General features: G+C 38.2%; 2 protein-coding genes across 3 annotated transcripts; one reads left to right on the top strand and one right to left on the bottom strand.

The window, feature by feature from the left end:
* The first annotated feature begins 33,721 nt into the window (after positions 1-33,721).
* On the top strand, positions 33,722-40,302 carry LOC104088872 (pentatricopeptide repeat-containing protein At1g71210, mitochondrial). Its single transcript, XM_009593617.4, has 3 exons — positions 33,722-36,790; positions 37,375-37,657; positions 39,896-40,302. Exon 1 carries the CDS (start codon positions 34,090-34,092, stop codon positions 36,742-36,744), a length of 2,655 nt encoding a protein of 884 aa, XP_009591912.1. The 5' UTR covers positions 33,722-34,089; the 3' UTR covers positions 36,745-36,790; positions 37,375-37,657; positions 39,896-40,302.
* A 665-nt stretch (positions 40,303-40,967) lies between these two features.
* LOC104088875 (protein trichome birefringence-like 14) lies at positions 40,968-46,382 on the bottom strand. Of its 2 annotated transcripts, XM_009593621.4 has the most exons (7): positions 46,133-46,376; positions 45,834-45,924; positions 44,857-45,074; positions 43,817-43,978; positions 43,182-43,340; positions 42,674-42,869; positions 40,968-42,241 (listed from the first exon to the last, which is right to left on the bottom strand). In XM_009593621.4, exons 3-7 carry the CDS (start codon positions 44,999-45,001, stop codon positions 41,413-41,415), a joined length of 1,491 nt encoding a protein of 496 aa, XP_009591916.1. In that variant the 5' UTR covers positions 45,002-45,074; positions 45,834-45,924; positions 46,133-46,376; the 3' UTR covers positions 40,968-41,412. The 2 variants fall into 2 exon arrangements, with proteins under 2 accessions (XP_009591916.1, XP_009591914.1); XM_009593619.4 differs by lacking the exon at positions 45,834-45,924 and having other exon boundaries at positions 46,133-46,382.
* Positions 46,383-72,089: the final 25,707 nt, after the last annotated feature.

Genomic DNA, 72,089 nt, shown 5'->3' with positions numbered 1-72,089 from the left:
AATAAATTAAACAGTCAAAGATATAAGTGAAATTTACGGTAACATAGTTAAAGAAATTCTCGAAAATTTAACAGCTAAGGGAGCCCTCGGCTCAAAACAAGGTAAACACAGTGGGAAAATCTCTCGGGATACTATCCCGTAGTTTCAAATGAATATGCAGTACAGGGAGAATCTCCCGGAATACGTCCGTAGTCCCAAAGTAAATATGCAGTACAGAGGGATCTCCCGGAATACGTCCATAGTCCCAAAGTAAATATGCAGTATATGGGGATCTCCCGGAATACGGTCCCAAAGTAAATATGCAGTACAAGGGGGGATCTCCCAGAATACGTCCGTAGTCCCAAAGTAAATATGCAACGCAAGATGAAATGACGGGTATGACATCGAGTTATACAGTTTATACTGGACATAGATAGGGCAAATGAGGACTTATCTAAACATGACGCACATAATGTCAATTAGGCAGTTAAAACACGTAAACATGCTTTTCTAGTCTAAACTACACAATTAAACATATTAGTACGACTTAATAAGAAAAATAATTTATGATTTAAGAAGGTTAAACATGATTGTTTTGCAATAATAGACCGTGTACGTACTCGTCACCTCACGTACACGGAGCCCACACACCAAATAATATCAAGATATCCTAAGGGGGAAGTCCCCAATACAAGGTTAGGCAAGCCACTTACCTCGAACCGCTCAAATCACCTGGATAACACGTTCTTGCCACGAGTATCCGACTCCAAATGGCCCGAATCTATTCAAATAAATTGCATAATGTAAATATAACTACGAGTAACTAATTTAGCTAATTAATTTGGAGCTAAAGCGTGAAATTAGGAAAAACACCCAAAAAGTCACCCCGGGCCACGTCTCGGAATCGGGTAAAAGTCGCAAAATACGAACACTCATTCACTCACGAGTTACTCGTACCAAAATCGCTCAAATCCGATACCAAAATCTCGATCAAAACCCCAAAATTCGGCCTAAGAACTTTTTCTCAATTTTTCACCCCAAATCCGAAATTTAACGATGAATTCAAGCATAGATTAGTGGAATATAACCATAAAGGAGTTAAGAATCGTTACCCAATCGATCCCTCAATCCCTCGTCCAAAATTCGAGCTCCCAACTTAAGTTTTTGATAAAAATAGCATAACCTCCGGGTTTTTTTTGGAACTTTAATACTGCCCAGACACGTCCTTCTTCGCGAACGCGGCCACACCCTCGTGTTCGCGAAGTACAATATACTTCGGCCCAAAAATAATCCTCCATCGCGAACGCGATGCACATGTCGCGAACGCGTAGCTTCGAGGTTCCACACCTTCGCGAACGCGAGAGCAACATCGCGGACGCGAAGAGTAATTCAGCTGCGCTTCCCATATACCTTACGCGAACGCGAGGACTCCCTCGCGAACGCGATGAAGAAAATGCCTGCAACAGAACACTAGAAATCTGCTGCTACTCTAAGTCTAAAGATGACTCGTTGAGCATCCGAAATACACCCGAGGCCCCCGAGACCTCGACCAAATATACCAACCAATCCTAAAATACCATACAAACTTAGTCGAGCTCTCAAATCCCATCAAACAACGCTAAAATCATGAATCACCCTCTAATTCAAACTTAAAGAACTTGAAACTTTAAAATTCTACAACCGATGCCGAAACCTATCAAATCACGTCCGATTGACCTCAAATTTTGCGCACAAGTCATAATCAACATTATGGACCTACTCCAACTTCCTGAATCTGAAAATGACCCCGATATCAAAAATTTCACTACTGACCCAAAACTCCAAAAATTTGACTTTCGCCATTTTAAGCCTAAATGAGCTACGAACCTCCAAAACACAATCCGGACACGCTCCTTACCCCAAAATCACCTAACGGAGCTAACGGAACCGATGAAATTCCATTCCGGAGTCGTCTTCGCACAGTTCCGACTACTGTCCAAATCCTATGGCTTAAGCTCTCATTTAGGGACTAAGTGTCCCAAAACACTCCGTAACTCAAAGCCAATTATCCCGGCAAGTCACAATTGCAGAAAAGATTTAGGGAAAGCAGTTAATAGGGGATCAGGGCTAAATAATTAATTAAAATATTTAATTATTTGGTTTTAACATAGAAAATAATTTATTTTATGTTGATTCAGATCTTAATATTAGTTCATTTCTTGTTTTGAATATTTAATCTTAATTATAATTTTATCCACCATAAAAAAAAATTTAAAGAGAAAAAAAGTAATATGACATTTCACTTTTAGATCGTAATGTTTGTAAAATCATTAGTGGTATTGATTCTTACCAGCCTTTTTTTTTTCTCTTTCTTACACATTTATATTCTTAAATATTTTTTTAGTTGTTATTTAATAATTTGGTATTTTTCAATATTACATGAAAAACTGATAAAAAAATATTATTTGAGTGGAAAAATAGTTTAATATAAAATAAAAATATATTAACGTGGGGGTATCTTTTTCTGAATTTCAACTATTTATGCAATCCATTTAATATTTTATTTTTTCTTGGTATTGGACATTATAGAGTGGTAATATATTGCCAATACGGAGGATTCTTATGAAGTTGATTTTATTAAACCTTCCTACATATTTTTAATAAGAATTTAATTGACAAAATTTTATTAATTTTAAAATTTTTAATATTAAAAATTAGCATAGAAGGTATTGTAGTCCAAAAAATAGGTTATTACAGTTATGTCATTTCCCTATGAGTTCTTCGACTTAATATTTTAGGGCTATTATTGGTATATTAATATTGTATTTATGTCTTTATAAGAATATAGGCTCTCCTTTTTCTAAATGAATTTGGACAATATAATACATTCTCAAATTAAATTAGTAATAGGACATTATAATACGTTTTCAAATTAAATTAGTAATAATAATTTTTAAGAAGTATATCCTAAAAGTAATAGGATTACATGACTAAATATATTTACTTATTCAATTTTATATGAATTAGACATTCCGAAAGTAATTATACTAATAGGATTCCTAAAGGTAATCATGTAGGATTCTTAACGTGTAGTATTATGTCCTAAAATTAATAGGATTATAAGGCTAATATCTAGATGTCACGACCCAAAATCCCACCACAGGCATCGTGATGGAACTTAGTCTCTAAAACTAAGTAAGCCGATTATAATTACAATTCAAGCCAATTTTTTTTTAAAAATAGATAATCGAAACCAACAGTGGAAATAATTACAAACAACCTCCCAAGACTGGTAATACTGAGTCACGAACTCTAACTGAATACATGAAGTGATCTCAAGGATCAAATACTCAATACTATTTGATTAATAATTAACAGTACAATAAAATGGAAAGACTCCAAGGGACTGCGACGACCAAGCAGCTCTACCTTGAATCATTGCGATCACACTCTAACTCTTTCTTGTAACGACCCGGCCGGTCATTTTTGAGTGTATTAGCCCCGATCCCCTATTTACTATTTTCCACATATCTGTATCTGCTTATGTGACTTGCCGGGAGGTCTTGTTTTTGATTTCGAAGTGATTTGGGACACTTAGTCCCTAAAATAGAAGCTTTAGTCTTAGAATTTTGACCGTAGTCGGAAGTGTGTGAAGATTACTTCAAAATGGAGTTCTGCCAGTTTCGTTAGCTCCGTTGGGTGATTTTGGGCTTAGGAGCGTGTCCGGACTGTGAATTTGAGGTCTGTAGCTAATTTAGGCTTGAAATGGCGAAAGTCGAATGTTTGGGAAGTTTGATCGGGGAGTTGACTTTTTGATTTCGGGGTTGGATTCTGATTCCGGAAGTTGGATTAGGTCCGTAATGTTGAATATGACTTGTGTACAAAATTTGAGATCAATAGGACGTGGTTTGGTATGATTCGACATCGTTTATAGAATGATTGGAGAGTGATTCGTGTTTTTGATGTTATTTGAGGTGGTTTGAGGATTCGACTAAGTTCGTATAGTATTTTGGGACTTGATGATATGTTTGGTTGAGGTCCCGGGTGCCTCGGGTGAGCTTCGGGTGGTTAACGGATCATTTTTGGACTTTGGTTGATGGTTGATATCTGCTGGTGTATATTTTTTGGTTTCCTCTTACGCGTTCACGAGAGGAGCCTCGCGTTCGCGAAGGGTTAAGGTAAGCTGGGAAGATTTTGTTCTTCGTGTTCGCGAAGAAGAGGACGCGAACACGAAGTTGTGGTCTACGTGTGCATCGCAAACGCGTGAGTGGTGTCGCATTCGCGAAGAGAAGTGAGGCAGCTGGGGACCCCAGGTCTTTGGTCTACATGTTCACAAGGTAAGGACCGCGTTCGTGATGAGTTGAGCTTGTAAAGCTTCGCGTTCGCGAAGTGTTGATCGCGTTCGCGAAAAGTAAAGTGGGAGGCAATCTGAGTTGGCCTACGCGAACGCGAGAGGACGGTCGCGTTCGCGAAGAAGGAAATCTAGGCAGACAGTATTAATTTCAAAAACAAGGGTTTGAACCCATTTTACATATTTTGAGCTAGAGAACACAGAATTGGGCGATTCTTGAAGGGATTTTTGTGGAGTTGATTGGGGTAAGTGATTCCTACTTGGTTTTGGTTAAATCCCATGATTTCATCTTTAATTTTATCATCTAATTTGTGATTTGGGGTGAGAAATTGGGGAAAAAGAGGAAGAACTCTTGAGTTAGAATTTTGAGGTTTTGAATGGGATTTTGTTATCGGATTTGAGTAATTTTGGTATGGTTAGGCTCGTGAGCGAATGGGCTTTCGGGTTTTGTGACTTTTGTCAGATTTCGAGACGTGGGCCGGGGGCCGGGTTCGGGCCGATTTTGGATTTTTGGCTTATAATTTCGTATTTTTTCTTGTGGAATTGAATCTTTTAGCTTATATTAATTACATCGTACTGCTTGTGGCTAGATTCGGGGCATTTGGTGATTGATTCGAGGGGAAAGGGCATTGCAGAGTAGGATTTTGCGCGGTTTGAGGTAAATAACAGTTTTAAATCTGGTCCTGAGGGTATGAAACCCCGGAATTTTGGTGTGATGTGACTATTTTAGAGGTGACACACGTGCTAGGTGATAGGCGTGTGGGCATGCACCATGGGGGATTGTGACTTGGTCTGTCCTGTGAGACTGTAAAGTCGAATAGCCTATTATTAATTACATGTTCTCTCTGTGTTATAGAAATTTGACTGCAGATCATGTTAGAAATCATGCTTAGGCTATGCGATGGTACTGTTGGGACCCGCAAAGGTCACGTACTTATTGAAGTATTTGCTAATTGGTGTCTTGTACTCATTCATGATTTTACTTGCATATCATATCTCAGTCTCTTCTTGATTCTCTCTTTGATACACTATGTTATTTTTGTTTGGGCTGATCTTTATGATTTCTGAGAGCCCGAGAGACTAGAGAGGTTGGTGACTGAGTTAGGGCTTGAGTGTCGAGCTGTGAGCTATATGTATGCCTATAGATTGGGTTGCACACCACAACAAGCCTTAGAGTTGTATATATGGATCGGGTTGCATGCCGCAATGAGCTTTAGGACTGTATATATGGATCGGGTTGTACGTCATAACGAACCTTATGGATATTTATATGGGATCGGGATGCACGCCGCAGCGATATAGCGCTTGGACGGAAGGAGCTCCTCCAGAATCTACACACCCCTAGTGAGCGCAGGTACCTATTGAGTGTGAGTACTAAGGGCTAAGAGCCGAGTGATTGAGTTGTTGTAATGAATTGAGTGACTGTTGCCCTGATAGGCTGTACTTGCTTTTCCATTTGTTGATGCACTTAGTTGCTATCTATCATTGTCATGAAATTTTTGAAACATTCTATATCTGGATTTACCTGCACTTTAATAGAATAAAAATTGATTTGATTTATACTGCCGGATTTGAAAGCATGTCTATTCCTTGCTGAAATTATTGAAATGAACTATATTGTATAGCCCGTCACTACCTTCTCAGTTCCTTATTTATTTCTGTTACTTGCTGAGTTGGTTGTACTCAAGCTGCACCCTGCACTTCATGTGCAGATCCAGGTGTGTTTGATCACGGAGGTCATTGAGTTCGTACGCGATTGAGTATCGGAGACTACGAGGTAGCTGCCGGCGTCCGCAGACCTTGTCTCTTTTTTCTATGTTTCTTTCTTTTCTATATTGATACTTAGACATTGTTTGTATTAGACTAGATATCTAGATGCTCATGACTCAGTGACACCCCGATGTCGGGCTATTTTTCCGCACTTATGCTTTGGGTTTTACCCCGTTTTGATGAAAGACTCCGGTTATTTTAAATATATTAATTCATTTCTGTTAAATGTTGAAAGTGTTTTGGAGATGTCGGCTTGCCTAGTATCACGATAGGTGCCATCACGACGGGTTAGATTTATGGGTTGTGACATGTCCGAGTCCGATATTTCCAATACCTGGCTCTGCACAAAAATGTGCAGAAGTGTAGTATGAGTACACCACAGTCGGTACCCAGTAAGTATCAAAACTAATCTTAGTGGAGTAGTGACGAGGTACAGTCAAGACACTCACTAGTCTAATAACTTGTGCAATACAGTATACAAAAATAATAGAAAACAAATAATAATGATGGAAACAATAATCAACCAGTGATATATACAGCACAGCAACAAGAACACCATAAATATTACTCAAGAAATAATGAATACAAGTACAATCAGTTAATCAAGTCATTCAAATATAAATCTTTCGCCTATATGTTTTTCAAATAATAATCTTCAGGATATAATACTTTCCAATAAATATATTTCAAATATACTCCCTTCAAATAAATATCTTTCAAATATAATTCTTTCAAATAAATCTCTTTCAAATATAATTCCTTCAAATAAATATCTTTCAAATATAATTCTTTCAAACAAATCTCTTTCAAATATAATTCTTTCAAATAAATATCTTTCGAATAAAAGTCACCCTGTGAAACCTCATTTCAAAATCATAAAATACGGGTCTCAACCCACTTTCATATTTCCACGACACCTTGTGCCAATTTCTCTATCACAACCACACGGACAACTCACGTGCTAATATCATCATCATTTACTCATGGCACCTCGTGCCCACATTTCATATCACAACTGCACGGACAATTCACGTACCAATATCATCATTATTTACTTACGGCACCTCGTGCCCATATTTTATTTCATAATCCGCCGGGCAATAGCCATAGGCTCCCAATTTCAACATAGATTAGACTATTATCAATTTACCAACAACAAGACAAATTGCACAAGATATAAAAATAAACACAAGAAAAATCACAACATCACATGAAAATTACCAACGCAATAACCCCACATCATAACATAAAAATTACCAACACAATAACTCCACATCATCACGTATCATCCCTGACAATAACCATCCTTATCTCTCCTATAGTCACCCTTATCACTCCTATAATAGCCTCTCTTATCCCCCCGCCCCTGCCCTAACAATATCAATAGCCACCCCTATCGCTCCATATAATAGCCACCCTTATCACTCCGCCCAGACAATATCCCAACACACATGACCACAGTGAAATGCCACCATTATACCCACATAATATCAACAGTGAAATGTCACCCTTATATCCTCATAATAATAACTCAAATTACACAATAATTTACACGGAATATTATCACGACAACACAACACAATCAATTCCTATCACAATTTTTCGAATGACCACCACCAATTCCAATGATATGGTAAAATCAATAATTTTTTCAAAAATAGCCCAAGGCTCCACACAACGTATATAAAACCTCAAAACAATCAACAGAGATGGAAAAGTAACTCAGCATAGGACAACGCCTTCTTTAATCCAAATTTTAATAAATATAAATTAATGCCTCATTTTAAACTTATTTAATAATTATTTGCAGATAAGGATTTCCATAATGAATTTAATTCCAAGAAAATATCAAATCAACAAGAACACGGAATTCACATACAAATCCAAGTGACAATAATATCAAATTATCATATAAGATACAATTTCGACAAACAAGAAATGAGGCATGACACATAAAGGATTTAATAAGTGCCAACAATTTCTAATTTAATACATAAGGACGTATACAATTTTAAGCTATATAATTTGCACATATAAACCAAGTACGTACTCGTCACCTCGCGTATATGGTTTTCAACTACACAATTTTCACATAAGACTCAATGCCTAAGGGGTAATTCCCCCACTCAAGGGTAGGCAAGATACTTACCTTTTTGAAGTTATGCCGATATTCCAAAATAGTCGTCTTGCTTGAATAAATCCTCCGTATAGCTCAAATCTATTTAAATTAATTGTATAACTTTATTAAAATTCATCAGAATCAATTTCGGATAATATAACGCCGACTTAAAATTTTTACATTAAAAGTCAATCAAAAGTCAATGCAGGGCCCGCCTCTCGGAACCCAATGGAATTTTTACGAAATCCGAACACCCATTCCGATACGAGTTCAACCATAAAAAATTTATCAAATTCCGATAACGAATCGACCTCCAAATCCTCAATTTAAAGTCTATAAAATTTCTACCATTTTTAACCAAAAACACTAATTTAATAAAAATAACAATAGATTCGGGTAATTTAACCAAAATTGAGTTAAGAACTCTTACCCCGATGTTTACCTTGAAAATCTCTCGAAAATTGCCTCTCCCCGAGCTCCAAATCATCAAAGATGGAAAATGGGACGAAGTCCCATTTTCAGAACTTAAATTTGATGCCCAGTCATTTCTTCTATGCGATCGCGAAGCACAAATATTTTCCAGCCCTTTTTTACTCTATGCGATCGCGGCCATTCTCCCGCGATCGCGAAGAACAAATTCCCCAACAACCTTGTCCAACTTCTTTCGGATAGCCTCTAGTATAATGGTCATAACTTTTTGTACAGAATTCCAAACAATAAATAGTTTAACTTTCTGAAAACTAAACACCAAGAGCTACAACATTCATGTTTTGGTCATCTCTGAATTCCTTACAGATTTCGAGATATAAGCTTCCAAATTCAGCCATGTAACGACCCGACCGATCATTTTGATTTCTAGAACCTTGTTCCCTTAAATAAGACTTCCTGTACATGCTTTTGCTAATTTATGACTTGCGGGGATGGTTAGTTCAGGATTTGAAAGGGTTCGGGTTGAAATCGGAATACTTGGTTCCTTAAGGTTACTTAAAAGGCCAAATTTGACTTCGATCAACATTTTGAGTAAACGACCTCGGAATCGGAATTTGATGGTTCCAATAGGTTCGTATGATAATTTCAGACTTGGGCGAATATTCGGATCGGGTTTTGGATGACCTGTGAGCGTTTTGACGCATAATAGTGAAAGTTGGTTCTTGAAGGTTTTAGAAGTTCTTTAAATTTGGTTGGGAGCGGGTTTTGGTGATATCAAGGTCCAAACGGAATTGCGAGATCGGGAATAGTTCCGTAATGTCATTTAAGACTTGCACGCAAAGTTTGGTGTCATTCTGAGTTGTTTACGTACGTTTTGGCGCATTGGAAGTAAATTAAAGAACTTGAAGTTCTTAAGTTTGATTCAATTGATTTTGGGGTGTGATTCTTAGTTTTGATATTGTTTCGGGCGTACCGAGAGTTCGAGCGAGTCTATTTTATGATTCCAAACTTGTTGGTATATTAGAGCGGGGCCCCGAGTATCAATCGGATGAGGCTCAGACTAAGATGCGAATTTGGAACAAGCATCAGGTCTGTCATAATTGCACCTGCACTTGGCCAGCCGCAGGTGCGAGCCAGGCCTCGCAGAAGCGGCCATGGAAGGGCAGCCCAGGTTCCGCAGGTGCGGCCCATCCTCCGCAGGTTCCGAGGATTTTAAGGATTTAAAAGCTTCAAGTTGAATTGTCTTTATTTTGAAAAGAATCAAGAAAGAGTTATGATTTATTGATAATTTATATTTGACCGCATCGCAAGTATGATTCGCGAGCGGTGTAATTCTTTCTACTACTATCATGGGAGCGGGCCGTTCGCCTCGGAAGGTTAATAGATACATCTATGGTTCGTACCGTTCGACCCTCGACAGTGCACAATTTACATTTATGTTGGATCGGGCCGAACGTCCCCGGTGGAATTTTTGTGCGTGATAACAGAACTGGAAATCTTTTTTTTATAATTGGTATAAATTCATTATTTGAAAGATTATTTGTTTTAAATGAAGGAAATGATTTGGGTTCTTAAATATGGTGATGAATTATTCGGTTATTTCTTGTTCTGAGTTTTATTGTTATATATATCATGCTTAATTAGAATTTTATTTTATCATATTGTTGGCCCTTAGTAAGTGTCGGAGTCGACCCCTCGTCACTACTTCTTCGATGTTATACTAGATACTTACTAGGCACATATTGTTTATGTACTCACGCTACACTTTTGTACTTAATTGTACAGGATCTGAGGCAGGTGCATCTGGTTACCAGTCTGGTGCGCAGATTTGGTCCCCATCTCGAGACTTCACGGTGAGCTGCCTTCTGAGCCGTTCTGCAGCAGCTGGAGTCTCCCTTATGTTTTATTTTTCTGTCTATTTCCTTTCGGACAGTAGGCTAATGTTCTTTTGTATATTCTACTAGATTGCACACATACTTGTGACACCAGGTCTTGGCACACACACTAGTAGACTTATGATTTTGGATTTGTTTACATGATTTCGATTTGTACTCGTTTGCTTCCGTTTAATTATGTCACATTTGCAAATTTCTAAATCTCTTTAACAAATGAGGAAATGTTATCTACTTAGTAATTTATTTAAATGGGAAACCATTAGTTTGATCAGTGTTGGCTTGCCTAACAATAGTGTTAGGCATCATCACGGCCTAAGATGGAATTGGATAGTGACAAGCCACATGCAGCACAAATTTCTTCTTCGCGATTTCCAAACTCTTTCCGGATAGCCTGTAGTATATTAACCATAACTTTTGGTACACAACTCCAAATAATAATTGGTTTAATTTTCTAAAAACTAAACATAAAGGACTACAACTTTTATTTTTGGATCATCTCCAAATTCCTTATAGATTACGAGATATAAGCTTCCAAAGTCGGGTTAGTGCAGCAGAAAATTTCCTCTACGCGATCGCGAAAGGCCTTCTGCGATCGCGATTCACTGGTCATTTTCCCCCATTTTGTACTTCGTGATCGCGGCCAATTCCACGCGATCGCATAGCACACTGTTGTAGCTAAAAACCAATAGCTATAAATGGCCTAAAAATGGTCTGAATCTACCCCGAAACTCAACCGAGCCACTCGAGAACCCGTCCGAACATTCCAAAAAGTCTCAAAACATATTACGTACTTAGTCAAAATCTCAAATCACATCAAACAACGTTAAAACCATGAATCATACCCCAATTCAAGCTTAATGAAACTAAGAAATTTCAACTTCTACATTCAACGTCGAAACCTATCAAATCAAGTCCGATTGACCTCAAATTTTGCACACAAGTCATAAATAACATAACATACCTATGAAAATTTTCAGAACTGGAATCCGACCCCGATATCAAAAAGTCAACTCCCCGGTCAAACTTCCAACTTAAACTTCCTATTTTCGCCATTTCAAGCCTAATTTAACTATGGGCTTCTAAATAATTTTTCGGACACACTCCTAAGTCCAAAATCACCATACGAAACTATTGGAATCATCAAAACTCTATTCCGGGGTCGTTTACTCAAAAGTCTAACTCCGGTCAACTCTTTTCATTTAAGCCTCAGAAATAGGGATTGTTCTTCCAATTTAATTCCGAACCTTCCAAAAACCAAACTCGATCGCACATGCAAGTCATAATACGTATTACGAAGTTGCTCGGGGTATTAAGTCGCTGAACGAGGCGTAAATTCTTAAAACGACAAGTCGGGTCGTTACACTAGAATTCCGATTATGTCCTTTTATTATGAGTTATTATGCTTAATATTATAAGGTTATTTTTATAAACTGACATTGTATTCATGCTTTTATAATAATATAGATTAATAGGGAGTTCATTTAGGGTCTCTTTGGAAAGCCACCAGGTAATTGGAATTGGTGTAATTACTAAAGTAGTAATTATACTGTATTGTAATTAAACAACATGTTTGTTCGTCATAATATAATTACAAGTGTATTGTTTGGTTGCACAAGTGTAATTACACAGTTAGATTAAATTATAGATATAAATTTAATTAAAAAAATAAAAATTAAGATTTAACAAATATATGCCTTTATAAATAATATTATATTTGATATTTAAGATAGATATTGTGTTTTGAAAATATATTAATTACCAATCATATATTTGTAACTAATATTATAAAAATAACTGATATATATACACATATATTTCAAATTAATAATATTTTACTTTAATCAATTATAAAAACTAAAAGTACATATTTTGTAAGAACATCATGGACTGCATGCTTGATAAAATGATTAGTATTTATAAATATAATGTCATAACATTACTCAAATATTTTACGAATAAATAATCTATCAATTTTAACTGAAAAATGAATGTCACGCAATCCAAATTAATAAGTGAACAGTATTGAAGCAAATAAAATGGAAGCGAAAATATAACATAAATTAAAAATCCAAAATAAATAAATAAACATAATACTCATTATTTCTAATATTAGGAGGAATAGTTTTAAACTAGAATAATAGCACAATTATGCTTAATGGAGAAAATAAAATAAATAAAAAATAAAATATGAGCAACTACATGGAATCACAAAAAATAAAGGTTGAAAAATGAGAATATTATTTGAATATTAAAAAGTAATCTATCATTTTAATATAGTTAAGTTTGCATATAACCTCATCAAATAACAAAGTTCAACTTTAATGACATCGCTCATTATAAGTCAAGTTTGTGAATGACTTATTCTTTCTAACATTACGGGTATATATATTTGTTATTTCAATTTTAGTTTACTTATTAGTGTTCAACTTTAGCTATTTTAACTTTTGTTAGTTAGATGATTGTTCATTTGTGTATGAGTTTCATTATATAAGAGGGTTAATTTTTTTAAAAAAAATAAGGTGAACTTATTATATTTGTATATATTTTTGATAGTATAAGGGGGGCAAATATTTGATTTTCAAGTAGAAGAGCAGTTGAGTTATGTTGCATGGACGTTTAGTATAATATATGCTTAAGAAAAAAATAAATTAGGTAGAGAAGAGCAACTGAGCAAGTTAATATTTTGACCATTAGCCTATTTGGCATGATCTAATTTTTTCTTTTTCTACTTTGTCCCTCTCCATTATTACTACTACTAGTTGTACGGTCCTCCAAAAATAAATAATTAAAAAGAGAAAAATATTATTTAAGATACCATTTTGAGGCAGATATATTAGTGTCACTTGACTAAAGGAGATAAAAATATGGAAGATCTGATGAAACAATAAAAAATCTTTCATTTTGCAATAAACTCCAGAGAATAAGTATTATTTGATTCATGACAGTGCTAATTAAAGATCTGATTGAGTTTGAATATGTTAAAGCTAAATAACTGGGTTGTATTCCTTTCTCCAACAGATTAGTAGAGATCAGTGGCACTGAACTCTAAAAACCTGCCGACAACAACCATGTATGCTTCGTAATCTCTATATCGCTTTTTTAAGCCCCTTTCTAGTTTCTACCCCACTTTTAGAGCATTGTTGTTAATGACTTTGAATGGAGGATGAAGAAAGTAGTACGAGAAAAAAAAAATGAATTTCTTATCAGCAAAGCTCGTTAATCAAAGTTGTTTACCCTCAAAATTGGATAACAATTGAATTTGTTAGTGGTTATAATGACATGTGGATTAACTTGATATAAAGCGATAAATTAGATTGCAATTAAAATAAATACCGATAAAATAACTGCAAATCATAGGAATTGAATGATTCCAATTTTAAGAATGTCAGCCACCCTTGAGTTGAATATACTTTTATTGACAGAAAAATATCAAAGAATAGGAGCTTGGAGAATATATTGCTTATCAGTATATGTTACAATGTCCTTAATGGATTGTCAAGTCTCCTTATATATTAGGGGAGATCTACCCTTTGAGATATTATTTTATTGTTCTATAAAAGGCAAAAGTCCTTGATTTGTTGACCGTTGATTCCCTTTTTGAGTCGTTCCGTAATTTTCGCCATAATAATTGGTTAATGCGAGAATTATGGACCCCTGTCGGATGAGTTGGCAAAGCTTTCTTCGAGATCGTTAGAAACAGGACCGGTTACGCCTTCGGCAAACTTGAAGGCAAATCTGATGGTTTCGATGGCTAATTTTGATAGTGCTTTGGGTTTGATCATAATCATCATGTGCCGATCTTGGTTAGTGGTGTTAGTCGTCAGATCGATCTTTGAGCTTGACTTCACCCGATCACAGATATTTTGACCCTCGCCTAATCAAGGAGTTCAGAAGCTCGATCGAATATCGAGCTCGATTTTATCCGTATACAGATAGTCCCCTCGTTTTTCGGAGAGTAGATGACGAGAAACGATATGAGCCTCAGATTCTCACTTCGATATTTCATGACGCAAGTGACAAAAATATGACGTCAAAATCCACCTTATTTTTCGGAGAGCAAATGATGGAAAACGATTCGAGCTTTCACTTCTTAAAACGTGACGACGAATTCATGACGTAAGTGATAAGAATAGTGGAAACATCCCGTCGGTCCAGTCTTCGAAGCATTAAATATGTGTCAGTCAATGGTCGGCCATCTTGGGATATAAACTGACGTGATGTGAACCGCCGTTTGGGAACACTATAAATACCCTTCAACCCATTCATTAGAACCTTTTCCATTTCAACTCTTGCTCTTGTGTTTTAAGAGAATTTCATCATCCTCACCTTCTAGTTTTAAGCTTAAGAACTTCCTTCCTTGTGAGTTTTTTGAAATTTCTTCATAAGTTACCTGCTAGTTACAACTCCTCATGTACTAACATCTTCTTCTCTCCTCTATTTAGAAGAATGGCAAAAACTTCAAAATCTGTTCCTAAAAAAGAAACCCCTTCTTCCTCGAAGCCATCGGAAAATGTTTCACATGCTGCTACTAAGGAACCAACACCGGAACCCCCTCTAAAGTCGTTTGTCCCTTCGGGGTGCCCAACCGGGGCCTACTTCAAGATCGAGCATACCCCTTGGTTGAGGGTCAGTGCGAGCCGGTCTCGAGGTACATATGTACTATCACAGTCGACATCCTCAATAAGGTCAAAAAGGGCTGCAACTGGGAAGATAAACTTGTAGTGGTCCCTACCCTCGAGGAATCGATCACCACCTACGTGGAGGTTTTTTTAAGTGTTTACACTTACCCTCTCACGCTGGGTCCTTTATACCCAATTATCGTAGCTTTTTGCAAAAGGTATGAGGTGACGCTCGGGCAGATCCATCCTTCATTTTGGAGGATCGTTATTCTGCTTCGTTTCTTTGTGATCAAGCTCGAGAGGTGTCCATTTACCCTCGACCACCTCATGTGCATGTATAGCCCTCGACTTTACCGAGGGGGATTAATCAAGCTCGCAGGTCGAGCCACTAAGGCCTTATTTTCGAGCATCAACGAGGATCGGGACCGGAGCTGGTTGGGCCGATTTGTTCGAGTGAGGACCTCGGACTTAATCCCGACTACGGATATGCCATTTCCTGAGAAATGGAATATGAAACGTAAGTGTAATTTCGCCTTCAAGATTTCTTTTATTGCTTTTCTTTTCCCTCATTTTTTATTGATGTTATGTGATGATGTAGTTGTTACCCAGATGTCGGACGCCATTCCTCGATTCAAGGAGTGGGTTGAGGGCGTTGTGACACAGAGACCTTATTCCAAGCGCTTATGGCGTTACCTCTCGAAGGGCCGATGGGAGGCCCGTAACCATGGTGAGAATTTCTCCTCTAAGTTATATTTGATCTTACTTTCACATCATCGGTCTCTAAATTGTTTTACTTTCTTTTTTGCAGGTTTACCAAAAGATGTCAAAATGAGGCCTCCATCAGCCGATGATGATATATACGCTGATCCCCCTGCTCCGAAGCAGGATAAAGAGAAGAAAAGGAAAAAGGCTCTGAGTTCCCTGGGCCCTGAGAAGAAAAGGCCAAAGAAAAGATTAGCTTGTAAACCCAAGTGAAGCACTAGTGGTCGAGCATTGTCTCCGTATTCACTCCATCGACTGAGGGATGAATCCGAGGGGGAAGGTGAGGCTTTTGATCTTGTGGCTAGTATGTCGTTGCAGCTCGAAGGGCAAGGGGCCTCCGAACCAGGGAGATGTGAAGCCGAATATCATCACGTCGGGGAGACCGAGGTAGAGGCAAGAGTTGAGGCTCCCCGAGATTCTGGCAAAGCCCCACAGGAAGCACTCGGCCCGATAGAGATTATCGACTCGCCCTCGTTCACAGAGTCGATGTTTAACGAGTCCCAGGTTGCAAAATAACGCCCCCTCGAGGGGGTCCATAGATCGAACGATCCTTTTCGTGGTTTTTTCGACGGTATGGATTCGACGGCTATGGAGGACGCCATTGGTTTTGGTGATTTAGAGATACCAAGGAAGAGCTCTCCCTCAGAAGCAAGCGGGCCTTCCTTCAGCCCAAAATTGGTTGATCGACTCCCTGCTCCGAGTGCATATCCTGATCGGAAGCACACCGTTATTTTTTCACTTTCGGAGGATGTCCGGGTTCTCTCCGCCCCAGTAGGGGTGGCTAGCTATCTTCGGTGCTTGGTGACCGAGGATGATCAAGCTAAGATGAACGAGGTGGACTCACCATGTCTTTTCAATGAAGCGCAACAGGTGCTGAATCGGGTAACTTCTCATTTTTCCAAGTGAATTTTTGATTTATACTTAGATTATTTCGCAGATGTTTTAGTGTTTCCCTTCTTGCTCATAGGCTTCAGTACTTCATCACAAGGTTTTTTTGAGGTACCGGGATAACCTGAAGCAACTCGAAGCCAGAGTTTGAGAGCTTACTGAGAAGAGAGACGCCTTTAAAGTTCTTAGTGAGCAGCTCGAAGGGGAGACTAAGAACCTCTGTGCTGAGCTGGAAGTGGCCCGGAAGGATCATGCTAACTTGGTCGAGCAGGTAAAAGTTTTCGAAGTAAGTGATGATGAATTTGATTCGGTGACTGATGGTCAAAATCCGCATGTCCAGCAAAAACTCGATCGGATTGCTCAGCTTCGAGCTGAAATGGACATAATCAAAGCTAAGACCGATGAATGGAGAGGCAAAATGGATCGCTTGGCCTCAGAAAAAGAGGCTTTTCGGGCACAACTATCTTCGGCCGAAATTTAGGAGAGCGTCAAAGGAAAGGGCCAGGGTTTAGACAAAAAGGGTTGAAGAGCTTCAATCTCGGCTCGGTTCGGCCATCTCAGATCGAGATAATCTGGTCAAGGAGCTCAAAATGGTCAAGTCAGAGATCGTCGTGGCCAAGTCCGAAGCCGCTGAAATGGTGACCTAGTACAAGACTGATGCCGAAGCTACTCAAGACCAATCGAAAAATATAGCCGAGCCTACGAAGTGGCAATCTCTAAGGAAGGTCCTCGAGGAAATTCACGCTCGAGGTTTTGACTTATCGGCCGAGATCAAGGATGCCAAAGTGCTCGAAGCCGAGGCCAGGAAGCTGGCTTATCCCGAGGAGGAGGATTCGGAGGAATCAAGCGGATTTGAGGATGGAGAAGACCCCAGGAATCCAGATGAGGAGGCAGGCTCCGGCCAAGATCAGGCAGCCTCTGTTTGATTTTGTTTCTTTTTGTACTTAGTATTTTGTGTCGAGGTTGCTCGGCCTTTGTAAAGACAACACTTCGTAAATATAACTCTCTATTTTTGATAATTTCTCGAGTTCTTCATTTGCTTTTCACTTTACATTTTTGCAAAGATTGAAATGTCTTGGCATTAAATAGTCATGTTCGAACAGGCTTTGCCTTTTATTTTATTATCTCTAGAGCATCATAGGATCTGGTATGTCCGGGAACTCTCCCTGAATACTCATGTTTTTTAGGATATGACTCGCCGAGAGTGAATTTTGTTCAGGTTTTAGTAAGCTTTTGCAACCTCGAGTTTTGTTAACTCGGAACGGCCTTAACCTTTAAATTCAGGCAATGCCAAATAAGCTTCATGCCCTCGAGTTTTATTAACTCGGAACAGCTTTAGCCTTTTAATTCAGGCAATGCCAAATAAGCTTCATGTCCTCGAGTTTTATTAACTCGGAACGGCCTTAGCCTTTTAATTCGGGCAATGCCAAATAAACTTCATGCCCTTGAGTTTTATTAATTCGGAACGGCCTTAGCCTTTTAATTCGGGCAATGCCAAATAAGCTTCATGCCCTCGAGTTTTATTAACTCGAAACGGCCTTAGCCTTTTAATTCGGGCAATGCTAAATAAGCTTCATGCCCTCGAGTTTTATTAACTTGGAACGGCCTTAGCCTTTTAATTCGGGCATTGCCAAATAAACTTTATGCCCTCGAGTTTTATTAACTCGGAACGGCCTTAGTCTTTTAATTTGGGCAATGCCAAAAAAGCTTCATGCACTTGAGTTTTATTAACTCGAAACGGATTTAGCCTTTTAATCCGGGCAATGCCAAATAAGCTTTATGCCCTCGAGTTTTATTAACTCAGAACGGGATTTGCCTTTTAATTCGGGCAATGCCAAATAATCAGTCCCCGAGTGAGAGTGAATGTTCGAACTTGGATTAAGGTGGCCCATGTGCTCGATAGCTTTAGCTTTAGGAATTTCCTTGAAAGATATAAGAAGTACTTTAAAGGACAAGACGTTTATGTGCAAGGAAGAATCTTCTTTTATATTCTTATGCATAATAGTTGTACATGATTACATGTTTTGTGCCAGGGTTCGAGCGGTCCATGTGGGCACGGTTCATTTGAACGTTTGGCCCTTATAATAAATCCTTTCCTCGTTAAAGTCGATATCTCTGAGGATATTTGTAAGGCCCCGTGAAATTTTTCCTAAAAATTGGGGTTCCGTGATGCCGGGGTAGGCGTAGAGGCGGTTCGGACTTTTTGGATTGAACAGTGCGCTGGGGAGTTGAAGGAAAATATTCGGCAGAAATAGGCATTTCTGCGGCCCATTATGCGGCCGCATAATCACTCTGCGGGCCGCAGAATGGCCGCAGAGTGAGACAGTCTTCTGGGCCATTTTTATGTCAATTTCGCGGCCCATTATGCGACCTCAAAACCATTTCGCGGGCCGCACTCTGATCTCATATCCAGCTTAGAGATTTTTGTGGAGGGAGGTTCTGCGGCGCATTATGCGACCGCAGAACAGGTCTGCGGGCCGCATAATGACCGCAGACCCAGACATATTTTTCCAGTTTTTTTGGCACCAAATTGTGCGGCCAATATGCGGACCACATATCCATTCTGCGGTCGCATGATCTTGTCTCTGGGCTTCATTTTTGGGGTATTTAAACCCGACCCTACCTCGTTAAAACATATGCCATGGTCCATTTTTGAGTATATTTCTGATACTTTTAGAGTGAGAAAGAATTCTTAGTGTGGGGGAGTAACCTTCAACCTAATATCCAACAATTCTTGCTCAATCCTTGAAGATTATCAAGAAAGTCCTCATCTTAAAGGTAAGAATCTATGCCCTAGCTCTTAATTTCGAAAATCTACTAAAAAGAGGATAATTAGATAGACAATTATTGGGTGTGGGGGTTGTTATCTTGCGTGTATGTATTCTTGAAGTATGTGGGAAGGTTGTGAGCTGAAAATGCTAGAGAATAGGTTGGGGAATGATGGAATCTTTCACAAAAGGGCCTTAAAAACCTTAATGCACACCTAGTGCTTGATAATATGCTCAAATGAGCTAGAATCATGACCATCATCCTAATTTGGTTCAACTTGTTATATTTCTAAAATAGATTGAAGTTGCTAAGAATTCCGAAACGTTTTAAAGGTTTGAGGAGGCTCAATTGAGGTATATTGGCTAAACCCCTCTCTTAGAATCGAATTCCACGGTGTTCATGTAAGTTATGAAAGACCCTAGTTGATCATTATGAAATCGGTTATCCCGAGTAATCTTGTGTTGAGAGATACATGTTTAGTATGTGTTTCAAATGCATTTATTCATGCTATGTTATCTTTTGAGTATATATATTCAAAGTGTGGTTGTGTGTGTTATAATTGTTACGATTTTAAGTTATGCTTGAGTGAAGGTTATCATACCAAATTATGTGAACAAAATCTCTATATATGTCTAAGACTCTCAATTGCTCTCATGTGTACCTAAAAGCCTTGAATTGGAGAGTCTTGTAGTCAATAGTGGTAATGGTGTATGAAAATAAAAAGAGGAGCATGAAATATGAAATTCGGCCAAGTGCCAAGAACGGTATTATAATTGTGGCCATAAGTGCCGATAATTAAATAGATATGAAAGAAGTATGATGTGAGATGATTGACTGAAAAAGGTAATGTCTTGGGTGAGACAGCCTAGCCGATCGGGCCGTGATCAGACGCTATGCCGCACACATGGTGGTGACTGTGCTGGAAATGATAATTGAAATTGTGGTTATGGTTGATGTCTCAAATGAGACGACCTAGCCAGTCGGGTCATGATCGGACTCCGTGTAAGAATACGGTGGTATTGTGAATTATGGTATATCAACTCTAAAGATCACCCAACCTAATAACATGGAAATTGACTTGAAAACTTATATGATCCTTAACTTGATGCTTTAGTATTATTTGAAGCTCTTATTGAATTCTTGATTGTTCCCCCTTGTATTATTATTCATTCTATTGAGATGGTGCTTAGTTTTACATACTAGTACTATTTAACAGTACTAACGTCCCTTTTGCCGGGGGCGCTGCATCTTTAAATGGATGCAGGTGGTTTCATAGCAGACAGTGTTAATCAACGATAGTGGCACATCCTCTTCCCAACAGACTTGGTGAGCCCCACTTCATCCCAGGGTCATGTATTGTACCTTTTGTTCATATCATTATCACGTTTTGAGGTATAGCCGGGGCCTGGTTGCCGGCACTATCACAACACTCTTTTGTATCTTTTAGAGGCTCTGTAGATATAGCGTGGGTTGTACATGGGTGCTAGAAAAGTCAAACAGATTATGTTATATTTTGATCTCTTGTTTTACTCGAATCATAAGAATGTGTGTATTTTTGGACTTTAAAATGATGTAACCAATGAGACGATTTAGTATTGTGTATATGAACTTCCTACTGTTTAATTAATGAAATCATGTCTTCTCTTGATCATGGGTGAGTTAGGTAGAAAATATCTATAGGCTTGCTCGACCGGGTTCACTCGATTGAGCACCGGTCGCGCTTCCCGAGGTTGGGGCATGACAATATTGCCCCTCCTCCGTGTTCGGGGCTTACTGAAGAGTGGCTTCGAATGTTGTTATGATCATTGCCACCGGTCCATAGCCGGCCTTCAATTCTAAGTTAGCACGATTTACTTATTTCCTAGTTAAAAACCTTGCCGAAAAATCCATTTGGGACAAAGCCGGTTCAAGGGAAAAAGAGTGCAACGCGTGCTTTCAGACCTAAGACCTCGTATCATCCTCTGTTGGTCACCTGCTAGTGTTAGTTTGAAATGTAAAAATAAAAGAAATAATCGGGGTTGTACCTTAGCAGTAATATCGCTTTAAATGAGTTATATTCCAGTTGTTCGGTAATTGTTCGTCGTTCATTGTTCTGAGCTTGTAGGACCCTTTTTCGGTAATCTCGATAATTTGGTACGGTCCTTCCCAGTTTGGTCCTAATTTCCCTTCGTTTGGGTTTCGGGTGTTCAGTGTAACTTTTCTTAGTACTATGTCCCCGGTATTGAAGTACCGAAGGTTGGCCATTCGATTATAATATCTCCCGATTCGCTGTTTTTGGGCGGTCAACCGAACCAGGGCGGCTTTGCGCCATTCATCTAATAGTTTCAGGTTGGTACTCATAGCCTCGTCATTTGACTCCTTTGTTGCATATCGAAATCTGATGCTCGGTTTTTTTCCTCGACCGGTATTAAAGCTTCGATTCCATAAACCAAAGAAAATGGGGTGGCCCCGGTACTAGACTTCGAGGTTGTACGGTATGCCCACAAGACCTCAGGTAGCATTTCCTTCCATTCTTTGGCATCGATCAACCTCTTTCTGAGGTTTTGGATTATGGTTTTATTGGTGGATTCTGCTTGTCCATTCCCACTAGGGTGGTAAGGAGTGGATAAGATTCTTTTGATTTTATAGTCTTCGAGAAACTTGCTTACTTTGCTGCCAATAAACTATTTCCCGTTGTCGCACACAATCTCGGCCGGTATTCCGAATCAACATACGATGTGGTCCCAGATAAAATCGATGACTTCTTTTTCTCTGACCTTTTCATACGCCTGTGCTTCCACCCATCAAAAAAATAGTCAATCATAAATAAAATAAATTGGGCCTTACCGGGCGCCTGTGGAAGGGGGCCAACGATGTCCATCTCCATTTCATGAATGGCCATGGTGACAAGACCGAATATAGCGGCTCTCCTGCTCAATGAATCATCGGAGCATGCCTTTGGCATCCATCGCATTTTCAAACGAACTCCTTTGCATCTTTTTCCATGCCGATCTAGTAGTAACCGACTCTAATTATTTTTCGAACCAATGATTCGGCGCCCGAATGATTTCCACAGGTGCCTTCGTAGATTTCCCTCAAAACGTATTCGGTATCCCCCGGTCCCAAACATATCGCGATCGGGCCATCTAACGTTCTTTTAACTAAGGTTCCATCCTTGGATAAACTAAACCGGACTGCCTTTGTACGTAGGGCCCTTAATCTTTTTGGGTTCAAGGGCAGTTTTCCGATCCTGAGATATTCCATGTACTTATTCCTCTAGCCCCAAGTTAGGCTCGTTGAAGTGATCTCGGCGTGGACTTGTTCCACCACTGATCTCATAAGCTGTAATTTCTCCCGAGTTGATCTCGTTGTCTTCGACCGACGATCCCAAGTTAGCGAGGGCATCAGCTTCGCTGTTTTGATCCCGAGGTACATGTTGCAAAGTCCATTCTTTGAACTGATGTAATGTCACTTGTAACTTATCCAAGTATCTTTGCATTCGTTCTTCTCTGACCTCGAATGTCCCATTAACTTGGTTTACCATAAGGAGTGAGTCGCACTTGGCTTCGATCACCTTTGCCCCCAAGTTTTTGGACAATTTAAGGCCTGCAATCATGGCCTCATATTTGGCCTCGTTGTTAGTCAATTTCACAGTCTTAATAGATTGCCTAATTATATTACCTATTGGTGGCTTTAGTACGATGCCAAGTCCGGACCCTTTTGCGTTTGAGGCACCGTCCGTGAAGAGGGTCCAGATTCCCGAAAAAGTCCTCGAGTTAATCAGTAACTCTCTTTCGGCACTGGGTATTAAGGTAGGCGTAAAGTAGTCCACGAAGTCTGCCAAAATTTGTGACTTAATGGCGGTCCGGGGCCGGTACTAAATATCGTAACCACTTACTTCCACGACCCTTTTGGCCAATCGGCCTGAGAGTTCGAGCTTATGCATAACGTTCCTTAATGGGTAAGTTGTTACGACACATATGGGGTGACATTGGAAGTATGGTTTTAGTTTCCTGGAGACGCTTAGCAAGGCGAGCACTAATTTTTCTAGGTGAGGGTACCTAGTTTCTGCCTCACCTAAGGTCCTACTAACATAATAGATCAGAAATTGCGTACTTCATTCTTCCCGAACTAGGACTCCACTTACTGCTATCTCCGAGAACGCCAAGTACACGTATAGTTGTTTGTCTGTCTTTGGTGTGTGAATTAGCGGCGGACTCGATAAGTACTTCTTTAGTTCCTCCAAAGCTCGTTGGCATTTTGGAGTCCATGAAGAGTTATTCTTCTTTTTCAACAGTGCGAAGAATCGGTGGCTCTTGTCAGACGACCTTGAGATAAATCGCCCCAGAGCGGCTATGCGCCCTGTTAGCCTTTGCACGACCTTTACGTTGTCTATGACCATGATATCTTCTATGGCTTTGATCTTGTCGGGGTTGATCTTGATTCCTCGGTTGGATACCATGAACCCAAGGAATTTACCCGATCCAACTCCGAACGCACAGTTTTCTGGGTTCAGCTTCATATTGTACCTCTTCAATATGCTAAAGGTTTACTGTAAATGTTTTAAATGGTCCTCTGCTCGCAGGGACTTAACCAACATATCATCAATATAAACTTCCATCGATTTTCCTATTTGTTCTTCGAACATCCGATTTACTAAGCGTTGGTATGTGGCACCAACATTTTTCAATCCAAACGGCATTACATTATAACAGTATGTGTCGTATTTAGTGATGAAGGAGGTTTTTTTCTGATCACCTGGGTCCATCCGTATTTGGTTGTACCCGGAATAGGCATCGAGAAAATTGAGGATCTCGTGGTCGTCCGTGGTATCGATCATACGGTCGATGTTGGGCAAAGGAAAAGAGTATCTGGGGCATGCTTTATTCAAATTTTTGTAATCTACACACATTCTTAGTTTATTCCCTTTTTTAGGGACTGCCACTACGTTTGCTAACCAATCCGGGTATTTAACCTCCCGAATTGACCCTATTTTAAGGAGTTTAGATACCTCGTCCTTGATGAAAGCATATTTGACCTCGGACTGGGGCCTCCTCTTCTGCTTGACCGAATTGATTTTCGGGTCCAGGCTTAGTTTGTGAGTGGTTATCTCCGACGGTATCCGTGTAATATCAAGATGGGACCAAGTTAAACAATCTATATTAGTTACAAAAAATTGAATAAGTTTTTTCCTGAGCTCGAGAGTTAACTCCGTGCCCAGGTATACCTTCCGATCGGGCAGATGCTCGACCAATATAACTTGTTCCAGCTCTTCGACTATTGATTTGATTGCGTCGGAGTCATCAGGGATTATAAAAGATCGGGGGACCCCATAATCATTGTCTTCATAAGTCCCCTGCTTATCCGATTAGGTCATGGCCGGTGTCGGTGACTGCTATTTGGACTCTTGGTTCGCGCCCGAATTTGGTTCCTTCGATGTTATGAGTACTCATATAGGAATCACTTCTTCGACTGCAAACATCTCTTTCGTGGCCGGTTGTTCCCCGTAGACTGTCTTAATCCCTTTCGGAGTTGGGAATTTTAACACTTGGTGAAGAGTTGAGGGCACTTCCCTCATGTTGTGGATCCACAACCTTCCGAGAAGGGCGTTGTACCTCATGTCTCCTCCGATCACATAAAACTTGGCCTCTCGTATGGTTCCGGTGATATTCACTAGTAATGTTATCTCTCCCTTAGTGGTTTCACATGCCATGTTGAACCCGTTTAGAATTCAGACTGTAGGCATGACTTTGTCTCATAGACCGAGCTGTTCCACGACCCTCGACCGAATGATATTGGCCGAGCTACCTGGATCAAGCAACACACGTTTAATTCGAGTTTTATTTACGAGTACAGATATTAACAGTGCATCATTGTGAGGCTGTATGATCCCTTTCGCATCCTCATCGCTGAAAGATAAAATTCCTTCTGGTACGTAGTCTCGAGTCCGTTTCTCCCTAATGATGTATACTTTGGTGCGTTTCAACATCGGCCATTGTGGGATATCGACTCCACCGATGATCATATTTTTGACGTGTTGAGGTTCGGTATCTTCTTGTCCTGTCTGTTTGTTAGAATCCCTATTTCTAAAGTGGTTCTTGGCTCGGTCACTCAAGAATTCTCGAAGGTGCCCATTGTTGAATAAACGGGCTATTTCTTCTCTCAGCTGTCGACAATCTTCCATTCTATGATCGTGAGTGCCATGATATTTGCATATCTAGTTAGGGTCCCTTTGAGCTGGATCGAATTGTAGAGGTCGAGGCCATTTGGTATCACTGATGCGCCCGATAGCAGATACGATAGCGGCAGCATCGACATTAAAGTTATACTCTGATAGTCTCGGCGCTTCTTTAGGCCCGATGGACCTGTCGAAGATGTTTGTGGTCATGAGCCCCCGGCTGCTTCCCCCTTGATCATTTATCCTATCGTTCCTTAGGGGGTTCTGCCTCGACCCACTGCTCCTTCGATCTCCATTATATGGTAGATATCGATCCATGTTTGATCTTGGTTCACGATCGATATCTCTCTTGACTATGTCGAGGATCTGACGGGATAAACAGACTCCAAAGGGCCCCGAGTTGGTCATCTTTGACTCTGATTTTTGATTGATACCTGTTATGTACATTTGCCCAGGTAACAGCAGGGTATTCTATCAAATTATACTTTAGTTGGTGTGAAGCCACCGAGCTTCGAATATTGAGTCCTTGAGTGAAAGCTTGAACAACCCAACCATCAGCGACTGGCGGTAGGTCCATTCGTTCCATTTGGAAATGGGACACGAATTCTCTGAGCAACTCGTTATTCTTCTGTTTAACTTTGAAAAGGTCCGATTTCCTGGTTTCGACTTTGATGGTACCAACATGTGCTTTCACGAAGGAGTCTGCAAGCATAGCAAATGTATCAATAAAATTAGGAGGTAAGTTGTGATACCATGTCATAACTCCTTTTGACAGGGTCTCCCCAAAGTTTTTCAGTAGAACTGACTCGATCTCGTCGCCTTCCAAGTCGTTACCTTTGATGGCACACGTGTAAGAAGTTACATGCTCGTTTGGATCGGTCGTTCCGTTATACTTAGGTATTTCGGGCATACAAAATTTTTTGGGGGGATTGGCTTTGGAGCCTCGGAGGAAAAGGTTTTTGCACGAACTACCTGGAATCCAGTCCTTTCAATATCAGAGGTGCTCCTGGGATTTGATCCACCCTGGAATTGTAGGTTTCCACCTTTTTGTTGTTCGCCTCGATTTTCTTTTCCCCTGATTCTATTCGCTTTGTCAACTCATCGTTCATCTTTATAATCTCGAGATTAGTACCCGATTCTTGTTCATTTGACCTGACTATGACCGGTTCATTTATGAGGGTGACTTCACGGGGCGGATCGGGTTCAACCCTGCTCGGCGTCTGGCTTTGGCTCTGAAACTGAGCTATCGCCACCTGTTGAGCTTGCAGCATTTCGAAGATCATCCGTAGGCTGATCCTGTCTTCTTCATTATTTTGTGTGTTTCGAGTCGCCGATCGGGCCCCACCACGGATGCTATTTTCGGGGTCGGTAGGCAAGTTGGTGTCGATCGCCACATGTGAATTAACATCAATCAGATCTGCAATCGAAATTCCTATGGGACCAGCGGGTGGCCCTGCGTTACCGGGCGCTATGTTGTTATTCTCACCCTGATGATTGGACTTGTTGTTGATATATAAGGGTGCTAATTGAGAGTTTGACATTTTTTGCCTGAAACCAAAGATCTTTCAAAGAGCAAGTGTAAAGTAGTGTGTGTTATGAAGATTTGCATCAAATAACCACTATTATCCTTAGCCCCACGGTGGGCGCCAAACCGTTTACCCTCAAAATCGGATAACAATTGAATTTGTTAGTGGTTATAAAGATATGTGGATTAACTTGATACAAAGCGATAAATTAGATTGCAATTAAAATAAATAGCGATAAATAACTGCAAACCACAGGAATTGAATGATTCCAATTTTAAGAATGCCAGCCACCCTTGAGTTGAATACACTTTTATTGACAGAAAAATATCAAAGAGTAGGAGCTTGGAGAATATATTAATTATCAGTATATGTTACAATGTCCTTAATGGATTGTCAAGTCCCCCTTATATATTAGGGGAGATCTACCATTTGAGATATTATTTTATTGTTCTATAAAAGGCAAAATCCTTGATTTGCTGACCGTTGGTTCCCTTTTTTAGTCGTTACGTGATTTTCGCCATAATAATTGGTTTATGGCGAGAATTACGGACCCCTGTCGAATGAGTTGGAAAAGCCTTCTTCGAGACCGTTAGAAACATGACCGATTACGCCTTCGACAAATTCGAAGGCAAATCTAATGGTTTCAATGGCTAATTTTGATAGTGCTTTGGGTTCGATTATAATCATCATGTGCCGATCTTGGTTAGTAGTGTTAGTCGTCAGATCGATCTTTGAGCTCGACTTCACCCAATCACAGATATTTCGACCCTGGCCCAATCAAGGAGTTCGGAAGCTCGATCGAATATCGAGCTCGATTTTACCCGTATACAAAAGGATAAACAAATTTGGAGGAGGAGCCTCTAGGAATTAAACAACAGAGGAAATTCGAGATGGGGTCTTGGAAGTAGAGATGAAAATTAGGGTATTTTTATTTAAAAAATCTTTGAAAATCTTTATTTTAACGAGTTTGGTAGGGGTATTTTGGTGAAACTAAAAGTGATTATAATGTCAAGACGCACACAGACACACACACATCAAGTAATTATGATTTGAAAGAACTCTGATACCACGTAACAAAGTATATCTTTGATGAAACACATGTACTTAAAATGACTAAAGTATTTTACAAATAAAATATTTTTCATTCCCTCTAAAGTGATGCATGTATTGTAAGACACTAATGCTTTAATTTATTTTTTAAAAAATTATAAATATTAATGACATTATATTCAATACAGTTGGAAAATACATTATCTGAAAGGAATTAATTATCAGAAAAGTAAAGCAAACATAAGGAGGCACCAAAACATCGTACGTTCTTGTCAGATATGTTTAACCATAAGAACTTCATTTCTTTTTATCAATCGGTGACGGTGAATGATCACTTAGAATTACTTCACAACCAGCATTGAAGTATAACTGTAGAGCATCAAAATCATCAGCATAAACCTTTACCACCAAATATTTAAAACTTCAAAGTTTGGCAAGATCATCACATGTCTAGAGTATAGTTGTGGCAATTTTATACATCATGTTTGGTGGTAAATTTTGTAGGTTGTTACTAATTCGTTGAAATACTTTAGCCTGAAAGAAATTGAAGGCAAAAATTTAAGATAACTTGAAGTTTAAACACCGAAAAATCTTGAGGACAAGAGACACTTCAGAGTTGAAACTTAGTATACCAAAAAATAAAAAATCTTGAGGACGAGCGGCAATTCAACTTTACCAAACTATACTCTAGACAAGGGATTAAAGTAAATGTTTACTACCCTCACCATTGAGCCACTCATAGCCCTAATACAACCATATACGAAAGGCATTTTAACTAGGGAAAAAACATAACTAGGCAATAAGTTTAAAAAAATTACACGGTCTTAGCAAATTTTCACAATCCAACTGGAATCTAACTATCAAACCGGCATCCCATCACTCCAATCCCAGCGAAATTCATGTTTCTAAACGGAGTTTTATCTTTTAGGAGTATTTTTATTCATTTTATTGGTAAATGGTAATGATGATTTTAATATTTCTCTCTCTTCCCATTATGGTGGCTGTAACTAATACTATGCTATTATACGAGGGATCCTTTATGCCCATATTTCAAGTCTTGCTTCTTATATCTTATTCCATCATATCTCCCCTTTCTCTTTTTAATTTGTAGTAGAACTAATCCTTTTTTAAAAACAATAAATTTGTGCAATGAGTTGAAAATTTCTTTTGTGTGTTGGGTTTGTCAAAAAAATTGTAAACTAGTAATCCGCCATATTTTTGGTATTATATGTAGATAAACTGTATATTATATTTTTATATATATATATATAAATATTATATGTATATTTTTAAATATATACAAAAAATATTATACATATACAAGTAGTATATTCTTTTTATATATAGAAAATACATATGACATATTTTGTATATATTAATTACGTATATACACGTCATATATTTGAAAAATATACATCTCATATATATTGTATATGCACTTCTTATAAATTAATACCATTATTATATACATTGTATATATTGTATGCACAGTGGTAATAAATTATCGAAATACCATTAGGATTCGTTCACTTTCACCTCTAATAAGAGGAGAAAGAAAATTAAATGCTAAATAAAATTTAGATAAGAGGAGAAAGAGAATGAAAAAATAAATAAGGATAAGAATCTATCCCATGAATTGTGCATTATGTTTACTCATTAATTGTGTGCTTAATCTGTAAAAAGAATTGCTAGTTATGGAATAAACAAAGAGTGATGCTATATTTAAAAAAAATTATAAATATTAATGATATTATATTCAATACAGTTGGAAAATACATTATCTGAAGGGAATTAATTATCAGAAAAGTAAAGCAAACATAAGGAGGCACCAAAACATCGTACGTTCTTGTCAGATATGTTTAACCATAAGAACTTCATTTCTTTTTATCAATCGGTGACGGTGAATGATCACTTGGAATTACTTCACAACCAGCATTGAAGTATAACTGTAGAGCATCAAAATCATCAGCATAAGCCTTTACCACCAAATATTTAAAACTTCAAAGTTTGGCAAGATCATCACATGTCTAGAGTATAGTTATGGCAATTTTATACATCATGTTTGGTGGTAAATTTTGTAGGTTGTTACTAATTCGTTGAAATACTTTAGCCTGAAAGAAATTGAAGGCAAAAATTTAAGATAACTTGAAGTTTAAACACCGAAAAATCTTGAGGACAAGAGACACTTCAGAGTTGAAACTTGATATACCAAAAAATAAAAAATCTTGAGGACGAGCGGCAATTCAACTTTACCAAAGAGTTTATCTAGTTTGTCCAAAACGCGAGAGACCTTCAAGATCAAAACTTCAAAAAACTTGAAGACACCAGCTATAAAATTTAACTTGATCAAAACATAAACAAAAATAAAACTAAAAATATGAAGCAACAAAAAAAAAACTCAAAAATCAGAAAAATAGATTTAAAATGGCATGATTTCTTTTAAAGATCGTATAATTGAAATCAGAATGGGCTTTCATGAGAAGTAAAAGAGGAATAAAAGATAGTCCTGAGATTCTGTAAGTGATTGGCAGAAAAATGGAGAACAAGGAGGTTAAAAAATATTGTGAAATTTTATAAAAAGAAATATATAGAGTGACTTTAAGGAATTTAAGATATTTACGCACATGCACAAAAATACTCACTTTTCACTTTTGGGGACAAACTTTTAAACTTCTAATAAGGCTATTCTTTTAATTTTTGCAACAATAGCAACATTGCATGTCCACAAGGTGGTACATCTCACTACTCCTAATATATTCTTGCCATAAGCTGAGTGTAAAAACGGATTGTCTCACAATAATGCAAGAATATGTTGCATGATCTACTAATATTAAGAAAAAATTATTTTGTTATTTGAACGTCCCAAAACCACATAATACTGCATAAAATACTTGAAAACTCAATGGACCCAGCTCTAGAATAAGTAGTAAACATTTGTTCCAATTCTTTGTGAGTGAAAAAAAATTATCTTTGAAAGTGTACGCTATCGTTTAAAGAATTTATTGCTTAGAACTCAACAAAAATTTGAAACAAAAATATAAAAACATACCCATATTTCTATTAGGAATCTTTTTAATTTTTTAATTGTGACAATAGGCTTCTCCTTATCTCTGTAGCATCAGTAATTTGCATCATTTACCCATGAAAAAATACTGCAAATAACTCGACATAAGTTTGAAACAAAATTAATCTTGCAAATAAGTAATCTGAAGGAGGATGCTCATATTAATAAATGTGTCATTTTAAGATTGCAAATTGTTGACATGATTAATTGGGTGCATATGACGCTTATAACCAAGATTTTTACTTGCTCCATTATCGTGGAACATGTTCATGTTTTGCAACAAGTATTGCCCGATACTTTGTAATAGAATCCAAATTTTATACACATGTATAAATATAGGCAAAAAAATTAATTTTTTCCCGTACTTATTTAAAGTGTAGTATTCTTAGAAGATATAAGACTTTTAAGTTCACTTAGTAATATTATTATTTATATTAGCAAGGGTTAGTTCAAGACTTCAAGTTAATAAGATATTAGCCATATATTTGCAATATATTACCTTGAATCTTGTTGTAAAAAACGTTATTTGTTAATATAAAAATTTAAGTAGTTTAATTCAAAGTTGTAAAATATTTCTAATGTTAAAAAGTAGGGATTCTTTGTTTCTTTCTTTTTTAGACACATTTTGTACTTTTTTCGACAATCTTGGCGGTTTAAGTAACAATATTATTCTGTATTCCATCATTAATACTTTTTGGGGTCTCAAAATTTTTTGGGATTAAAGTAAACGTTTACTACCCTCACCATTGAGCCACTCATAGCCCTAGTACAACCATATACGAAAGGCATTTTAACTAGGGGAAAAAACATAACTAGGTAATAAGTTAAAAAAATTTATACGGTCTTAGCAAATTTTCACAATCCAACTGGAATCTAACTATCAAACCGGCATCCCATCACTCCAATCCCAGCGAAATTCATGTTTCTAAACGGAGTTTTATCTTTTAGGAGTATTTTTATTCATTTTATTGGTAAATGGTAATGATGATTTTAATATTTCTCTCTCTTCCCATTATGGTGGCCGTAACTAATACTATACTATTATACGGGGATCCTTTATGCCCATGTTTCAAGTCTTGCTTCTTATATCTTATTCCATCATATCTCCCCTTTCTCTTTTTAATTTGTAGTAGAACTAATCTTTTTTTAAAAACAATAAATTTGTGCAATGAGTTGAAAATTTCTTTTGTGTGTTGGGTTTGTCAAAAAAATTGTAAACTAGTAATCCGCCATATTTTTGGTATTATATGTAGATAAACTGTATATTATATATTATATATATATATATATATATATATATATATATATATATATATATATATATATATATATATATGTGTATTTTTAAATATATACAAAAAATATTATACATATACAAGTAGTATATTCTTTTTATATATAGAAAATACATATGACATATTTTGTATATATTAATTACGTATATACACGTCATATATTTGAAAAATATACATCTCATATATATTGTATATGCACTTCTTATAAATTAATACCATTATTATATACATTGTATATATTGTATGCACAGTGGTAATAAATTATCAAAATACCATTAGGATTCGTCCACTTTCACCTCTAATAAGAGGAGAAAGAAAATTAAATGCTAAATGAAATTTAGATAAGAGGAGAAAGAGAGTGAAAAAATAAATAAGGATAAGAATCTATCCCATGAATTGTGCATTATGTTTACTCATTAATTGTGTGCTTAATCTGTAAAAAGAATTGCTAGTTATGGAATAAACAAAGAGTGATGCCATTTTTTAAAATAATTCTAAAGAAATGCTCAACCGTGTAAAAATCTCTTTTAACTATGTACTTAGTACGTGATACAGTATTGTGAATTGTATTTTGCCATATGTAAATTAATTTTCCCTGCTAGTTCTGTCAAAAGCTGACGTTAGATTATTTATCATTTGTCTATGAATCTCACATTAATATGCATATGAAAGTTACTGTAAGAAAAAATTAATGTCTTTGTCTACTTCTTGAATAAAGGGATAAAATGTTGGTGTCTCTTAAAAAAAAAAATTGGTTAATAGGTCGGAGTGTGAATGCGTTAAATTTATTTATACGTGAATTAATAAATCAATGTCATGTATTTACCTAAAAGACCCATATATTTTATATCAACTTCTGTTAAAAGGAGGATCAATTTTAGAGTTAATTTTAACTTTAGGAGAATATTAGGGTCCAATAGTAAAACTGTAAAAGGAGGCTCTTTATCATCCCAATGCCCAAAAAAGCATACTATCTTTTTCTTTTATTTTTCTCCTTTCTCGACTAATTCTAATTTTGAAGTTCTAATTTAGAGGATAAAAATGATTCCTACAAAGAAAATACTTAATCCAAAAAAAGTTAATAAAAATAAAAAATTAAATAACAAAATAACGAAAAGTAAATTTGTGAAGTGAAGTGGGTGCACGTTACCTCCAAAAACAAAAAAAACAAAAAAAAAAGTAAAAGGAAAAGGAAAACAACATCGTAGGGTATTCAATTTCAGTGCCGCCGAGATTGTTAATACTACAAATTTGGGCCGTCACCATTCTCGGGGCTCCGGTGACATTATCTACTGGGCTTCAAATCTTCATAGGAGCGAGCTTCATTATGTTGAGGAGGAAGCCACTCTGAACAAAACTAAGATTCGTTCGATTTCATATGAACACGATTTTGCAAGTACAATCTTAGATTCAGCTAACAGAGACATTTTATCAAACATGTTGTTAACAATCAGACAGGCGAGGCAAAAAACTAGAGCTCTCTTCAATCATCCTCTATATGTATTATACTCCACTAATACTCCTCCTGCCGCCGCCAATTCAATCCTTGCATATCCATTTTTACCTTCATCTGTATCAGTTTCTTCTTCTAATGTTTTGTCAACTTCTAGAACAATTGAATTACAGCCCAAAGATGTTGTTTTGTCCTTTAAGGAGTGGTTCATGAGCAGAAAAAACCCAGTTTTCGATCGGATCTTTGATATATTGAAGACACAAGATGATATTACAGCTGATATTTCACTGTCTCGATTTAACCTTAGACTCTCCGAAGCTTTGGTGCTTGACGTGTTAAATTACGAGAAAAACAAGGATGTTTTATCCTGTTTGAAGTTCTTTGATTGGGCGGGTCGACAGCCGGGTTTTCATCATACCCGGGCGACGTTTAATGCCATTTTTAAGATTTTGTCGAAGGCAAAGTTGATGTCTTTGATGGTTGAGTTTTTGGATAAGTATATGAAGCAAAGGTATTTTCATAAAGCGAGATTTTACAATACTTTGGTCATTGGATATTCGGTGGCTGGCAAGCCTGAGCTTGCACTCCAACTGTTCGGTAGAATGCGTTTTCAGGGTGTTGATTTGGATGCGTTTGCTTATCATGTGTTGCTTAATGCATTGGTGGAGGATGGTTTTTATGATGCGTTTGAGATGGTTTTGAAGCAGATTAAGTTTAGGGGTTTTGAGGATTCGATAACACATGCTATATTCGTTAAGAGTCTTTGCCAGCAAACGGAGCTGGATCGAGCTGAGGAGTATCTTAGAGGGTTGTTGAGAAATGGAGGGGTAGGGTTGAGTGGCATTGTGGTGGCTAATCTTGTGGATGCTTTGTGTAAAAGTAAGCAGTTTATGAGAGCTGCAAGTTTGGTTCAGGATTTTAGAGAGTCTGGTTTGGTTCCGATGGAACAGGCATATAGTGTGTGGATTAAGGACCTTGCTCAGGCCGGGGAGCTAAGTGAGGCAGTAGAATTTCTGAAAGGCAAGAAACTGTTTGATGGGTATGTTCCTGATGTATTTCGCTATAACAGCTTAGTGTGTCGGCTTTTAAGAGAGAACAGGTTAGAGCAGGTTTATGACTTGTTGATGGACATGAAGGATCAAGATATAGTACCTGACGATGTCACCATGAATGTAACTTTGTGCTTCTTCTGCAAGGTGGGGATGGCTGATGTTGCCTTGGAGTTGTATGATTCGAGAGCTGAATTTGGACTCTCTGTAAGTAGTATGACCTATAACTATCTGATAAATACTCTATTAGGTGATGCAAGCGTCGATGAAGCATATTTCGTGCTGAAGAATGCCATTGAACAAGGTTATTTCCCTGGTAGGAGGACATTTTCAATTATTGCTGATGCTCTTTGCAGAGAGGGGAAACTCGATAGAGTGAAGGAGTTGGTTCTTGCTGCTCTAGACCGGAATTGCATGCCCAGTGACTCGACCTACAACAAGTTCATATCAGCCTTATGTAGGGCCAGCAGGGTGGAAGATGGATACTTGGTACATGGAGAGCTCAGCAGATTGGATAGGGTTACTAACAAGAATACTTATTTTCACTTGATTAGTGGCTTTAACAAGTCAAGTAGGGGAGATATTGCAGCAAGATTGTTAATAGAAATGCAAGAAAAAGGTCATAGTCCAGATCGGAGATTGTACAGGGCGGTTATTTGTTGTTTATGTCAGATGGAGGATCCGGAGAAGCTATTTTACAGTTTATTAGAGGTTCAATTGTCTCGGCATGAGCCTAGCTGCCTCATTTATAATTACTTCATCGATGGAGCTGGTCATGCCGGAAAGGCTGAGCTGGCCAGAGATGTTTTTGAGATGATGAAGAGAAATGATATCACGCCGAATTTGCAGTCTGACATTTTAATATTGCAAAGTTACTTGAAAGCTGGAAAAATTGCTGATGCTTTAAACTACTTTCGTGACTTGTCCAATAGAAGAAGTCTAGGAAGAAAATTATGGAACACCATGATTGTTGGCCTTTGTAAAGCTAACAAGCCCGAAAATGCGTGGAACATCTTCTGGGAGATGAGATCAACTGTTTTGCGGCCAAGTATGGAATGTTATGAGGAACTTGTTAAATTGCTTTGCTCGCAAAAAGATTATTATAAGGCTATTCTTCTGGTCGAAGACTTGATGCAAATTGGTCGTCGGGTGTCATCCTTCATTGGCAATGTACTTTTGTTACACTCTTTACAAACTCCAAGAGTCTTCAGTGCTTGGATGCACTCAAGAGATTTGCGCAATATGAAGGATCACAGCTTAGCACTAGGGGAGCTGATAAAGACTTTCTCTGGTGGTAGTAATCTGGATGGAGATATATTGGAAATGGAAGAACTGATTCAACAATGCTTTCCACTTGACGTATACACTTACAATTTGTTGTTGAGAAAACTAACCATAAGTGAAATGGACCTTGCTTGCAAGTATTTCGACAGATTATGCAAGAAAGGACATGAGCCAAATCGATGGACTTACGATATATTAGTTCACGGCTTCTTAAAAGTTGGTCGATCTTCTGAGGCTAGAAAGTGGATGGAAGAAATGTTCAGTAAAGGTTTTGATCTGACTGAGGCTACAAAGGCATTTGTTTAAGCTAGCTTTGAATTTCATTCTAGATGGAATGGGGTCCCTCATTCAGGTATTGAAATGCAACATTGTTTGATATTTTACTTTGTTGTATTCCTCTTGTGAGGAGAAAAAACATCAGCTTCCTTTAGCTTTCCCCCCACAAAAGATATAAAAGAACTCTGGCTGTTTTACTTCTTTCAGGACCCAACTCCTATGACTAAAAGACTATAGAAGTAATCTAGGATCATAGTTGCAACTCCAGGAGAAAACCATGAGCAATGACCAGGAATTTTTTTTAACTTCACCTTGTATCTCTCTGTTATGGAAGTGTTACCTATAAAAGCAAAATTTGATCTCTTATGAAGCCTTGGGAATTCCTCTCACATTGTAAACTTTGCTCACTTCCTATATTATTAGCGCACTTCGCCTTGCCTCCGGAGCTCTTTTCTTAAGAAGTTTTTTCATGAGAGCTCGCCCTTAACCCGTGTTTAGCTTATGGTCTTTCAACTGCCTTTAGACTGTTGCTAGGGCTATTGGATTTTCTGTGTTTTCATTCATATTCAATGTTCAACTACTGAAGGGAAGAAGCAGCCCTCACATTGTCCTTTTCTTTCGAGTACTCTAAAAATCTGACTTTGAAATTCTGCATTTTAGGTTGATTTGCTTGGATGTGATTACTGATGTGGCTGTCTGGAAGTAAGTTGGTGGCACATGAAACCTAAATGGAAATATTAGTGCATTTGAAGATGGAGTACTCCTGGCTGTTGGCCGGAAGAATTTTCTGGATTCAATTCAATGAGTCAGTGAAGTGGCCACATAAGGGATGTCATGTCCTGTGCCCCAAATGAATCTGAAAGGTTGAGAAGTGGTATCGGGACCATGGAGAAAAGCCTCAACGATGTGATAGCCAACCGATTAACAAGCTTACCGGCTTCAGGTTTGAAACCACTTGATTTGAAATGGTTATAGAAATACTTTTAGTAGTTTGTAGATTTTGGGCTTATTTTCATCTTGTTGAATTCTGGGTTGTAAATGAGGTGTTCTAATATCTTTGGCTTACTATTACGCTTTTCAGTGCATGTCCTATTTACTAGCTATCGCTTTTGCTTTGCATCTTTCTTCTAGATTTCGTGGTGTTCCTATTTTTCTTATGATTGTTGTGGTGATACTAATATTTACTAATATTGTCTCCCTTTGCTTTGCATCTTTCTTCTGGATTTCATGGTGTTCCTATTTATCCTATGATTGTTGTTGTGATACTAATATTGTCTCCTTTTTGTCATTTTGTCTTTTTATTTTATTGAGCCGAGGGTCTTTCGGAAACAGCCTCTCTACTCCTTCGGGGTAGGGGTAAGGTCTGCGTACACACTACCCTACCCAGACCCCATTAGTGGAATTTTATTGGGTTGTTGTTGTTGTTGTAATATCTTTGGCATGTTGTGGCATCTATCTGGAACTCTGACTATTCTAGTTAATAATTTCCTAAAACTAAATTTCATGGAAAACTTTGGGGCACCAACATTGTAATTTATTAGTATATAAAGTGTTGATCATGTCCTTCTGAATGCATCTATTTCCAAAATATGTATGGGCATTGTTGTTATTTCCGGCTCAGTTTTTCGATTTCTATTAGATTTTGAAGAGTTTGGGATAGCAATAATAAATATTCCCCGTGTCCCCAATTTGTATTAGACACGAAGATTAAGAAAGAAAGGATGACTTTCACACTTAAGTTAGATATAAATAAAGTACCAAAGGTATTGTCATACCAAGTAATTCATCTCAGTGGGGGCACTGTAGCCTACAACAAGCATGTCAATCACAAAATGGGAATAAAAGTTAATTGGTTTCTAATTATAGAGAGATGCCAATCTTTGGGAGGGAAAAAGGAAATAGTATCAAACAAATTGGGAGATGGATTTAAATGATGATAATAGTCATTACAATTATTTATTGTTTTGGTTCTCAGCAGAGGCAAAAACACTAGGTGATTTCTTTACATCTATTTAAGCCCTAGTAGACGGAGCACCCGGTATCTGTGCTGGTGGGAAGCAACAGGTACCGTGTGTATTTAGTCAAGGTGCGCGCAAGCTGGCCCCAACACCACGGTTATCAAAAAAATTATTTATTGTTTTGGTGAAGTATATGTTTAAGAATTTAACAAGTGATTATGCATCATATTTTCATTTATTTCTCTCATCATCACCATTATTATTTTTAGGGGTTCTGCATAAATGCATTAAGAGCATTTGAGTGTGATAGGCGTCGTTCCTGCATTACGATTGTGGTTGTCTCCTCCCGTCTTCAAGCAGTGATGTCTGCTTTCACCTGCTTAGCAGTTTATATCATTGGACTTAAGCTGCTTTGCAGGTCATCCATAACGATACCAACTTCACCTCTACTGGTTAAAATGCATGATAACCATTGGGGCTCAGTTTTAGCAATAAAGGCCTTTAGTCAGCGGGTGGATCACAAAACTGATCCTGTTCTTTTGCTGTTTCTGATGCAAAATAAAGTTTCTCAGTCGTGTGGTCGGCCTTTTGCCAAACCTATCAAGATAATACTTCCCTGCTTGAGATGGTCCAAAAGTTAGTGATGTCCTTGAGGAGAATTGATGTAGTTTTTCACTGTATATTGCTAGATAGTTCTTGCTAGCTTGTACTTTCGTAGTAGCTTGTAGCCTTGTACGATGCTTAGCAGTGAGTTTGCCAGGCGCGATCTTATGCAGCTTCTTTTCTAGATGGTTATCTAGCATAAACGGAAATTGTCAGGCACCATAAAACATAATGGGTAAAAGCTTAATATTCTGTTATATATTGTTGCTGAGTTCTTTAAAAGGTTCGTTTATCATGATAGCTGCTTGTGCAGAGGTATAGCAGTTGCTTATGTAGTGATTGATTGATTCATGATAGTATGTCCTGTAGAATGTTAAGCACTGATTGAAGCAAACACAGATGCTCATATTTTAGTTTATTGGTTCCGTTGGTATAAAACTAGAGGGGCTGTAAATGATGTGTAGTAGAATCCGTTTATATAATTTGAACTTTGAGGGTATTTGCTATTCTTAAGACATTTTAAAGAGTTCTTGTTCGAGACATTCTTGGCTTTTATTTAGCAGATACAGTTCATCTGTGGAAGAAATGGAGACCGTGAACCACTTGTTTATTCATTGCAGATTTGCATGGCAGATATGGATCATTTTCCTGAGGTTATGGAATACAGTGTGTACAGTGGGTGATGCCTGGAGATCTGAAAGTGATACTGCAGTGCTGGCAAGGGCAGACAGTGGAAAAGAGATGAAGAAAAGATTGGAAGATCATACCTTTATGCATATTATTTGATTGTGTGGGCAAAGAAGAAATGATTGAATTTTTTGAAGGAAAAAAGAGGAATATTTCTTATGTATAATCTAAATGCGTTCAAACTTAATAATTTTGGTGTAAGAAATTTTGAAGATAACGTAGAATCCTAGAATTTTTTTACTCCTTTCAGTCATAGGAGTCAACTAGAGACTTTTGTACTATATCAGTACCTCCTTGGTACTGTTCAATCAATAAAATTACCTACTTCAAAAAAAGAAAAGGAAGTTCTCCCCGTCTTTTTTGACAATATATTTCTTCGTTTGTATCAATAATTGTGAATATTTACCTGGGAGAAGTTTGCTGCCTCAGTTCCTGTGATTACTTATTTATGTAAGGATCATATGTTAGTTCTTTGATCAAATTTGGACATTATATTTGATAACTATAAAAAATCTTTCCCATGGAGGGAAGAATGTTTCTAATCCAAACATGGAGTTTGAATTTGAGAAAAAGATTATTATTGCAACACATATTGCCTGAAAACTTTAGCAGAATTTGATTCAATCCATAAACATAAGTGTGCTCGTATCTGTCTGAACATTCTGTGTCCTATTCTTTTTATTTTTTTATTTTATTCCCCTCCCCTTTTGATTACCGTTTGATCCCCTTTGTTGGAACTATTGCACATTTGTTGATTCTTTTTATTTTTTTATTTTTTATTTTATTCCCCTCCCCCCTTTTGGTTCCTCTTTCACTCCTCAATTACAACCGCAGAGTCGTGGGTTCGAGTCACCAAAGGAGCAATAGCTCGAACAAAGACCATCTGAGCAACCCCTATTGTCCTTTGTCCTATTCAATTGCCACTGAAACTGGCTACTCTGCATTGCCAGAAAAAGGGCGGGGGAGAGAATTGAAATTCATCTAGCTATGACAAAAATGAGACAATTCACAAGAAGACTTATTGATCTTAATAATAACCAAGTGTAAATATTTAAACATCACTTGTGTAGTTTTTCATCTTTCCAAGTGCACACTCACTTATGTCTTACAAACTTATTTTGAATTCACAATACATGTCAAGGGTCAAGCCTCTCCTGTATCCCAACCCCACAAAGAATCTAGTCTCTAACAAATGGCAGTTTTATATTACCAATCTACAAATTCCAAGAATAATGTATGTCATGTACTCCTAAAATATGGTGGATAAGCAAATGCAACTGCACTTTCAGCATTTCCCATGAATCAAAGCTGAATCCAATCTGTGAAGCTCCAATAGGCAATCCACCAGACATTGTTCAATTCATATAGTATTTTGCGCCAACTGGCGACCCTGATTGCTCAGATGGGAGAGAACAATGTTCAAGCAGTGTCCCTTGCCTGTCTTGCAATATTAAAGTTGAGCAAAAAGAATTTCATTCCATGTATCTGGAACACCAGGCAAGCACCAATGCAAGCAATCCTGCATCCCGGGTGTTGCTTTGATGCTGTATCGAGATATATGACCCTCATCTCTCAGCTCAGATACAGCTGTGATATCCAAAAGCTTTACAGCTGTTCCTTTTACTGCCCTTGCTGCAGTAGAGTCACTGGATTCATCTTGTAGAACCTCTTTTCCACCAGCAAGCGGAGTAGTGTTATCACAGGTGCCTCCACTGTTCCAATCTCCATTAAAGAAATGCCTGGGTGATATAGACCGGTAAAATACTTTAAGACCAGGGTATTTTGGCAGCTCAGAATTTATCCAATTAATGATACTGTGAATTGTAAAATTCTTGGCACCAGCGATATCAGCAATTTTCCTGTTCGTGTTAGGAACGCCACCAACATACATGACCCACCGGTTGGCGTTAAGCTTTCCTCTATTCCAATGGTGTCCTGTGTTTAGCACAAGGACATCAAATCTGGGTAGGAAACGACTCAAAAATGCTGGCGGACGATCCAGGTGCATGGCGTAATCAGTAGCAGGGTTTGAAGCATTAATGGGTGTTAAGTTACACAGACTAGCAGACCAATAGTAAAGAATAGTTGTTTGGGTACTCGGAAATCGATAAGCCCATCCATCAGGTCGTTTAGCACCACGAGCCTTTACAAGACCATATTCACGTCCCACGTCGAGAACATCAGGTCTGTCTTCACCACCAGTAATCATACACATAAGCGACTGAAATTGCTGTCTACCAAGGGAATCCCCAATAAAAGCCAGAGTTTTGTTCTCCATCCTGGACGCACAACCAAGTTCAGAAAATTCCTTGTATGTAAAGCCAATTAAATATCACCTGAAGAATTGAAGAAGGGAGAAAGCAACGCCATATTCTATAAAACAACAAAACTTAGACACTGAAAAATAGTGCAAACAGAATCATCTCTTTTCAGAGATTAGGATGTGAGAGGGATAGCATGCACTACATAGGGGAGCTTCACGGTCACAAATTCTTGCAGTTAAATGTGAGATATATGCTCTAATCTCTTGGGTTTACTCAAGCTTACACTTCTGCCCTTGGAAAATACATTACAAGCCATGGTAGGTACAGTACTATTAATGCCAGACAGAACAAGAGAGAAGGTTTTAATAGAGTTCATAAGAAATTTTTAAAGGTTATACACATCCCAGGCATCAGAAAGTAATCAGTTGCATAAAAAGGAAAGCATACCTTTTCAGGAAGTTAGCACCTGTAAACTCTTCCATCTCGCAATCTCTTGGTCTCCAACGTAGTTTCTCGTATTCAAAATCCATACGCTGTGTCAAGCGGCAAGCCCACATGGATGACAACCATTGCTTGCAGCCAAATCCAGAATATAGAGGCCTACTATCATCTGTGACCCATCTACCTTTAGCAAAGTTACAACCTGGAAATTAAGACAAGGGTATTAATAATCAATTTCATTCTAACCATTGTACCAAATTCACCAACCAATTTAAGGATAGGTCGATTGGCAAACAAGGCCTTTTTTTTAAGATTATCCAGAACCCAAAAAAGGGTGAAAATAATTGGAAAAAGAAATAAATTAGGAATTAGTTCAATGACAATGTAATCAAATCCATCAAGATTTGACTTCCGTGAACATTAGAAGTTTGTTTTACAAACCTCTGAGATAAATTCTACAGCTAAATGACATCAACGAGAAAGGAAACAAAAAATCAAATAGAAAGATGATCACCATGATCTTTTGAGGCAGATGTCAAATTTACAATAGGGCTGTCTGCAGAATTCACTGGAGCGGCAACTTCATTTTCTTGTTCTCTTGAACTACTCTTTTCTTCCAAAGCTCCTTTTAAATCTCCTCTTTGGGTAAAGCTGGGAGGAATACCCGCACTTCCTGAAAAACACCATTAAAACATCAAACTGTAGAGACTAGAGATTGCTTGACCTCAATAACATCTCAGGATACAAAGATATTATAAAACATGAAGAGGTACCAGTGGAAGTAGTTCTTTAATGCAGAGAAACTGACACTTTGGCAAGTATAAATCAAGTTGAGGAGTTGAAGCAACAGATTCAGTACACACACAGTAAGCAGATTAGGAGCTATTTATTCATACAACTCAGGAAAAGGAAGCTTCTCTTTCTTTTAATTTAAAGGACAGAAAACAGACACATTGATGTATGAAGATTAGGAGCTATTTATTCATACAACTCAGGAAAAGGAAGCTTCTCTTTCTTTTAATTTAAAGGACAGAAAACAGACACATTGATGTATGAAGCAGAGACAGAAAGGGGCATTACTATAGCACTAATTTTTCATAATTTGAGGCACTTAAAAAAGATGAAAGATTGTAGTCAAACATACCATACCTTCTATCTCAGTATTAGTAATCAGTTCTTCAGTCACCTGATCCTTTGTAGAAGACCCCTTAGTAGATGAATTTGAAATGGTGGGTTCAAATTTCACGCTTTCTTCTGATTTCCCTAATCTATTTCGTTCTCTTAAAACTTCTTCATCTTTCACTTTATAATCTGCAAGAGAACAGATAATAGATAAGTAACTTAACAGGATTCAGCAACGTCTCCATCAAGTTCTATTTACTCTGTCATAATAATGCTGTCATTTTCGGTTTGTCCCAAAACAGCTACTCGTATTAAAGAGGAAAGTTTCTCCCTCAACATTTAAACTGGTGCCAAATACATACTACATTATAGTGTTTCAAACTTAACGTGACATCTTACCAACTAACATTTCAACTTTTTCATATTTGAAACATTACGTTACCTATCCAAACATTTCACTCTCAATAACAACAAAATAGGTATCTTTAAAGGACATATCCACTAAGGGGGACTTTAAATTAGTAGCCATATTAGTTATTACTTAGTTGTTGAAGAAACAGATGATATCATTATTTACGTAGAAAAAGTTGAGAAAAGAAAATTCATGATTTAGCACAAATGCACAATTCAGGCAGATCAACAGGTGCAGCAGGTATCCACAACAAAAGAAGATCATTACGCGAAAGAACCAGACAAAACATGCAAGAACCACAGCTTCTGCCCTGTCATCCAAACTTGAATACAGCAATGTGATCCAGCGCAAAAACGCCATTTTTTTATTTAGACATGCTTTGTTCTGGTACCTGCTATCTACAATGGCTGCTCCAGTGGTATTGGTTTACAAACACTGGCTCATAAATGCATCTCAATCTAAGTGTGATCCATTCCACTAAGCATATCCAAAAAGTCCTCTTTTTAAAAATAAAATAGGTTGAACCCAAGTAGCAGCAGCTTCTATAGCCTCATATACTACCTTATCTTTAAATGGCTCAACATACTTGCTACTCCGAAGTGGAAAATGTACTACTAATGGTATGGAAAATATCAAAAGAGAATTTATGCCAAACCTGGAGAAATCTGGAAGACATGATCTTGAGATGGTGTCCAAGAAGAGAGGAACGGGCTTTTCACGTATGCCAAAGTAATAACAGTGGCACAGACTAATCCAATAAGGATGAGAGAGATCCGTGGCACCTTTAAACCTCCCTTCATCCTCGATGCATAGGATTTATATACTTGAAGTCATTCCACCTTAATGGATGTTTAGTTCACTTCAGATTAATATCTGAAATAGTTGAAGGAAAATGTTTGAGGCAAGACCGAGAAATAGCGTTTCAGGTGTAAGAAGATTGATTAGAGATTCACAGGGCAATTTTTAGACTCATGATATAGACAACAGATAGACAGTAATTTTCTCAAAAAGAGAAACACAATTGTGCTGTAAAGTGTGTCAGAAGTTAATGAAGTATAAATACAAACTTGAAACAGTAAATATTGTATGGGTGGTTATGAGGGTGTTATAGGAAAAGATATTGTTAATAGGCTCACAGTACAATAAGTCCAAAACTACCTCAATCTCCCTTCATTATTAAATACTGTAGTATAAATATGCGACGAAAAACCTCTAATTGTTTGAGATGCCTGACATAAAAAATAAACATCTTGTATTAGACCTTCCTTCATAGGAAACTACAATCAAATAGTCAACACTTAAGATTCCTCTTGGACCAACAGCAGCTATCTTTCCTTTAGCTTCCTTCTCGAGATTCAAGAGCCACTTTTTGGGTTAACCCACCTAATTTCATGACAAAGCTGCCCTTGCCTTAACTCATTTCTAATTATCTTCCTAACTTCGGTCCAACCTTGCATCTTAACACATCAGTTTTGGACGAAACACAGAGCTGCTTTTTCATAAAGACATTTCAACTACTGAAATTTCAGATTGAAGCAGATCCTTTCAATATCTCTGTTCCCCAAAGAACTAGTGTTAATTATTAAGTAAAAACTAGTTAGATGATAGTAAAAAACGAACCGCTTGCTTTACCAATATCAAGGAATAATATCAAACAATTTCAATTGGTGCAGAGCCAAACAGGAAGTTGATGCAATTGTGAAGTCCAATCAAATCAAGGAACCTTAACCACGCAAAAAAAAAAAAATGCATCAACAGGCAAATAATGAACCACCCACACAAAATTACATAGATTAAATACATACACAGAACGAAACATTCAATAAGTTTGGATATTTAAGCAATTAAAAAAGCAGGCAAATAAAAGAACACAGAAAAACAAACTGAATTACGTCGATATGAAGATAAATACTATAATCTGTAATGTATACCTGAAAATGACTGAAATTAACCTCCGAATCCTCGGATTTGATCTTGGAACAATAATTCTTTAGCAAATAAAATATTAAATTCAGTTTCGAAATATTTATGCAAAAAGCGATGCGAAATTGAAGTTCAGAACAAAATGCAATGAGGGTAAAGTTTGAAAGGAAAGCTGGAGAAGAAGGAAGGAGCTCAAGTGTGAGGACGAATGAGAAATGGTGGAGGAGATCGCGGAGACGGGAAAATGAAGGAAATTATATACTGTCTTGTTATACATAGAATTTAACTTTTATATACTTTGTTTTCTCTCTTTCTTTTTTTTCACCGACAATTAATTTAGTATTATTTTTATTAGTATAAGTACAAATATAATAAATGACCTGTCACGTTCCATTATGTTAACACTAATGTAGTTAATGTATATAAATTATGGGTGTTTAACGGACGAGCTGGGACGGGCTGGACATAAAAAAAATCAGCCCGTCCGTTTAACGTTGCGGGCCGTTAGCGGGCTGAGTTAGCGGAGTGTACTTTTTCGGGGTTTTTTTTGTCCGTCCGGGTTCGGGCTTAGCGGGCCGTGGATTTTTATTTTTATTTTTTAAATAAATTTTATTTTTCTTATTCAATGTTATTGATACTTAAGTGTTTGCAAACTTTTAAGGCTTAGAATTAAACTTTGAAGTTTAAAATTTAAAATTTGAATTTTATAATATTAAAATTAAAATTTGAAAGTAAGTGGCTACAAAAAATTATTTAATAAGACCTATATGTAAGGATCAAGCTCCGAAAACTTTCATTTGATATTTTTATTGAATAATATATAATACTTCAAATTAAGTTGTAAGTTCTTTTTTGATTTTGTTATTTTTGAACTTGCAAATTAAAAGTTTACAACAATTACAAAAAATAAATAGTACATCACATGCTTTGCATCATTTTTGTAAGTTCATCCATGTCAACATGAGGTTCTTGATTTCCGGCATTGGTTGAATCAGAACCATAAACCATTATATCTCCAATTTCTTGGTCCTCCGCTTCATCTACCTCGTCACGCCCTTAATTTCGTCATTCTGATCTTACCCAATCTCCGAAGCACACTAGAATTTCCAAAGCGTTGCTACCCAATGAATGACGGGTATCTCCTAGTTGCTGCCTTGCTTGGCTAAATACGCTATCTGATGCGACTGTTGAAATCGGCACATTTAGCACGTCTCGAGCCATGGCCGAAAGAATAGGAAATTGATTTGAATTGCTCCTCCACCAACCCAGTGGTAGAAATTCCTTTGTGCGGGGCTCTACTGACTTTTGCAAGTAGAATTGAAGTTCATCAATATTCCTGCTACTGGTTTGTTGATGCTCCCCTATTGTAGACCAAATCAAATAATCTTCAACACCATCATTATCATCCAAAGCACTGCTCCCAGATGTTGAAACTGAACTTGAAGGAATATTTGCATCTACAGCAGAAGAAGCATAAACAATGTTAGCATAATAATTATATAATGTTTCTAAATGTTTGTGTAGATCAGAAATACAAGTGTCAATATCAGGAGTTTTAGTTGGTCCAATATCCATATAAGAATATAAAGCAGTGATTAATTGGCGATAAGTGGCCATTTTAATAGAAGGGTTTAAAATAGCACCAATTAGGTAAATTGGGGAATTGGGTAAATATTTTTTAAACTTATCTAGCATAGATTCAACAACAGAAGTATATCTTTCTTTCTTCTTCAAATTATGTAGTAAAAGAGAAATTTCAGCAATATGAACTAAACCATTTGCAATAGTAGGATAATAAGCTCCAGAAAACTCAAGTGTAGCCACATAAAATTTTTGTAAAAACTTTACAACATCTTCAATGACATGAAATATTTCAGAAAGTGGTGGGTGTAGATGCAATTTTAATATTGTAATAGCAGCATTGTTGTTAGAAGCATTATCAAATGACACACACAAAACTTTTTCTGCAAGATTATAAAATATAGCAACTTCATGGATAGTATTACTTATAAATGCACCAGTATGACTTTGATCTTCATCATATTTAAAAGTAATAATACATTTTTGCATACAAAAATTACCATATATCCAATGGCATGTAACAGTCAAATAATCATTACCATTTACAGCACGACCAATATCAGAAGTAAGAGAAATTCTACAAGAAAGACTGGCGAACAAATAACGTATATATGTCTGATATTGTCAAAAAAGCCTAAAGATATCAGCTCTACAAGTACTTATAGGAATACCTTTAAACAAAGGGTTATAAATTCTTTGAATATAAGTAACAAGATATGGTGAAGCAACAAAACTAAAAGGTAAACAACCTAAAATAATCATTTTAGGTAATTCTTCCCGATCTTTCTTAATATCGTATTTACCCATTAACCCTCCAGTACCCGGGTTAAGTTTTTGTTGTCCATCTTCCTCATCTACTCCCCAATCAAGAGTGTGGTTGTCTACCATGTGCCTACGAAGTTGACCCGTTCCCCCTCCCTTACCGGTCTCATGTTTATAAATATCCTTACAAATTCTACATCTTACATCATTTTAATCTTCTTCTAGTCTGTCAAAAAAATTCCAACACTTACTTCTTAATCTTCGATTTTTCTTAATAGGGAGGGGAGGCCTACTTGTATTACCATGACTTCCACCCCTAATATTTTGAGTTTGACTAGCATTACCAGGTGTAGCTGGTGGTGTTTCAAGATTATCAGGCGATGGAAATGGAATATCATTTAAATTATCATCTAAATCATCATCTATACCATATTTTTCTTGAAGTCCCTCATAATCTACATTTAAATTTTCACGTGAACTTTCAGAAATATGTGTAAAGCTACTAGAAGAACAAGCACCACCTCTTGATCTTTTGAAAGTTTTCTTACTACCACCTCTACTAGTGCACGCTTTTTTGGCTGCTCTAAATATATCCATTATGTAAATTAAATTAATAATTATAAATAATAAAATAAATGTACACCAAAGAAAGAGAAAGATATAGAACGAGTGTACCGGGATTCCGGATGCCGCACTAAATTTGATATCAAAAACCAAACTTCCAATTGATAGATCGATACTTGATAGTTGATACCACACTTCACTTGAATACTTGATATTTGATAATAATAATTTTGTAATGGCTAAACTAAATATTTGATGAAACTTAAAATAATAAGTAATTGAGAATTTAAGAACAATAATCAATAATATCAAGAGAGAATTAGAGTAGTAAGAGAGTGAATTGTGAGGAAAAATGAAGAAGAAGGGGGGCTATTTATAGTTTTTAAAAGGTGAAAATTGTAATTTATCAAATACTAGGGGTGTGGGGGCTATTTTCTTAAGAGGGTAGGCCGAAATGGCCATTTCTGTAAAAAAAAGCCGTTGGCCAACGGTCATATTTGAATTTGACCGTTGGCAACAGTCAAAAAAGAAAAAAAGAAAAAAAAGAAAACGTTAAAAATCGGGCTGAACCGGGATGTAGCCCGTTAATAACCCGTTAACGGGTTCCGGTGCACCGATATCAAAAAACTGTTCGTTTGAAACCCGCTCCCCGCCCAACCCGTCCCAGCCCGCCCCTCACGCTACAGTAGTGGGCTGACCCGGGATGAACCGGGTTGTAAACGGGTCAGCCCGGCCCGATTAACAGGTATAATATAAATTGATCGTATACAGATTCAAATAAGATATGTACAGAATAAATATGAGTTATAGCAGTAACTTTATAGCTTATTCGGCCAAGCTTCTTTTTTGCCGAAAGTGATTGTTTTTTTGGCCGAAAGTGCTTTTTTCTAAAGTTAAAGTTTTTGGGTTAGCTTTTAGAAGAAAAATAAGTGCTTTCGAGCAGAAGCATAAACAGTTTTTGAGAAGTAGAAAAAGTATGTTATCCCCGAAAGCACTTCTTCGAAAAATACACTTAAAATCACTTTTTAAAAGCTTGACCAAATATTAATTACTGTTCAAAAGTGCTTCTTCAATTAATTAGCCAAACACATACTACTTCTACTCCAAAAGTATTTTTTTGAACTAACACTTCTAAGAAAAAACGTTTATCAAAATAAGTTAGATTTTAGTTTATCAAAATAAGTTAGATTTTAGAAGCTGGCCGAGCTATTAATTTTATCATATCAATTCGTTCTTATGGTAGAGATAAGTATAATACTAAGAAACCTTTATAAGTTTAGTGTATAAAATTAAGCGAAATTTAGTATTGATGCTTAAATTTTTTATTTTTTTTGGGGGTGGGGTGGTGGGTGGTGGGGTGGGGGGATTTCCAACTAGTTTAAAGTTTAAACGATCGTGCGGACCACAAAAAATATAATGCTTATAATCGAATAAGTTGAACTTAGATTATTAAACTTGGCCATTTATTGTTGTCCCTTACCACACGCTTTTGTGCACTTTTTTTGTGTTCTGTATACATCCCAATTGTTCAAAAAGGGGTATAAAAGAATCTTAATTGCAAAAATATATTTTATGGTTGATTTTTTTCTTTTATCATTGGGTATGAATTTTAGCCATTTATAATTCTAGTTAATTTAATTCTACAAAGTCTTGCTGAAATGCGGTATTATGGCAAAAGAAGAAGTCTTTTATCATTGGGTATGAATTTTAGCCATTTATAATTCTAGTTAATTTAATTCTACAATTCTTCTTCTTCTTCTTCTTCTTCTTTTTTTTTTTTTTAGAAAAAAAATATATTTAATTTGTGTTCTTATTGTTTACCCGAAAAATGGATAACAATTGAATTTATACGTGGTTCTAAGGATACGCAGTATAACTTAGTACAAATTGAGGAAATATATAAATGAATATCGCTATTAACTATGAAAGAAATGAATGCAAACCGAATGAATTAATTTGTCTAGGCCCTCAAGTTTGATCACCCTCCAACTGAATGGAGAATAACGGATACAAGAACAAAGTGACTAAATACCAAAACCAGAAGGGAATATATTGTTTTGTATTCTATGAATCTGAATGCCCCTTACAAATGACCAGACCCCCCTTTATATAGTGGGGAAGTCCTATTCTTAATGTAATTTTTTAAATACAGCAAGGAATCCCATGATAAATTAATTAATTGACCTCACATTGAGATGCGTCGTGATTTTCGCCGAGATTCTTGCCCAATTGCGGATATTCCAGCTTTCTGTTTTTGGCTCGATAAGCTTTCCTCGATCTTGGCCGATCTCGGCCTCGATCGGTCCCTATTTTGCTCGATCTCGATCTTGACCAATCTCTATTTTGCTCGATCTCGATTTTGGCCGATCTCGATCTTGACCGGTCTATATCTTGATCGGTCTCTGAGTCTCGAGCTCGGCAACCTAACTTCGCATCATGGCTCCATATTATACGAAGTTGAACCTTGGTCTATCATGTTCCAATCTCGATTATTTATATGACGGGCAAACTCGATTTTGACCGTATACAGATAGTTTCCTCATTTCTCGGAAAGAAGATATCGAGAAACGATATGAATTTCCGAACTCCGACTAGATGGGTAATGACGTCAAAGACGAGCCCGATTATGACATATGTGACAAACGTCCCGTCGGTCCAGTTACCAAGGCATTAAATGCCTGTCAATCATTGGTCGGCCACTACCAGTTCTGAACCGTCATTACCAAGCTATAAGTATTCAAACTTTCATACTCATTCAAACCTTTTCACTCAAAGCTTCTTCTCTACTCTTGCATCTTCTTCAGAAAATCCCTTTGCTTCATAACTTTCACATTGCATACAACCCCAATTCTTTTTCCTTTGTTTATCAATGGCAAAAACCTCCAAAATAGTGCCGCAAAAAGCCGCTTCTTCATCAAGACCCGCCGATGGTGAGGATGCGGCGGAGCCTCATCCTGAGGAATTCGTTCCGGTAGGGTGCTCAACCATCATCGACTTTAAGGTCGAAAAAGCTTCTTCGGTACCGGGCCGATGTGAGACGATCTCGAGGTATCAGTGTACAATCACCGAGAAAATCCTCAACAAAGTAAAAAAGAAATGCAACTGGGGCAAAAGGCACGTGGTAGTCCCATCGCCTGAAGAATCGATTATTACCCACGTGGAGGGGTTCTTAAGCTTGAGTGTTTATACTTATCCCTTCAAGTTGGGTCCCTTAGACCCCGTCATCGTCGCCTTTTGCAAGAGGTACGACGTGACCCTCGGCCAGATCCATCCTTCTTTTTGGAGAATAGTGATTCTCCTCCGATTCTTCTCGAGCAAAATCGAGGGGTGTCATTTCACCCTCGATCACCTTATGCGCCTTTACAGTCCCCGACTCTATCAAGGAGGGCTAATCAAGCTTGCCCGCCGAGCCACCAAAGCACCATTCTCGAGCATAGACGAGACTCGTGACTGAGGTTGGATGGGCAAATTTGTTTGAGTCAGAACTTCGGACCTGATCCCCGCAGATGACATGTCGTTTCCTGAGAAATGGAATATGAATCGTGAGTAGTATTCCCCTTTGAACGTTTTAATTTTGTGGCTTTGCTTTTCATTTTCTTTATCTACTTTTTCTATGTTTGTTACAGTTGTTGCCCAGATGCCGGAACCGATTTCAGAACTTAAACAATGGGTTGAAGGTCTGGTGCTGCAGAGACTGTACTCCGAGCGTGCTTGGATGGAACTATCAAAGGGTCGATGGGAGGCCCGCAGTCATGGTAAGTTTCCTTCTTAGAACGGTTATCATTTTATCCTCTTCTCTTGCTTACTCCTCTTTTTTCCTTTGTAGGCCTTGGGAAGGATGTTACCATGAGGCCCCCATTTGGTGATGAAGAAGTCCCTGCTCCGAAACAGGTCAAAGAGAAGAAGGGAAAAGGGGCCCCAAGTTCCCCGGTCTTGGAAAAGAAAAAACGACGAAGAAATCTCACAAGCCCAGGGGGGCTCCGGTATTATGCCTCCGGACTTGATCCGCCGATTAAGGAATGAGCCCGAAGAAGGAGAAGAGGAAGTAGCATGTGTGCGGGCTAATATTGTGATACAACAATCCTCCGAATCGGCGGAGGTTGATAAGGGAGCTCTGGCCATAATTCCTGAACAAGGAAAAATTGAGGAAGTCGAAGGATAGACCGGAGGCAAGACTTCTCGGGCAGTAGAATATATCTTGAGAGACGAGCTCGGGATAGTTGACATTACTGGATCCCCTCAGATTTTGGATTCTATGATCCGTGAGGCTAACATGTTGGAAAGTCGATCTTATGAGGGTATTCATGGGTCGACTGATATCCATGGCTTTCTGGATGGGCTCGAGTCCACTGCCTCGGAGGATATTATCGGGTTCGGTAGATTATTGGTACCGAAGAAAGCATCATGGTCGGGTGGATCCCAGCCCCGAGTGTTAATCCCGATCGTAGGCGGAAAATAGTGCTCTCCGTCTCGGAGGATGCCCGAGTTTTCTCTCCCCCGTGGGGATTGCTAGTTACCTTAGGTCCTTAGTTACCGAAGAGGATCAAGCCGTGATGAACGTGGTAGGAGCCGCTTGCCTTTTCAACGAGGCCCAACATGCTCTGAATCGGGTAACTTTGAGGGTATCTCTATTGTTTCTTTTATACTTAGAGTTGTAGATAATTCTAATACCTGCTTCCTTATTTACAGGCTTCGTTGTTGCATCACGAGGCTTTCCTCCGAATTCGGGAGGAGCATGAGGTCGAGGTTCGGAACCTCACTGAGAAGAGTGACACCTACAAACTTTTTAGTTGTCATGACCCAAAATCCAACTAGTCGTCAGGGCACCTAACCCAACCCGCTAGGTAAGCAGTTACCAACTATCCAATTCCAATAAAATTAATAAGGCAATTAATTAAAAGAAAATATCTAAAGTCAATACTTTCCCCCAAGAACTGGTAGTACAAATCATGAGCTTCTAAGAATAGAATTTACAAAACTGGTATGAAATAATACATCATCTGTTCGAAATATACATGAACAGATTGTTATAAATCTAAGGCTACCATGAATAAGAGGTAGCTACAACCTGAACGCAGGTACATCTTCAGATCCCGCTCCCATCGAACACAGCAACATCAGCAGCCAACATCTGCACGCAAGGTGCAGGAGTGTAGTATCTACAACCGACCCCATGTACTAAGTAAGTAACAAACCTAACCTTAAGTTGAAAGCAGTGACGAGCTTTTACCAAGGTCGGGTCCAAAACCAATAATTCACAACAGTCCATAACAACGTAGAGCAAATAATACTAGAAGTAACTCAGAGATAAAAATGCTCAGCTAAATCATGATTTCAAAAATAATAGTTCTTCTTTTCAAGTACATCAGTGAAAACCCAAATCGTTTACCGAAGTTTCCAAAAATATGAATAAGTTTGAAAACAATAATTTTCCCAAAAATCCTTTCACTAATAAATGAGATGTTTCATTTTCTTTCCAGATAACCCGTGTAAAACCAATGCATCACTATGCCCATCTGTCAATATGTGTGAGAAATCATGAATGATGTGATACTGTACAGCATGAGGAAAATACATCTCTATGCATGTATGTCATGTGTGCATGTCAATGCGATGCAACTCAGTGATAAAATCACATGCATACTCTCAGAGTATCATTTCACTCAATCCTCCCAGTCACTCAGCACACGCACTCGACACTCACACTCAGTAGGTACCTGCGCTCACTAGGGGTGTGTACAAACTCCGGAGGGGATCCTATAGTCCAGGCGCTATAATCTGCACGGGCAACTCACGTGCCATGATATAAATATCTGGATCCGCACGGCCAACTCACGTGCTATAGTATAATATAAGGATGTGCACAGCCAACTCACGTGCTGCACAACCAACTCACGTGCTATAGTATAATATAAGGATCTGCACGGCCAACTCACGTGCTATAGTATAATATAAGGATCCGCACGGCCAACTCACGTGCTATAGTATAATATAAGGATCCGCACGGCCAACTCACGTGCTATAATAATATCTGGATCCGCACGACCAACTCACGTGTTGCACGAAAAACTCACATGCTATAATAATATCTGTATCCTCACGGACAACTCACTATAATAAAGCCTATAAGGCCTGCTGCAGGCGGGCAGCCCCGATCCACATAATAATCCTCACAATCAGGCCCTCGGCCTCACTCAGTCATCAATCTCTCCAGTCTCTCTCCCATGGGCTCACAATGTCATGAAAATAGCCCAAAAATAATGATATGATGTATCAATAAATAACAACAGAGACTGAGATATGATATGTAATGACATGAATATGACTGAGTATGAATTTTCAAATTTAAAACAAATAATTCACAGCAATATGACCTCTGTGGGTCCCAATAATACTGGCACATAGCCTCAACATGATTTTTAATATGCTTTTCAGCTCGATTTCTGTAACACATAAAACCGCATGGAAAATGCCAAGATTATTTAACTACAAAATTCCACAGAAACAATTATGTCACAATTTCTATAGTGCACGCCCACACGCCCGTCACCTAGCATGTGCATCACCTCCCAACAATTCACATAATACATATATTCAGGGTTCATACCCTCAACTCTAAGGTTAGAAGAGTTACTTACCTCGAACAAGCCGAATCCAATGTCGAGCACGCTAAACAATGCTCCAGAAATTCCATTCTGCGCGTAACAACTTCCGAACGGCTCAAATCTAGTCACAATTAATTTGATTCAGTCAACCCAAATTATAGGAATTTATTCCATATAAAAATACAAATTTTTCCACAAAATCTGAAATTACACTCAAAAATCGCCCGTGGGGCCCACCTCTTGGAACCCGACAAAAGTTACAAAATATGAACGCTCATTCAACCACGAGTCCAACCATACAAATTTTACTCAAATCTGACATAAACTCGACCCTCAAATCTCCAAATTAAACCAATAGGGTTTTCAAAACATTTCAACTTAATTCACCAATTAAATATTAAAAACAACCATGGATTCGGGTAATTTAACCAATATTGAGTTAAGAACACTTATCCCGTTGTTTTCTCTAAAAATCTCCCAAAAATCGCCTCTTCCCGAGCTCCAATCCGTCAAAAATGAAAAATGGGACGAAGTCCCATTTTCAGAACTTAAACTCTCTACCCAGTCATTTCTTCTATGCGACCGCGGACCAAATCCCGCGATTGCGAAGCACAACATCTCCACTGCCAAAATAACCCTATGCGATCGCGTACAAGGTTATGCGATCGCGGAGACCAAAATACACTACCCCCAAAACTTCTCTACGCGACTGCATCATAACACACGCGAACGCGAAGCACGAGCTTCCCAGGCCTACGCGATTGCGGACAGCCCACGCGTTCGTATAAAACAATGCTCGTGAACCCCAGCTGCCTCACCTCCTCTTCGCAAATGCGGATTTTCCCACGCGTTCGCGATGCGTTCTCTCTTCCCAGATACGCGATCGCGATTCTCCCCATGCGATCGCATAGAACAAAAATAGCCCTTCCCCAATTAAGCTTACGCGATCGCGGATGGACCTATGCGATCGCGTATAAGGAAACCAGAAGAAGGCAGCAGCAGATATCAACAATCTCACCAAGGCCAAAAATGATCCGTTAATCCCCCGGAACTCACCCGAGCCCTCGGGACCTCAACCAAACATACTAACAAGTCCTAAAACATGATACGAACATAGTCGAGCCTTCAAATCACATCCAACAACACTAAAAACATGAATCATACCCCAATTCAAGCCTAATGAACTTTGAAATTTCAAGTTTCCACAAACAACGCCGAAACATATCAAATCACATCCGATTTACCTCAAATTTTACAAACAAGTCATAAATGACATAACAGACCTATTAAATTTTTTAGAATCGGATTTCGACCCCGATATCAAAAAGTCAACTCCCCGGTCAAATTTTTCAAAAATTTAACTTTCGCCATTTCAAGCCTAATGCTACTACGGACCTCCAAATAATTTTTCGGACACGCTCCTAAGATCAAAATCACCAAACGGAGCTATTGGAATCATCCAAATTCAATTTCGGGGTCGTTTACATATAAGTGAATATCCGGTCAACTTTTCCAACTTAAGTTTTCAATTATGAGATTAAGTGTCTCATTTTACTCCGAAATTCTTCCGGATCCGAACCAGCTAACCCGATAAGTCATAAATAAATTGAGCAGCAAAAGAGGGAAAATGGGGTTGTAATTCTCAAAACGACCGGCTGGGTCGTTACATTAGTGAGAAGCTTCGGGCAGATTTGGCAACGGCTCGGGATGAGCATGCCAAGATGGCTGAGAAGGTATTTCGAATACTTCACGATAGTGAAGATGAATTGGAGATAACTACTAATGATCCGATTCTGCAGGCCCGACAGAGGTTCAAACAAATTGAATGTCTCCAAATGCAGGTGGATGCGATACAGGCCGAGGCTGAAGAATTTAAAAAGAACATGGATATTCTAGCCTCGAAAAAGGAAATCGTCCAAGCTCAACTGGAGTCGGCCGAGACCCAGCTCCAAACTGTGAAAGAAATAACCTCGGTGCAGGTCAAGAAGATCAAGGAGCTTCAACATCGATTGGATTTGGCTGTTTCTAATAAGGCAAGCTTGGTCGATGTACTCGAAGTGGTCAGATCCGAGGCGGCCGAGGCTAACAAAAGAGCTGATGCTAAAGTGGCCCAGTTTAGGGTCGATGTTGAAGTCAATCAGGCCAAGGGCATGGTCGAACATGCAAAGTGACATGCTCGAAGGGAAGCCCTCTAAAGGGTTCAGGCCCAGGGCTTCGATATCATGGCTGAGATTGAAAAGGCCAAAGTAGAGGAAGCCATGGACCGGAAGCTAGCCTTCCCTGAGGAAGACTCCGAGAGTTCGAGCGAATCCGAAGACGGAGAAGATTCTAAGGACGGAGATGCGACCCCCGATGAAGACCAAACCTCTTAGGACATTTTACTTTTTCTTTTTTGAGGCCGTTTTTTGGTCATTGTAAATTTAGGCCGATTTGGCCTTTGTAAAAACTTTTGTATATAAATATAAGGCCTTTATTGCCATTTCGGCTCTCGTATTTTTCCTTTGCTTTTTTGTATTTACAAAGGTCGAATATGCCTTAGCATAAAATAAGGTTGTGTTCTGGGGTTCGAACAAACCTTGCCTTTATTTTATTTTTGGGTTTAGGCATTATCGGGGTTTGATGTTTATCAAAGTTTTTCCCGAAAAACATCTTAAGTGTGAGATTTTGCCGAGGGTAGCTTTTTAGAACCGGTTGTGAAAGAATTTTTTCTTTTTTGAAGGCCTATATTTGTTACGGATTTCGGACGTCTCCGAGCCGTGTTACATTGGTCATAGCCTTTTAGTTCGGGAGTTAACCATTGGGCTTGTTTTCCCGTTTTATCTGGGCTTGCCCGAGATAGTAGTTCCCGAGTGGGGTGGCTGTGACTTTTAGAAATCGGGGTATTGCCTATTAGGTCTTTTGCTCCCGAGGCCCGATGACTTGGGCTATTTGAGTCGGATGGCAGAGAGATCATTCGTATTCCGGTTAAGTATTGCCCTAGGGCTTGTTTATATTCAGAAGTACGAAGCTCTTTGCAAAGAAGGAAGATAAAAGAAATTCTGCTAATTTTAAAGCATAAGATGTTTGTAAGGAACATATTTCTCTTTATTCTCGATCGAAACAGGGTTCGAGCAATCTATATGGGCACGGTTCGATTTGACTGTTTGACCCTTACAATAAATCTTATTTATCGAGATCCTCCCTTTATGAAGTAGTTTCCTTTCTAGAGTTGATATTCGAAGATAACGTATATCCGAGGGTAACCCCCCAGTATTCGAGGTTGATTGCAAAGGAACCTCGGATAATGTCGAATGGATCTCCAATGTCGATTCGTAATCGGTCTTGATTCTAAGTTAGCACGATTCATCGTTGCCTCGTTAAAAACCTTGCCGAAAAAACCCATTTGGGACAAAACTCGGTCAGAGGAAAAAAGAGTGCAACACGTACTTTCAGACCCAAGGACTTCATGCCGTTATCAAAAAAGTCCGTCGTCTTTTCTTGTCGACCACCTGCATGTGTTAATCTAAAAATAGAAAAGGAATGAAAAAATAGCGTACCTTAGCAGTAGTACCGTTTTAGGCAAGATATGTTCCAATTGCTTGGTAGTTGTTCCCCATTCATTGTTCCGAGCTTGTAAGACCCTTTTTCGGTGACTTCGAGAATTTGGTACGGTCCTTCCCAATTCGGGCTCAATTTTCCTTCATTAGGATTTCGGATGTTGAGGGTGACTTTTCTTTGCACTAAGTCTGTGACATTAAAATATCGAAGATTAGTTCTTCTATTGTAGTATCTCTCGATTCGTTGCTTTTGAGCAGTTAATCGGATAAGGGTGGTTCACGCCTTTCGTCCAATAGTTCTAGGCTCGTATTCATAGCCTAGTTATTTGATTCCTTTGTTGCATATCGGAACCGGATACTCAGATCTCTGACTTCGACCGGTATTAGAGCTTCGGTGCCATAAACTAATGAGAATGGGGTAGCCCCGGTACTGGATTTCGAGGTTGTGCGATATGCCCAAAAGACTTCGGGTAGAATTTCCTTCCACTTTCCTTTGGCCTCGATTAACCTATTCTTAAGATTTTGGATGATGGTTTTGTTGGTTATTCGGCTTGCCCGTTCCCGCTAGGATGATAAGATGTTGATAGGATTCTTTTGATCTTATGGTCTTCGAGAAATTTTGTTACTTTGCTGCCGATAAACTATTTCCCGTTATCACACACAATTTCGGATGGCATCCCGAATCAACATATGATGTGATCCCAAACAAAGTCGATGACTTCCTTCTCCCTAACTTTCTCAAAAGCATGTGCTTCAACCCACTTAGAAAAATAGTCAGTCATAAACAAAATAAATTGAGCTTTACATGGTGCCAATGGAAGGGGGACGGCGATGTCCATTCCCCAATTCATAAATGGCCATGGTGACAAGACCGAATAGAGCAGTTCCCTGGGTTGGTGAATCATTGGCGCATGTTTTTGGCATTCGTCACATTTTCGAACAAACTATTTTGTATCTTTTTCCATGTTGATCCAGTAATAGCCGGCTCTGATTACCTTTTAAACTAATGATTCAGCACCGGAGTGATTTCCACAAGTGCCTTCGTGAACTTCCCTTAGAACGTACTCGGTGTCTCTTGGTCCCAGACATATCGCTAATGGACCATTGAACATTCTTCTAAACAAGGTTCCATCTTTAGTCATAGTTGTCACGACCCAAACCGATGGGGAGCGACGGGCACTCGATACCTTACTTAACCGAGTACCAACGTAACGTATCTTTTGTATCATACTATTATAGATAAATGAGCCGGAGAGGCTATCGTGAGATAAGTATAATAAAACATGAGTAAACACTCAAAATTGGATGACCCAACATGTAATACAAACTTATACATATGACATACGGGCCTATAATACCAAAATGATCACTCGTACACTGAACATAGGCCGACAAGGCCATACAATCTTTTACGTACATGACATATGTCTACAAGCCTCTAAGAGTAGATAAACACCATAAAGGTCGGGACAGAGCCCCGCCATACTAATCAATACATGTCCTAATCATACTGACCAAATAAGCAACTCCGGAGCAATGGAGCGCACCAACACCTTCCGCTGAGCTGATAGCCTACTTGGAGGACTCTCAACCTGTCTATCGGACCTGCAGGCATGAAACGCAGCGTCCCCAGGAAAAAGGGACATCAGTACAAATAATGTACCGAGTATGTAAGAAATGAAAATCAGTAAATAAAAGACATAGAGAAACATGGAGTGAAAGACTCAACATGTAAGTCTGAATAGTTCTGTAAATCATCTCATATTTATAATGCCATGCATATGCGTATAATTGTCATACCATGCATAGGTATATGCATTCATAACATCATCAAGCCTCTGAGGGTATCCCATCATATTATCTTGGCCATTGTGGGCAAATCATTAATGTATACCAGCTGATCAGGTGGTGGTGCGTATATAACGCCATAACCTTTTCCCATATCCCATATATATATAATATACGTGTATATAACGCCATCTGATCATGGGTCAATGCACATGTATAAATGAATGAAATGCATAAGAAATATGTTAATAAGACTTCTCGGTATGTCATAAGATCAATACGCCTTCGGATAAATTTTATCAACTACGTATTTTTCTGAGACCCATGAACAGAAGATATAATAATAATTCACATGGGGAATCAAGAACATAGGCACCCCTAGTACTTCTATGAATAGAGTCATTTATGAAAGCTGTATGTTTGCTCATTTCATTTGTATCATATGAATCATGCCAAAAAGAAAGAAGGGATAGCCTTAACATACCTGAGCCGGTTCTCTGGACAATCCCTCTAACCCACGACAATTGCGACAAAACACGTGACGACAAGATCGGAGCAGGAAAACATCCATATGATATTCTTGAGAAAGATTTCACCGTAATCCATTAGAATCGCAAATCCTACGTTGCTATAATATTAAGTAGTCTTCGTATGAAATGTTGAAGCAATCACGTTGCTATTGCAAATTATCACGCTGCTTATAGAATTTTATGGGTTGTATGAATTCTTTTGGTGGCATTCCCATCCGTTACTTATCAAATATAAGTGTGATGTAGGAAGATTTCTTTATCAAAGTGGTGGGCCCCACATTTTATGGATTATTGCCAAAGAGTCCCCTAAATAAGCCACCTAGCTACATATGCCAAAGAGTCACCATTTGGTTTTATCAAATAACTCCTTGTTGCCACGTTGGGGCATTTTAGGCAAGAATATCTACCAATATGGTGAAAAGCAATGAGAGATTCAGGAGGTAGATACAAGTTTCAACCAGTAAAAGAAGCAAGGTGAAAGAGGGTACGACGTACCCAACTAGTAAAGATTATCATTATTTACCATTCAGGAAGAGAGATATAAGCATTATGAGTTACATTCAACAGTAATAGAGGTATTTTCAATTGGCCACACCGATCTAAGTTATGCCCTATGGGAGCTAACAAATATGGCTTAAGAGAAGGACGAAATATCAGGACCCGACTGGGGTTTGAGTATCCCAAAATGATGGATGGATTATTTGCGCTAGCTGACATTTTCGAAGGATATTACAAACGTGGTAATAATTCTCCTTGTGATATACTCAAATGATGCATTCTAGAATAGTACAACTAGATATGAATACTAGAGTGTTCAAAAAAAATTACAAAGATAGGTACTAGAATCCTGGAAGGGATAAATATTACCTTAGTATGGCTCCCGTCCCTAGTAGAGAGAGAATGTTAGGCAACCCGAAGAGCCAGTGGATGGAGCAAGGGGAGGTAGAAGTAGAAGAATGTCTTATTGAAGTTTTTAGAATAAAATAATAGACAGAAATGTTAGCAGGGAAATAAGAAGAGAGTTAAGGAAGCATTATGAGTAAGATGTGATACATTGATGACAACGGTAGATAAAAAAAATGACAGTATTACAGAGTCTATAGTCAAGGGAAGGAAAAGGTGAGAGGTGACAGGCCTTGAGACAACAAAAGAGTATAGGACATAAAGTCATATCTTTATTTCGAGAAATAAGTTCGTGACTTTAACGTGATTACCAGAAGGAAAAGTTAGACCCCAAAGTAATAGAAATCAGTATGGGCTGGTGAACAAGATAAACTAAACATGAATTAGGGACTGAGTGATTTGATAATAGTCGGCATCATGAGAATTTCAGAGATTACATTCAGGCGATAATGAATGGACGACAGAAGAATAACCTTTAAAGGTCATTCAGGAAGACGCTTCCCTAAAGCAAGCAATGTGAGCAAAGTTAAACTTAAGGGACTGTATATGCCAGTTACACTAGGTGTCACCCTCGCGAGTAAGGAAATTTGTTATCCTTGGTACAGAAGGATTACCGGAAGGCGAGTAAGGGTCATCGATGATGTGAAAAAATGCCAAAGATGAAGAGGTAAAATATCTATATGTAGATCATCGTAGCACTAAATCTTAGTACTCCCCTAAAGGGGGGGAATATGGAGTGATATGGCATTAAGTCAGAATTAAGTGGTTCTAGTAACTATGGAATGGTAAAGGAAGAATGTGATAAAAATGAGAAAGGGATGAGATTGCACTTATTCAAATCCTACAGATATGCTATGATCCCAGAACATTATGCAAGCATAACGTCAAGAAGAGGAAGTAAGGGTTCCTGCCCAAGATGTCATGTATATGGATACTTGTATGGCCTTGTCGGCCTATGTTTTAAGTATATAATGGATCACATTGGCCTTATAGGCCCGTATGTCATAGGTATGAGTTTCTATATCAGGTTGGGTTGTTCTATGTCGGGTATTCCCTCATGTTTACTCTATTTATCTCATGACGCCCCTTCTGGCCCACTTACCTATGATGTTGTAATAAGAAAGATATGTTACGTTGGTACTCGGTTGAGTAAGATACCGGGTGCCCGTCGTGGCCTATCGGTTTAGGTTGTGACAAAGTGAATCGTGTTGCCTTCGTGCGTAGGGCCCTAGATTCTTTCGGATCTAAGGGAAGCTTTTCGGTCTTCAAATACTTTATGTACTTATTTCTCCAATCCCAGGGCAAGCTGGTGGAATTTATCTCGGTATGACCTTCTTCGACTACTGATCTCATGAGCTGCACGGCGGCCCTTGAATCGAGCTCGTTGTCCTCGATTGATGACCCTAAGTTTGCGAGAGCATCTGCCTCGCTATTCTGATCTCGAGGCACATGTTGCAAAGTCCACTCCTTAAACCGGTGCAAAGTTACTTGTAACTAATCTAGGTATCTTTGCATTCGGTCTTCTCTAACTTCGAAGGTTCCGTTAACCCGATTCACTATGAGGAAAGAGTCGCATTTGGCCTCGATCACCTCCGCTCCCAAGCCTTTGGCTAGTTCGAGACCTGTAATCATGGCCTCATATTCGGCCTCACTGTTAGTCAATTTCACAGTTCTAATAGATTGTCTCACCACATTGCCTGTGGGTGGTTTTAGTACGATGCCGAGCCCGGACCTTTTCACGTTCGAAGCACCGTCCGTGAAGAGGGTCTAGATTCCTGAGGATGTACCCAAATTTATCAATAGTTCTCTTTCGACCTCAGGTACTAGGGCCGGTGTGAAGTCAGCTACAAAGTCTGCCAAAATTTGAGACTTAATTGCTGTTCGGGGTCAATATTCGATATCATACCCGCTAATTTCTATGGCCCATTTGGCCAACCGTCCCAAAAGCTCGGGTTTATGTAAAATATTTTGAAGTGGATAAGTTGTTACAACACATATGGGGTGACATTTAAAGTATGGTTTTAGTTTCCTGGAGGCGCATATCAAAGCGAGCGCCAATTTTTTTAGGTGAGAATATCTAGTTTCGGCCTCACCTAAGGTCCGACTGATATAATAAATGGTAAATTGCGTACCTCGTTCTTCCCGGACTAGGACTCCACTTACCGTTGCCTCCGATACTACCAAATATAAGTAAAGTTGTTCGTCTGCCCTTGGTGTGTGAAGCAGCGACGGGATCGATAAGTACCGTTTAAGCTCCTCCAAGGCCTGCTGGCATTCCGAGGTCCATGTGAAATTATTTTTCTTCTTTAGCAACGAGAAAAATCGGTAGCCTTTATCGGAGGACCTCAAGATGAATCGCCTCAAGGCAGCCATGCGCCCGGGTAACCTCTGCACGACCTTTACGCTGTCTACCACCGAGATGCCATCGATAACTTTAATCTTGTCGAGATTAATCTCGATTCCTCGGTTAGATACCATGAACCCGATAAATTTGCTTGATCCGACCCTGAAAGCATATTTTTTCGGGTTTAGCTTCATGTTGTATTTCTTCAATATACCGAGAGTTTCCTGCAAGTGCTTTAAATGGTCCTCTATTCACAGGGACTTAACTAGCATGTCATCAATGTAAACTTTTATAGATTTCCCTATTTGTTTTTCGAACATCCGATTTACTAGGCGTTGATAAGTCGCACCAGCATTTTTTTAATCCAAATGGCATTACATTGTAGCAGTAGGTACCATACTTAGTGATGAACTAGGTGTTTTCTTGATCATCCGAGATCATTTGTATTTGATTGTACCCGGAATAAGCATCGAGAAAACTGAGGATCTTGTTGGCCGGTCGTGGCATTGATCATGCGATCGATATTAGGCAAAGGAAAAGAATCCTTGGGGCATGCTTTATTTAGATCCTTGTAATCTACACACATTCTAAGTTTGTTTCCTTTTTAGGGACTACTACTACGTTTGCTAATCATTCGGGGTACTTTACTTCACGGATGGACCCTATTTTAAGAAGCTTTGTTACCTCGTCTTTTACGAAAGCATGTTTGACCTCAGACTGGGGTCTTCTTTTTTTTGCTTCACCGGATGGAACTTCAGATCCAAGCTTAGTCTATGGGTGGTGATTTCCGGTGGGATCCCTGTCATGTCAAGATAGGACCAAGCGAAACAATCCATGTTAGATATAAGAAATTGAATTAGCTTTTTCCTGAGCTCGGGATTTAACCTCGTGCCCAGGTATACCTTTCATTCCGGCAGATGTTCAATTAATGTGATTTGCTCCAGTTCTTCGACCGTTGATTTGGTAGCGTCGGAATCATCGGGGACTATGAAGGATCGAGGGACCCCATAATCATCATCTTCGTCAGACTCCCGCTTTTCTAGTTGGTGCCGGCTTTTATGATTGCTATTTGGTATCCTGTTTTCCTTTTGTATTTGACCCCTTTGTCGATGAGAGTAATGATATCAGAATCATTTCGTCGACGGCAAACATTTCCTTTACGGTGGTTTATCCCCGTAAATTGTTTTGATTCCCTCTGGTGTTGGAAATTTTAGAACTTGGTGAAGGGTCGAGGGTACTGCTCTCATATTGTGGATCCATGGTCTACCGAATAGGGCATTATACCTCATGTCACCCTCGATCACGTGGAACTTCGTTTCTTGGATGGTCCCAGACACGTTTACTGGAAAAGTTATCTCGCACTTAGTAGTTTCACATGCCATGTTGAATCCGTTTAGTACTAGGGCCGCAGGCACAACCTGGTCCTGCAGACCGAGTTGCTCTATAACCATCGATCGAATGATGTTGGCCAAACTACCTGGATCAATTAACACACGCTTAACTTCAGTCTTATTTATGAGTACAGATATTACCAGTGCATCGTTATGTGGTTGCATGATTCCTTCTGCGCCTTCGTCGTTAAAGGACAAGGTTCCTTTCAGTATGTAATCCTGAGCCCGAGATCGCTTCTCTCTTACGATCGAGACCTTAGTGCGTTTAAACACTGGCCCTTGGGGAACATCGATCCCTCCGATAATCATGTGAATAATGTGTTACGGTTCTTCTTGCTCGTTTTGTCTATTGAACTCTCTATTTTTGAAGTGATTCTTGGCCCGATCACTTAAAACTCCTGAAGGTGCCCTTTATTGAATAACTAGGCTACTTCTTCTCTCAACTGCCTATAATCTTTCGTTCTGTGGCCATGGGTGCCATGATACTTGCATACTTGATTGGGATTTCTTTGGGCTGGATCAGTCTGCAGAGGTAGAGGCCATTTAGTATCTTTGATGCGTACGATAGCCGATACGATGGTGGATGCATCAACATTAAAGATATAGAGGAGTTGTGCCCATGTCCTTTGCCCCTACGATCTGTATTAGACGGCTGGTATCGATCCTTATTCATCCTAGGTTCTCGATCGATGTCTCTTTTAGTAGCGGATCCAGAAGGAGCCCCCAGCTGGTCATCTTCGACTCTAATCTTTAATTGATATCGATTATGTATATCGGCCTAGGTAACAGCCAGGTACTCAATCAAGTTCTGCTTCAACTGTTTTGAAGCCACTGAGCTTTATTCATTTAGTCCTTGTGTGAAAGCTTGAACGGCCCAATCGTCTGTGACCGGTGGTAGATCCATTCGTTCCATTCGGAAACAAGATACAAACTCTCTTAGCATCTCGTTCTCTTTTTTCTTTACCTTGAAAAGGTTTAACTTCCTAGTCTCGACCTTTATGGCCCCGACGTGTGCTTTTACAAAATAATCTGCAAGCATGGCAAAAAGAATCGATAGAGTTAGGTGGTAAATTGTGATACCATATCATTGCTCTCTTTGTAGGATTTTCCCAAATTTCTTTAGTAATACGGATTCGATCTCGTCGTCCTCTAGATCATTACCTTTAATGGCACACGTGTAAGAGGTGACATGCTCGTTGGGGTCGGTCTTTCCATTATACTTAGGAATCTCGGGCATGCAAAACTTCTTGGGGATAGATTTGGGAGCTGCGCTCGGGGGGAAAGGCTTTTGTATGAACTTTTTGGAATCCAAACCCTTCAATATTGGTGGTGCCCCCAGGATCTGATCAACCCTGGAGTTATAAGTTTCCACTTTCTTGTCGTTTGCTTCGATTCTCTTTTCCCTTGATTCTATCCGCTTTGTCAGTTCCTCGAGCATCTATATAATTTCGGGGTTAGTCCCCGATTCTTGTTCATTTTGACCTTACCACAGCCGAGCCCGTTCTGTGGGTGACTTTTTGGGGTGGACCGGGCTCAGCCCTGCTTAGTGTCTGGGTTTGGCTCTGCAACTGAGCTATTGCCACCTATTGAGCTTACAACATTTCAAAGATCATACGCAAGCTGATCTCGTCTTCTTTAATATTTTGGGTATTTCGAACTGTAGATCGGATTCCACCATGGATGCTATTTTCGGGACCGGAATGTTGGTTTGCTTCGATGACCACATGCGAATTAATATCAATCAAATCCATGGCCCGAGTTTCGACGGGGTCAGTGGGTGACCTTCCATCCCCGGGCATCTCGTTGTTATTCTCCCCCTGATGGCCAGATTCGTTGTCGATATGTAGGGGTATTAATTGAGAATTCGTCATTTTTAGCCTGAAATCAAAGATACTTCCAAAAGAAAATGTAAAATAGTGTGTTTTACAGAGATTTGTATCAAATAACCACTATTATCCTTAGCCCCAGTGTGGGCGCCAAATTGTTTACCCAAAAAATTGATAACAATTGAATTTATACGTGGTTCTAAGGATACGCAGTATAACTTGGTAAAAATTGAGGAAATATATAAATGAATATCGCTATTATCTATAAAAGATATGAATGCAAACCGAATGAATTAATTTGTCTAGGCCCTCAAGTTTGATCACCCTCCAACTGAATGGAGAATAACTGATACAAGAACAAAGTAACTAAATACCAAAACCAGAAGGCAGTATATTGCTTTGTATTCTATGAATCTGAATGCCCCTTAAAAATGATCAGACCCCCCTTTATATAGTGGGGAAGTCCTATTCTTAATGTAATTTTTTAAATACAACAAGGAATCCCATGATAGATTAATTAATTGGCCTCTCATTGAGATGCGCCGTGATTTCCGCCGAGATTCTCGTCCAATTGCGGATATTCCGGCTTTCTGTGTTTTGGTTCGATAAGCTTTCCTTGATCTCAGCCGATCTCGACCTTGGTCAGTCCCTATTTTGCTCGATCTCGATCTTGGCCGATCTCGATCTTGACCGGTCTCTATTTTGCTTTATCTCGATCTTGGCCGATCTCTATCTTGACCGATCTCTATTTTGCTCGATCTCGATCTTGACCGGTCTCTATCTTGATCGGTCTCTGAGTCTCGAGCTCGGCAACCTAACTTCGCATCATGGCTCGATATTACACGAAGTTGAACCTTGGTCTATCATGTTCCAATCTTGATTATTTATACGAAGGGCAAACTCGGTTTTAACCGTATATACTTATATTGCCAATAAAGTGTATCTTATATTATTCAACTTTGAACTCTTGTCTTTGGTTCATAAACTTTTACCATTTGCAAAAATGTTTTTCAGTTTGAGTTTTTGTCCAATGACAACCAATTACCTCCCAAATCAAAGAGATCACGGGTTCAACCTGTCTGAAAAAAGGGAAGTTCAAAGGTTAGTTGTTTTTACTTCTATGGCTAATTTTGCAGTTGTATTGAATCATTTTATTTATTGTTCAGACTTCTTTTAAATTTAAAACTAAATAAAAGAAGAAGAAGCTGAAAAATGTTATGAAATACATATTATATGGATGTCCACTAATCAAATATATTTTCCACTATTCTTCTCCATTATGTAGATAATCCCCACTATTTACTTATCACTGTAACTCTCACGCCTCTATAAACTCCTTGTGATCTTTCCCCATATTCTCAATAGTTAATATCATGTTCGTGACATCCCTTTGTATTACCTCAATGTCATCCTATAAATAGAGGGTTTGGGCATCACATTGTGCACACTTGGAAAACACTTGAAGAAATAAGAATCTATCCTCTCTTTCTCTCTACATTCTTGTCTATTTGCTTGTTTCATGTTATTACTTTGAGCTAAGTTTCTTAACACGTTATCAGCACGAAGCTCTAGCCAAATTGAGAGGATAACCCATTTCATGATGGAACTATGAATAACCAACAACCTTGAATCAATTTGGTTGAGCCAATAAAACCTGGGCATTTCGTATATCATATAAATATTGAGTTTTCTTCTTACTGTCCAGCAGTGAGTATTATTTTTAATTATTACCATAAATTATGTGTTTAGCTTATATTAAAATTTAAGATTTGTAGTGACTCTGGTTAGAAAACAGTAAGCTTTGATTTTAAGTTTTCATGCATGTATGGCTGCATATGCCCGCTAACTTTGTTCCTAATTCTAAGATTGATCTTATACAATTATAACATCATGCTATCATTGATTTGCCATGATATTAAAAGATCTTTGTGAAACATTAAAAATCATTCTGGTCATGTTAAGTGTAATGTAACATTTGGTTTAGAATCATCTTGTGTATTAACGAGACTTTAAGATCGATGGCCTAATCTAATTAGATGCAACATTTTTTTATGTTGATAATTGACAAAGTGATATCATTATGTTTTACTAGCCTATTTTGACACTTCTGTATAAAAACATAATATGCTAGCAATAGTTATTACTTAAGATTATTTGCTTTATGAAGTTAAGAATATTTAGTTATGTGTTTCAATTCTTGTGTATATTTTATGTAAGCATCATGCATTAGTTTGCAGTAACACATCACATAGTAATAACGCTACATGGAGACTCTCTGTTTTAACATGTTTATATGTAGGATACTAGTACACGAGTTTGTACTCCATCATATTTTTATTGGTAATTATTCTTATCATTTCAATTTACTTATTTTTTATGATAGATTTTACTATGCGGCTACATAAAATTATGTTCCATTCCTAAAAGTGGATGGGATAATTTGTGATAAATATTATATGAGGGTAAGACGGTGGATTCAAGTCCCATCACAAAGTAAGAATAAGACATCGGGTTTAAGTCCTGGTGCACCATTATGATAAGAGTTGGGTTTGAGTCCCAACTCATTATGGTCTAACATGCCTTTATATGGGTAAGGCATTGGGTTTGAGTCTCAATGCACCACATTGATGATATAATAATGACTAAAGAAGATAATGTATTATTCATGAAAAAGCATGAAGTTTGTCACACTTGATTTGCTCCATTCTTGAAGTGAATTTGGTAGCGGTTCATAATATGTCTAAATGAAGACAAGTGGTTGGCCAATGAATGTGGCATGCCAAAGATCAAAATAATAATAGTCATCATTGGTAATCGCAAAAAAAGAGAACAATAAGGGTTCTCAAAATAATCCTTCAAAGGTGAAGGAAATATGTATCATTGTGGTCTGTTAATACGAGACGCGCTCACATGATTATAGTCCATTCCTTGAAAATGTGGCTTGTGATAGGCATTGAAAATGCAGACTCATTCCTGAAAGTAAATATGATAAAAATAATGCATAATAATGTGCTTATGCATGATTGAATAAATGCTACAACTCACCTCTACGGGAGGTTTGAGAGAAAAAAAGATAATGAACATTACTGTGTGGTTACATGAATATGTCATTGGTTGTACATGTGATACGCCAAAAATATATTGATATGCCTTATAAAAAGTTGTTAAAGGCAAAATATTAAAGCAAGAAATGATTTTGCTTATGATGATTTTGACCATGACAGTTATTATGATATAATTTCCATGAAGGAGACATTCACCATATGGATAGTGTGATAAAAGATCTTGTAGTACAAAATCAGTTAAGAGCTCTGGAAGAACTAATTTGTTACTACCCAGATGAATGAAATTATTCATGACATTGGTATTACATTAAGTCTCAAAAGAAACTTTTTGAGTTTTAAATATATTAGCCAAAGTGGTTGGCATTTGAGACTATAAATGAAAGGAAGATTGAATATCTTCATATTTCTATAATCATACCGAGTAAATATGAAAAGGTACCCGATTTTTCTTCTATTTGTATTACACATGTATAAGCATGATGATGGAATCACATGCCACAAAAACTAGAGGTTTACTGAAATAAATATTAGTTGGCATGACCTGTTGCCTATCCCGGTTCAATTATGATGCGAAAATTATTTGAGAATTCACATTAGCATATATTGAAGAAATAGAGATTCTTCAAAAAAAAATCTCTTGTGTTGCTTATTCTCATGTTATACCAGTTAAGGTTGGTTTTGAATCCCTTAATATCTAGAACGAATAAAATATGATATATATATATATGGGCCCAATCACCTGCCATGTGGACCGTTTACTATTATATAATTTTAATAGATGCATTTATTCTATGGTCACATGTACGTTTGTTATCAACTTGCAGTTTGGCTTTTGCAAGGTTGCTTGCTCAAATTATTAGAGCACAGTTCCAGAATAAAAATTATGATAATCTATCTTGATAATATTGGTTTATATCCATATTGGTTTAGCAGAAACTGTATGCCCCCAATTAAGCTAAATCATTGGTTATGATAACAAAACTCCCAAATAAAAATTTAGTATGAGGTGTATTATTTAATATACAACAACATTTGTACGCATCTAGTCAACAAGTTATGATAAATTCTCC

The sequence above is a fragment of the Nicotiana tomentosiformis genome, chromosome 7 (assembly GCF_000390325.3).
Source record: "Nicotiana tomentosiformis chromosome 7, ASM39032v3, whole genome shotgun sequence".
NCBI lineage: Eukaryota > Viridiplantae > Streptophyta > Magnoliopsida > Solanales > Solanaceae > Nicotiana > Nicotiana tomentosiformis.
This window is presented reverse-complemented; position numbering and strand designations above follow the sequence as displayed.

Bases quoted from the DNA above. Each gene is read 5' to 3' on its own strand.
- LOC104088872 (XM_009593617.4), top strand. From the start codon at position 34,090: ATGTTGTTAACAATCAGACAGGCGAGGCAAAAAACTAGAGCTCTCTTC.
- LOC104088875 (XM_009593619.4), bottom strand. From the start codon at position 45,001: ATGAAGGGAGGTTTAAAGGTGCCACGGATCTCTCTCATCCTTATTGGA. The intron at 43,979-44,856 runs GTTTGGCATAAA...GTTCTCTTGCAG, and splicing joins TGTCTTCCAGATTTCTCCAG to ATTATAAAGTGAAAGATGAA. The intron at 42,242-42,673 runs GTATGCTTTCCT...TTGTGCGTCCAG, and splicing joins GGTGCTAACTTCCTGAAAAG to GATGGAGAACAAAACTCTGG.